Source organism: Phaseolus vulgaris, chromosome 3 (genome assembly GCF_000499845.2).
Source record: "Phaseolus vulgaris cultivar G19833 chromosome 3, P. vulgaris v2.0, whole genome shotgun sequence".
Taxonomy (NCBI): Eukaryota; Viridiplantae; Streptophyta; class Magnoliopsida; order Fabales; family Fabaceae; genus Phaseolus; species Phaseolus vulgaris.
In genome coordinates this window covers 27,682,046-27,754,134 of record NC_023757.2, presented here as the reverse complement: position 1 = coordinate 27,754,134, position 72,089 = coordinate 27,682,046, and the positions used below count along the sequence as shown (strand labels likewise).

General features: G+C 39.1%; 4 protein-coding genes and 1 long non-coding RNA gene across 5 annotated transcripts; 3 read left to right on the top strand and 2 right to left on the bottom strand.

The window, feature by feature from the left end:
• The first annotated feature begins 18,315 nt into the window (after positions 1-18,315).
• Positions 18,316-19,161, top strand: LOC137839031 (pathogenesis-related protein 2-like). The gene is made up of 2 exons (XM_068648159.1): positions 18,316-18,628; positions 18,732-19,161. The coding sequence occupies exons 1-2, from the start codon at positions 18,448-18,450 to the stop codon at positions 19,016-19,018; spliced, it is 468 nt and encodes a 155-aa protein (XP_068504260.1). The 5' UTR covers positions 18,316-18,447; the 3' UTR covers positions 19,019-19,161.
• Positions 19,162-21,403: 2,242 nt separating this feature from the next.
• LOC137805848 (uncharacterized) lies at positions 21,404-22,402 on the top strand. Its single transcript, XR_011080252.1, has 3 exons — positions 21,404-21,589; positions 21,697-21,842; positions 21,925-22,402. It is a non-coding gene; the product is annotated as an uncharacterized lncRNA (long non-coding RNA).
• Positions 22,403-45,482: 23,080 nt separating this feature from the next.
• Positions 45,483-46,482, top strand: LOC137839030 (pathogenesis-related protein 2-like). The gene is made up of 2 exons (XM_068648158.1): positions 45,483-45,956; positions 46,060-46,482. The coding sequence occupies exons 1-2, from the start codon at positions 45,776-45,778 to the stop codon at positions 46,344-46,346; spliced, it is 468 nt and encodes a 155-aa protein (XP_068504259.1). The 5' UTR covers positions 45,483-45,775; the 3' UTR covers positions 46,347-46,482.
• Positions 46,483-52,528: 6,046 nt separating this feature from the next.
• Positions 52,529-53,596, bottom strand: LOC137839472 (uncharacterized). The gene has a single exon (XM_068648586.1). The coding sequence runs from the start codon at positions 53,594-53,596 to the stop codon at positions 52,529-52,531; it is 1,068 nt and encodes a 355-aa protein (XP_068504687.1).
• A 6,532-nt stretch (positions 53,597-60,128) lies between these two features.
• LOC137839029 (pathogenesis-related protein 2-like) lies at positions 60,129-61,045 on the bottom strand. The gene is made up of 2 exons (XM_068648157.1): positions 60,655-61,045; positions 60,129-60,551 (listed from the first exon to the last, which is right to left on the bottom strand). The coding sequence occupies exons 1-2, from the start codon at positions 60,833-60,835 to the stop codon at positions 60,265-60,267; spliced, it is 468 nt and encodes a 155-aa protein (XP_068504258.1). The 5' UTR covers positions 60,836-61,045; the 3' UTR covers positions 60,129-60,264.
• Positions 61,046-72,089: the final 11,044 nt, after the last annotated feature.

The following is a 72,089-nucleotide window of genomic DNA, read 5'->3' as shown; positions in this document are numbered from 1 at the left end:
GATCCATCAACCTCTGGTACGTGGCCCCCGCGTTCTTCAGCCCAAACGGCATCACCTTGTAGCAGTAGCACGATCTCTCCGTCATGAAGGCAGTCTTCTCTTCATCCCTAGGAAGCATCTTTATCTGGTTGTACCCCGAGAAGGCATCCAGGAAGCTCAGCAACTTACACCCTGCAGCATTGTCGACCAGGGCATCTATACTTGGCAAAGGATATGAATCCTTTGGGCAGGCCTTGTTCAGATCAGTGAAGTCGACGCACATGCGCCACTTCCCATTGCTCTTCTTTACCAGCACGACGTTGGCCAGCCACTCAGGGTACTGCACCTCCCTGATATGGCCTGCAGTGAGGAGCTTTTGGGTTTCGTCTCTAATCGCCTGCCTCCTCTCCTCGTTGAACTTCCTTCTCCTCTGTCGTACCGTTCTGACCTGGTTGTCCATCGCCAAATGATGGCACAAGAAGTCGGGATCGATCCCGGGCATGTCCGAAGCGGACCATGCGAACGCATCCAGATGCCGCTCTATCACCTTGGCGATCTGGTCCTGGAGCTCAGCCTCCAGAGATCTTCCCAGCTTGAAGATTTTTCCCCCGATCTCCCTTTCGAGCCACTGCTCGACGGGTTTTGGTCTGGTTTCTCTGGCGATCACCACCCTGGCGATTCCCAGCTCCCTCGCTTCCTCAGGGCGATTCCTCGCCTCTTCCTCCCGCTCGGCGCTCTCCTCCCCCGACTCAGCTTCCACCATCACCACGTCGCTTCCGGCGGTCTCTTCTATTACCGTCGGCCTGGGCTTCACACCGGGAGGCGGGGTGGTTGTCACATAACTCACGGACCTCTTGTTCTTCAGGCTATTCTTTATAGCACTTCTTTGCTTCTTTCTAGTCGGATTTGATGGTGATCACCACCCCCTCCATAGACGGCAGCTTCACCTTCATGTGCCGGGTCAAAGGTATAGCGCCTATTCTGTTGAGCGTGGGTCTTCCCAGCAGAATGTTGTATGCTGAAGGAGCGTTCACGACAAGGTACTTGATTTTCTATGTTCTTGAACCCGCCTCATCCGTAAACGTAGTCCTCAACTCAATGTACCCCCTGACCTCCACCTGGTCGCCAGCGAAACTATACAAACACCCTCCATAGGGCCTCAGCTGGTCAAGGGGTAGCTCCAACTGCGTGAAAGTCGGCCAGAACATCACGTCTGCCGAGCTTCCTTGGTCCACCAGAACCCTGTGGACCTTCCTTCCTGCCGTGATCAGCGAGATGACTATGGGGTCGTTGTCATGAGGCACAACGTCCCGAAGATCTTGCTTTGTGAACGTAATGTCCACATCCGGTGAGTGGTCCTCGAACATGTCCATCGTCATCACAGACCGCGCATACTTCTTCCTCTGTGATGCGGTGCATCCACCACCCGAGAAACCTCCTGCAATGGTGTGGATTTCTCCGTGGGTAGGCATCTCGTGCTGCTGAGCCTCACCACCTGCTGGCTGGGAGCTCGACGCGCCCCCTGTCCTTCTATCCAGCAAGTAATCATTCAGGAACCCGCTCTTGACCAAGTCGTCGAGCTGGTATCCTAAAGCCAAACATGAGTCGACAGTGTGGCCAAAGCCCTGGTGGAACTCACACCAGGCGTCTGGCTTTGGTCCCAACACCTTGTCGCCCACCTTCTCAGGCGTCTTCAGTCGAGCTGATATATTGGGAATGGCGATCAGATCCGCCAACCCCATGACAAACTTATGCTTTGGTGGGCGATTGTACTCCCGACGTGCTGGTTGAGAGCGCCCTGGGCCCCTGCCCTTGTTCTTCCTTGGATCATAAGGATGGCGAGTCCTCTGATCCCTCTTGGCCGCCGCTGTCTCCAGCACCCTCTGTGGCTGGATCCTGGTCTGGGCACGTGGCCTAGCGGGGGCCACGCTTCCCCTCTTCTCGGCGACCTCGCTTTCATCGGCGATGTGGGCCACCGCAAGTCGCCTAACCTCAGCAAACGTGGCGGGGTGAGCCCTAATCAACGCCTCGCAGAAGGGTCCCGGCAGCACGCCCTTCTTGAATGCGTATACCAGCATCTCTTTGTCCTTGGCCGGCGAGCGGACCATCTGTGCCCCAAAACGATTCAAGTAGTCCCTGAGGGACTCTCCATGGTACTGCCTGATGTCGAACAGATCATAAGACACCCTAGGCGGCGCCTTGTTCACTATGTACTGCTCGACGAAGATCTTCGAAAACTGTTGGAAGTTGGTTATGTGGCCTGTGGGCAGGCTCACTAACCATTCCAGCGCTGTTCCTTGGAGTGTGCTTACGAACATCTTGCAGTACACAACGTCCGATCTTCCTGACAGCATCATCTGCGTGTGGAAGGTGGTGAGATGTACCTCAGGATCCTCCACGCCGGTAAAAACAGCCTTCACGGGTACCACACTCGCAGGGATTGGCGTGTCTGTAATCGCCTAAGCGAAAGGCATAGGGAAAACGCGAGGCGGCGTTGACGGCGTGACCTCTTCAGCGGCTGGACGCCCTCGCTGCTCCTGAAGAGCTTGACGCAGTTCCTCAGTCACTCTGCTAAGCTCTTCATTCCTGGCCCGAGAGGCGACCAGGTCCTCGTGCATTCTCGCATGCTCTATACGCGAGGCTTCCACATTCGCCTGCAGCGAACGCATGATTTCCACCATCTGTGCCATAGTCATGGCGCCTTCAGCAGCAACGGGCGCAACTGGACTTGAACGGTTGCTTCTCATTTTTCTCATGAAAACCTGACAGATCACAAGAGCGATGAACAACACCTTTCTCAGCGACGATCGATTCAGCGAACAATCGGTCGGAACTTCGCTAAACTCTGAAGAACTTCAAGAACACAACTTCGACAGCAAAACCTTCACAGAAACTCACGACTCCACCACAAAACCACTGCTTCTCAACGAGCTCCCGATGCACTAGCCAGAAACGCAAGCGAACAGGAAAAGCACCGAATCAACCGATTATAAACCGTGCGAACAGCAAGAAACTCCAAGAAAACCGAACGAAAGCTCAAACGAACGGTGGAAAACCTCCCGACACTGAACAAATCCAAACGAACGGTAGGAACTTCGAAAACGCCGAACCAAACTCGAACGAACGGCGGAGAATGGTTGCACCAGCACACAACCACACAGAAACTGCAGAAATCTCCAAGAACTCACGCTGTGGATGGGAACAGGTTTTACACGGCCCCACGGTGGGTGCCTGATGATCCTGCCTGTTGACCAAAACGCTGGAGCCCTGCCTCGTCAAACTTGGATCGACTTCTGCGCCGTGTTAGCCTCCGTCCTTCACCGCGATCCACCTCAAGAACCTGCAAAAGACGAAACGGCGCCGCTGCGGCCGATCACGCTCCGACGCCCAAGTCAGCGACTGAACCACCGATTACTTAAGAAAAACTCAAGAACTCTAAGGAACCGTGACAAGTTCTCTCTCAGCGTACTCTCGTTCTCGCAGTTGTAAAGAAGTAATCTAAAACGCGTGCGTACCTCAGAAGTTCGTTGGAAACTCTTATATACCTGCGCACTTTCTCTCTCCAGACAGTTACACTTCTGGACACGTGGGTCGCATCCAGCTGTACACGTGTCACAATCTGGAGCATCCTTGACTTGGGCGCCACTTCTTACTCTTCAGGTTTTTTGGCTAAGTTACTTATGCATGATACACTCAGTGCATAGATTCCTTGGAGCGTGATCTCTTCTGGATGGCGAGTTCGGGTGCCTTCGTACACACCTTCCCTGTGGTCTCGCTGACCGCCTTCATGATCTGCCCTACCTGCTTCACCGTATATGTTCAAGTAAGTTGTCTCCCGAGCTCATCCTCTGGCCAGCTGGGAAATGACTATCTGCCTTCATCTTCGGCGATGTCCTTGTTTCGGCGATCTCTAATCACTTGGTTGCCTGGGTTCACATCTGGCGACTTCATCTTCAAACCGGTGACCGCCGGTTTAGGTATGCTGGATATTGGAGCACGCCAACTTAATAGCTGGCGACTACACGAGCCCCCCCCCCCCCCCCCCCCCCGACTTCCTTCCCTTCTGCTAGCCAGGTGTCCCGTTTAACACGCCTTTATAATAGCTCGATGCCACGTCAACACTTCCGACTACCAGGGCGGTACAACCTCCATAAGTAACAAAGGTTTTACAAAACTGCTGTAAAATAATTGATCTTTCAGGGATTACTTAAAATCATCAATATTTCATTAACGACGCTAGATCTTTCAGAAGAAAAACAAACTAAGGATAACGCACTTAACGAGAGTTAAAACCCTCGAAAACGTTAAATATAACTCTTATTAAACATGTTTTTTAGTAAATAATTAAAAATAATAAAAATCATTTGTCAGTTCTTATACAAAAGAGATACAATAGAAAAATCATATGAATTTTGTCCACACATTGAGTATATCTATAATAAATTTGGTGCATATGAAATATATATTCTAACTTAAGGGTGCATTTTTTGTTTATCAGCAAATAATAAAATAAAATAAAAGAGATACTTCAGGGTATCTCAACCCGTATACAGTAACCACGACATCCAAACCAACTAAGATACTAGTTTCTTAAAATAGGAAAAGAACTCATTCAAACAATGAGTATTCCTTCCACCAACCCAAAAACCTACATAAATGGTCTAATGAAACTATTGCTTAAGGTCCCCCACAATACCACAATTCAACACTCATTATGCCACTTATGCAGCAGAACCAAGTATAATAATAAAAAGAAATGGTTATGGCAGTATCTAAGGATTTAAATCCAAAGCTCATCTACTACCTACGCAAACCTATCCATCAAAACTTTTGCCCTCCCTTCCTCCCCGTCATGATGCTCCTTATTTGTTCCAACTTCTTTGGTCGTTTTAACATCACAATTGTGGCTTAGAATCCCCCTTCCACATGCTATTTACTGATATGCAATGCCTTTGCGTTCTTCATCTTCCATGAACCAGCAACGGTCTTAGGCATCCAATATACCTCGGTGCAACTCTTTACTGCTTCTCCTTTTATTATAGAAGTGATAAAGGATTTTCCGAATTCAGCTAACTCCAGCGTCATGCATGCAGCTAGACCAAATGTGACACAGGTTGTTGAAGAAAACTGTTGGATTTCTCTAGGCTTATAAGTCAATAGTGCAACAGTTCCACCACCTAGGGAGTGCCCAACGATCTTGATTTTGAAGTAGGGGTATCAGTTATGAGCTTCAAGTAGTACAATAATGCATTGTTTTCTAATCCAACCATATCCTGGTGTGCATATCCCGATATCCTGGTGTGCATATCCGGAAACTATGTTGTGCTAATGAAGTGATCGAAAGAGACTGGAGTACAGAGTGCATCTGTAAAAGTGTCTTTTATGCTACGTGTTCCACGGATGAACACAATCAAACTTTTTTATTCTCTATCAAGTATAACCTTTTGCTTCTGTGTGTTCTTGTTTTCTTAGTGTCATTAAAAGGGTTGAGATACCCCTTTGTATCTCCTCTAATTTTAATTCCATTCTTTGCTGATAAAAAAAAAAAAAGTATAACCTTGAAAACGGGCTTCAGAATCCTAGTTGTTCTATTCTCATAGAGGATATCCTCCTTCTCGACTACAGGAGAACGTTTGTAGTTGCTGAAAAGCATGGCACATTCCAACATTCTCTTCAACTCATATAACTCCTTTACGAATTGGGAGCCTTTCAGTTCTACACAATCACTTCTTTCACGGCATTCACTTCCAATTGTTTTCTTACCCTTTGGCTTTAAACTTAACAGATAACCACCTTGCCAAGCCACCATCTTCGCATTGATATTCCATTAGCACCAGAACGCTTCAGAAACCAAGGCTCAAAGGCAACAACCATATAATTGTGATTGCTTAAAACACCAGAACCCTCTAACATAACCACATAAGTTTCCCATCCAGCTGAAAAAAAATACTTGCCCCCTTTCAAACCACTATCTGCCATCCTTACAACACTTTTTCCACCCTACCAACAGACTTTCTATTCAGCACTTTCCAAACCAAAGACACGTATTCCTGGAGAACCAACACCTTAACTGCTTCTGCAGTAGATTAAAAACTGGACAACATCCCACAATAACCCACACTATACCAAATCAGAACATAAAAAATTCCATCAAAATTCCATGCCAGCAGCTCCAAATTTTAGATACGGAGCTCTATGTGGTACGATAAAGCACCCTATAAAAAACTACACAAGATGGGCCCTCGCTGGAAGCACCAACCAGCATCCAACGTACTGTTTACCTATCTTTACATCAGCCTCATCATCAAAACTCTCCTTTAGTCTTAGAACAAAAACGTATAACATTCCTTCTGCTCTTGATGGCCCCTTACTGCACTCTAGTGAGCTTCTTACTAGCGGAAACCAACCACCTAGATATCTACTAAACACCCACGGGCTGAGGCCACAACTCCTCAAAAAAGCCTTCCAGCAACTTGCTTACCCTTGTGTTCTCAGTTCTGTTTTTGCACCAACACCCTAGACATGTGTTACCACCTTGTGTTTACCACATCAAAAACCAACTGCTTTAGGAAAAAAGACGAATTTTACAGCCAAAGAGTCAGTACACTCACACCACAGTGAGAAGGCACTGGTTCGGGTTCATAATTCAGTCAGAGAAAGCGTACGAGAAGCCAACTACCTTGTGTTTTAACCACAACCAGGACTGTAGTTGGGCATTATGGAAAATCTCATCAGCGTCAGGGAACCCTTCCTTGAAAACCACCAGATTCCTCTATTTCCAGATGTAGCTAATAATTGCCGCCCATAATCCTAACCACACCTGGTTTTGTTTATTAGAGAGATGGATTAAGTGGAAATTCTCCATATGATCCTTAGTACCCCTATTTTGGGCCCCCAAAATACCAATCCAACGGTAGCACCTTGACCAAACTCGTTGTGCAAAAACACAGTCAAGGAAGAGGTGTTGAGAGGATTCTACTAACATATTACATAACGCACACAAAGGCGAATTCACCAACACTCCCCTTCTTATAAGATTGACTCTAGTTGGAATTCTATCCAAAAGTACTCTCCAAGCAGTGACAAACACTTTTGGCATGACTTTTGCTTGCCATAAGCTACAAAACACACCTTCCCTTATGCCGAGTTGTTGATGATTGGCCAAAATAGAATAGGCTGATTTTACCGAAAACATACCTTTTGGGTCCCTCCTCCAAAGGAGATGGTCCTAGGCTTCCTTGCACATACTCCCCGTACTCAGTATAGATAGCAAGTCTGTCTCCAAATTAGACTCCCATTCGTACCTGTCCCTTCTCCAATTCAACCCCCACTGCCACATGTCGTCTTCCCATCTTCCTACCTCCTCCACTACCTTGCCTTGATCACAAGACAAAGAGTAGAGTCTGGGATACAGTGTTTTCAGACTAGTGGTTTGAATCCACACATCTTCCCAAAATCTCATTGTTGCCCCGTTGCCTACTTTCCACACAATAGCCTTTTGGAACCATCCTTCTGCAACCCCGTCACCGCAAGTCTTGGCTAGATCCCTCCACCACCAAGATTGGTATTTTAACCTAGTCTGTCTTATATCTGGTTTTGTACCGTATTTGGATACAAGAATTTCTTTCCATTTTCCTCCCTCACCAGACATAATCTGCCATTTCCATTTTGCCGAAAGAGCTTAATTAAAATTCCTAATCTCCTTCACTCCCAGACCTCCTTCCTCTAGAGGCTTACAAACATTGTCCCAACTAACCCAAGAGATCGATTTGTTTTGTCTTCCCCAATCCCAAAGAAATTTTCTTTGAATGCTGCTGATTTTATTACACACTACTATCGGGGCTTTGAAAATAGAAAGGTAAAACAATGGTATGGTAGTGAACACTGATTTTAGTAGACAAATTCGACCTGCCATGGATAAAAATCTCCCTTTCCATGAACAAAGTCTGGCTTCAATTTTCCTTACTACCGGTTCCCAGAACTGCTTCTTCCTCGGATTTCCTCCCACTTCTACCCCCAGATATTGGAAGGGGATCCTCATGGTCTTACAATTTAAAGTCTTCGCATATGTATTCATGGCAAAACTATCCACGCCAATTCCTGCCAACTTATACAATTTAGACCTGAAACAATTTCATAGCACCGAAGGATGGCCTTAAGTGCAAAGATATTATCAAAAGAATCTTCACACATGAAAAGTGTGTCATCTGCAAACTGTGATAGGCAGCACTCAATGCTATTCCTTCCCACCTTTACTTCCCTAAGCATATCCTTTCTCAAAGCTTGTCTCACCATTCCTGCTAAACCTTCAGCCACCACTAAGAACAAGAATGGTGTCAATGGATCACCCTTTCTCAACCCCTTAGAAGGTTTGAATTCCTCAGAGGGGCTTCCATTGACCAACACAGATACATATGACGAAGCCAAACACCCTTTAACCCACAATATCCATTTGTCATGAAAACCCAACCTTCGCAGCATATAAAGCAGAAAACTCCACCTTACAGAATCATATGCCTTTTCAAAGTCCACCTTGAAACATACCCCACTCTTCGTCTTACTCCTAATCTCCTCGAGAACTTCATTTGCCATAACAACGTTGTTCATAAGTCCTCTATCGCTTAGGAAAGCTGACTGGTAATCGTCAATGATCAAAGGAATAATTTTCTTCACACGACATGACATGATTTTGGTAACGATCTTGTATATAACTCCCACAAGTGATATGGGTCTGAACTGATCAAGCAAAGAGGGGTCCCTTACCTTGGGCACAAGAGCAATGAAAGACGCATTACAACATTTTGGGAATGACCCTGTACCGTGAAGAAATTCACAACTGCCATTACATATGATTTAATCACATCCCAACAACTCTGAATGAAATTAAAGTAGAACCCATCCCGGCCTGGGCTCTTTGACCCTTCACATTGCCATACAGCGTCCTTCACTTCTTCCTCAGAGAAACTAACAATCATATTCCTACTCACCTCCAAGGTTAGGGTTTTGAACTCCACTGATCCCAGATTTACACCCACGTCCTGTGTAGCCGTGAACTTCTTTTCAAACAGCAACCTTGCTTCCCTACGTACTGTACCGACCAGGTCATCGGGTGTGATGACGTGGACAAGAGAAAGGTAGGTGGTCAAGAAGTCAACATAGTCGCCGTATGTAGAAGCGGTATTTTGTAGTATACATAATCGGTTATCGCCGAGATGTGTCACCGCCAAGATGAGTCATCGCCCAAGAGAAGGACATCGCCTAAGCAAGACGTCGCCCAAGTGAGACGTCGCCCAAGTAAGAAATCGCCCGAAGAGTCAACCTGCGTGACAGAAGCATTTCGCAGAGAAGAGGGCCCACACGACGGAATAACCCTAAGTTGGGTGGCGGTGCTGTGGGACCCTCCGCACAGAATAAACGATCAAGTCAAAGGGGCACGTGACAATGCCCACGTGCTCATTAAAGATCTCCAAGGAAGGCTGCATGCATGACACGTGATTAATTAGGGCACCCAAATAGTATGATGGCGCAAGAAATACAACGCTTAAGTTAGAGCCCAAGTGGCCGCAAGGTTATTCATTGCACTCCAGATAAGGGAAGTCAACGGGCCAGATACGCTAAGATCCTAAGGATAGCGGCGCAAGGACCTTCTCCAAGGAACCCTAGATAAGAGCAGCAGCACGAAGGTAAACCCTAGTTTCCACCTATATAAAGGGCACTAAGAGCCCTAGTAAGGGACAGTTTTTACAAGCTTTAACCTAATTCTCATAGTTACCTAGAGCACTAAACCCTAGTTGTTCTTGACGGCGCACCCACTGTGAGCACAAGGCAATTGGGGCAACACCATTCTAGTTCACAGTTTTTAGTCACTCAGCACAGTTTCTTCGACCACCTCCCAAGGGTGTGTCACTTTGATGTTTCTCGCTAGCTGACTTGATCGTCGGAGTGCAAACGGCCGCGAGGGCGCCCCTTTGTTCACTTCTTTCAGGTACTCACAAACGGAGCAAGACGAAGGTGCCCTAGCTCGCGAGGACAGGCCACGCGCAAAGACGATCCTGGTCAGCCGGACGGAACATTTGGCGCCCACCGTGGGGATCGATATAAAACATCAATCCCACCACACAAGTTTTTCAGTTCCAGTTGCAGTTTCCAACCTAGTTCCAACCCTCAAATCGGAGATAGTCAAGGGGGGCTTCCAGAAACCACGAACATGAGACCCGCACGCACTAGGAGCGAAGAGATGACCATACAACAAATCGTGGAGAAGCCCTCCAATCAATGAATGAAGAAGCCAAGGCTGACCAGTTAAGGCTATTCCTTGAGCGTGGAATGTGGCAAACCTCAAGTTGTATTTCAGCTAAGATATTCGTGCTTAATGCTTTCTCTTTGAACAATGTGTGATAAATCTGTTCTTGGAAGATGATGCATTTAACTTTGTTGATTTATTTGAATTGGAACATGATAAGTTGACCTAGCTCGGTATAAGTACGAGCATAGGCGCTCTGTGGAATTGATCTGTTTGTTGATTTGTTTAAGCACAACACAAGTAAAGTCAACCTAGCTTAGTGTTAGTGCAACCACTCGAGTATAAGCGCCTCGTGAGTAAATGGTTACCTAGTGCCAGGTAAGACAGGGGCATGAGTACCATGCAGGAGAGCCCGTCAGCTCGACCCAAGGGTTCGGGGGAGGTCATCAGTGATTGGGCACAAGAGGTGAGTCGTGAGCTCAACTCAGATGTTGGTCAGCCCAGAAAAGGTAACAAAGATAAAAAAAAGATATTTTATCTATTGTGATATTATTCTAGAGATAAAAGATAAAGAAATATTTTATTTGTTGTGATATTATATTTGTTGTGATATTATTATAGATAAAAGATAAAGAAATATTTTATTTGTTGTGATATTATATTTGTTATGATATTATTATGAAGATAAAAGATAATGGAATATTTTATCTGTTGCGATATTATTCCAAAGATAAAAGATAAAGAGATATTTTGTTTGCAGTGATATTATTCTGGAGATAAAAGATAAAGAGATATTTTATTTGTTGTGATATTATTCTGGAGATAAAAGATAAAGAGATATTTTGTTTGCTGTGATATTATTTTGGAGATAAAAGATAAAGAGATATTTTGTTTGCTGTGATATTATTCTGGAGATAAAAGATAAAGAGATATCTTGTTTGTTGTGATATTATTCTCGAGATAAAAGATAATGGAATATTTTATCTGTTGCGATATTATTCCAAAGATAAAAGATAAAGAGATATTTTATTTGTTGAGATATTATTTTGGAGATAAAAGATAAAGAGATATTTTGTTTGCTGTGATATTATTTTGGAGATAAAAGATAAAGAGATATTTTGTTTGCTGTGATATTATTCTGGAGATAAAAGATAAAGAGATATTTTATTTGTTGTGATATTATTCTGGAGATAAAAGATAAAGAGATATTTTGTTTGTTGTGATATTATTCTGGAGATAAAAGATAAATAAATATTTTATCTGTGGTGATGTTATTCCCAAAGATAAATGATTATTATTTTTATCATGTTATTCTGAAGATGACGTGAACGATTAATTATCATTTAAATTTGTTGTGATATTGTTATCATGATCATGATCTCTCACAGTAGAGAAGTTATTCTTGTTGCTGGTCATAGAGCATAGTAGTGAAAAAGTACATGTCTAGGAAAGTTATGGCGAGGAAAGACTTGGTATTTAAGCATGTCCGTTGGTGACCCACCTCTCTTTCCTGGGAACATACCTGGTGTACTAGTTCACGATCTACAACATGCAAAAAAGATCAACTTTGACAAATTTTGCAGAACTCGTGTGTCGAGAATGACAAATTATTATGTCCTACTGTAGCTTGACGGTAAAGGGCAGTACAACATCAAACTTTTACACCATGCAGGGTCATAGAAGTGTTGGACGACGAAGCCTGTCGGTGAAAAGTCAAGCCATCAGGACAACTCCTCTAACAAGTACATTGCGACTCATGTGCACTGACCCTTGGCTCACAGACAATCTGGACATGGGCACCCTTGATCGCAGCTCGCCACCGTTGTGGTTCGAGCCTTTGAATAGGTCCATAGCGACTCTCAAGTCGCCGCTCGCCATCGTTTTGGTTTGCCCCTTTTTCTTTGCAGGTGAGAGGTTTCTTGATCAAGGAAATACGATTCTCAGACGGAGATAGAAGGGCTAAAGTCTACCGTTGGAGGTAACCAACGAGAAGAGGCCTCAGCCAGTCGAGGGGTGGCTTGAGAAGAAGATCAACGGCAAGACGTTTAAGCTGGGGAAAACTTTAGACGGCGAGACACAAGACCAGATCGCCAAGGTAATAATTAGAAGTAGTTTCAGTTAAAGCAGTTTTTCAAGGGGCACTCTTTAAGAAGTAGTTTCAGTTAAAACAATTTTATCAAAGTTTCCAAGTTATTTAAGTTCGCATGCTTATCGTTTTAAGTTTTCAGAAAAAAGACCTTATCGCTTTTATGAGATTTAAGGCAACAGTTTAAAGATTATGGCATGCATTCAGTTTTTAAGTCCTCATCGCCACCTGGCGATCGCAGGCACGAGCTTAAAGTTTTTAAGTCCTCATCGCCATCTGGCGATTGGAGGCACAAGCACAAAGTTTTAAACCCTCATCGCCACCTGGCAATCGGAGGTGAAAGTTAAGTTTTAAGTCTTACTCGCCTAGAACGAGTATAGGCGAGAACAGAATAAAAAGTCCTACTCGCCTAAAGCGAGTATAGGCGAGAACAGATTAAAGGTCCTACTCGCCTAGAACGAGCGTAGGCGAGAATAGATCAGAAGTCCTACTCGCCAAGAACGAGTTTAGGCGAGAACAGATTAAGAAGTCTTACTCGCCAAGAACGAGTATAGGCGAGAGTTCAGAGCAAGATGACAGGTATGTCCAGTATGAGTTAAAATCCGGGCGCCTAGTCCTTGAGCAGGGGTTAAGGGATTCCTTCGGGACGCCCCCTCCTCAAGTATGAATAGCTAGCCCCGGTACCAGAGAAAGTCCTCCTCACCCTCGAGTGAGTTCAGGCAAGATGAGATTAAAAGTCCTCAGTGCATCCAGGGAAAAGGTAGCCCCTGGGCAAGTTGAGGCACCAGAGAAAGTCCTCCTCACCCTCGAGTGAGTTTAGGCAAGATGAGATTGAAAGTCCTCAGTGCATCCAGGGAAAAGGTAGCCCCTGGGCAAGTTGAGGCACCAGAGAAAGTCCTCCTCACCCTCGAGTGAGTTCAGGCAAGATGAGATTAAAAGTCCTCAGTGCATCCAGGGAAAAGGTAGCCCCTGGGCAAGTTGAGGCACAAGAAAAAGTCCTTCTCACCCTCGAGTGAGTTCGGGCAAGAAAAGATTAAAAAAGTCCTACTCGCCGCGAGCGAGTGCAGGCGAGATGAGATTAAAAAGACCTACTCGCCGTGAGCGAGAATAGGCGAGAAGAGATTAAAAAGGACCTACTCGCCGTGAGCGAGAATAGGCGGGAAGAGATTGAAAGTCCTCCTCTCCTAGAGCGGGTGCAGGCCAAAACAGATACAAGACCTCTTTGCGAGAGCGAATTGAGGCAAGATTGCAAGTCTGCAGCACATCCAGGAGAAGAGGAGAGGTAACCCCTGGGCAAGTTGAGACTCCAGAGAAAGTCCTTCTCACCCTAGAGCGAGTCCAGGAGTGGTGCAAAGGATGGAAGAAGTTACAGGATGGCTGAGGTAGGTTCGTAAAAGACACCTCACTACTCAGATCAAGTTGTTTCAGATTAAAGGCTCAGGGAAGGCAGAGTGGGGTCCGTTAAAGGCAGCTCTCCTCCCAGAATGAGCAGAATTGATAGCTCAAGGTATGAGGCCGCTCCCCAGAGGACGCCTTGGCAGATAAAAAGGAAAATAGCATCCAAAGAAGCCCACGACTTTGTGATTGAAGCTCGAAAGAAGAAGTACACGGCGAGAACTAGGTTAGCAGAGTTTGAGGCGATAACATAGAAGTGCGCATGTCACTTGGCAGATCAGGCGAGCTAGATTTCAGATACTAAGACTGACCCACGCCTACTGCCCAGTAAGTGATTTTGCGTTAAATGTTATTGTTATAAACTAATAGTTTGTCCAGTTAAGTTGATTTTCACAGAGCTAAGAACCAGTTGGCGCTAAGTCGATTTCTTTAAAGCAATAGTTAGTCAGTTATATCAGATGATTACACAGCAGATAAAAGCGAAACCATGCGCACATTTATATGTATTGAAGAAGAGAATGGAACAGTGAACTTCTTAGTCTTTTTGTTGAAAACAAGTTATCAGCTCAAGACTGGGGGGGCTTGTGTACCGACCAGGTCATCGGGTGTGATGATGTGGACAAGAGAAAGGTAGGTGGTCAAGAAGTCAACATAGTCGCCGTATGTAGAAGCGGCGTTCTGCAGTATACATAATCGGTTATTGCCGAGATGTGTCACCGCCAAGATGAGTCATCGCCCAAGAGAAGGACATCGCCTAAGCAAGACGTCGCCCAAGCGAGACGTCGCCCAAGTAAGAAATCGCCCGAAGAGTCAACCTGCGTGACAGAAGCATTTCGCAGAGAAGAGGGCCCACACGATGGAATAACCCTAAGTTGGGTGGCGGCGCTGTGGGACCCTCCGCACAGAATAAACGATCAAGTCAAAGGGGCACATGACAATGCCCACGTGCTCATTAAAGATCTCCAAGGAAGGCTGCATGCATGACACGTGATTAATTAGGGCACCCAAATAGTATGATGGCGCGAGAAATACAGCACTTAAGTTAGAGCCCAAGTGGCCGCAAGGTTATTCATTGCACTCCAGATAAGGGAAGTCCATGGGCCAGATATGCTAAGATCCTAAGGATAGCGGCGCAAGGACCTTCTCCAAGGAACCCTAGATAAGAGCAGCAGCGCAAAGGTAAACCCTAGTTTCCACCTATATAAAGGGCACTAAGAGCCCTAGTAAGGGACAATTTTTACAAACTTTAACCTAATTCTCATAGTTACACAGAGCACTAAACCCTAGTTGTTCTTGACGGCGCACCCACTGTGAGCACAAGGCAATTGGGGCAACACCATTCTAGTTCACAGTTTTTAGTCACTCAGCACAGTTTCTTCGACCACCTCCCAAGGGTGTGTCACTTTGATGTTTCTCGCTAGCTGACTTGATCGTCGGAGTGCAAACGGCCGCGAGGGCGCCCCTTTATTCACTTCTTTCAGGTACTCACAGACGGAGCAAGACGAAGGTGCCATAGCTCGCGAGGACAGGCCACGCGCAAAGACGATCCCGGTCAGCTGGACGGAACACGTACTATTTGCGGTTCCTCACACCATTGAGAATCCACCTCAACACCTTTGACCTCATTCTTAAGTCTTCTCCATCTTATTGCACTGTGGAAGAATTTAGAGCTCATATCTCCATGCTTGATCCAATTCGCTCTTGCTTTTTTTCTGTAGATTGAATCTAACTTTTTGTCAACCATCCCTAGTTGACTAAGTAGTTCTGATGTGATTCCAATAGCACAATATGAATGATTCTTGACATTCTTAGGAATCAACTTGAGTTGGATATGAGATAGGCACATTTTCATAGAATTGGATCAAGGTTCTATGTTCAAGAACTCACCAAGACTAGTACCAAAACCCAAACTCACATGGAAGTTCCATGTATTGTCAAATTGAATCAAAAACAGCAACTAGAATTGAAGAAGAAGCAAAGATGAACTGCAGAAATTAAATGACCGAAGCAAAACTCAAAGGAAATAGAAATACCGAACTGAAAATGCAAGAACAACAAGGTAAGACATGAACATAAAAAGAGAAGGAAGGAAGGAGAAGAGAAAGCTCATGAAGATGGAGGAATGGTTGGATGATCACGCCACTTAGAGGATGGTGACTCCAAGATGAGTGTGCAAGCCGCCACTTGAGGTAACCATAGAACTCTCAAGATAAGACTAGTGAGGAAGGCACAAAGCTCTCCAATGCTCTCTCAAAAATTGAGTAGAGTTTCTCTAATCAAAATTCAAATCTCAAATGTACAAGGGCAACACCTTTATTTATAGCCTAGAGGTGCTGAAAATCAAGCTAAGAGAATTCAAAATTCCCTCATAAAAACAAATGCAACCGGCGCCTAAACCAAGTCATGAGGAAGGTGTGATCTCTTCTCTCACTTTGGTACCTCCTTATTTACTCCTACACCTATCTACTAACGCACCCCCCTCCTAAGACTCCTAACTAAAGAATAAAAGATGCTTTAACAATAGAGGTTTCTAATGTTTCCCTCTAAGCACCTTCAACCAAAGAAATTACAAAAAGAGAAAATAAACGTCCCCTAGCTCCTAAAGCTTTGAACATGCTTCTTGTAAGCCTTTGAGGTGGGCTTTGACCTCCATGGGCGTCCTCCATTTGAGCCTCAACCTCTTCTTGCTCTTGATGATTGGCCTCCATGTCCACTTGAGCTTGATCTCCATCAAGTTCCATCCTTCTCATCCTCCCGGTTTCCTCTAATCCTTCATCGTCATCCTTTCCATCCAGCTCCTCAATTTCGGATAGAATGCGTCTTTTATTTGATTCCACACAACCAAAAACATTTTTTTTCCACTCTTTAAGATCAACCTTCAAGAGTTTCAGCTTATCTTTGAGAATGGACATGCTATTACCTTGCATCTCATACGAATCCCATTTGTCCTTTACCATAACCTTAAAGGCCAGTTCCTTAAGCCACACATCAAAGGATTTGAATGTTTTAGGACCCCAGTCTTTAACACACGATTTCAATACTAAAGCATAGTGGTCTGATACCGTTCTTGGTTGTATATACTGCTTGGACGCTCACCATATCTAAAGCCACGCTTTAGACATAAGGAATCTATCTAATATGCTCTTAGCTGTGCCATTAGCCTTGTACCATGTATACTTCTTACCTACACAGGGGATGTCCAACAAACCATTATTTTCAATAAACCTGTTAAAACCATCAATCTCCTTCTTTTGGCTTGAACAACCTCCAATCCCTTTCCTTTTTTCTTCCCTCCGTACAACAATGAAATCACCACACACAACCAAAGCCAAGTTGCAATAAGATTGCTTTAATGCTGTTAAAACTTCCCACTGTACATAGACATTCACCACCACACACTGACGTTTTGTTTTAAGATGATACCCCACAATTGCGATAAAACCGGTTCCTACTATGTGAGTGCCATAAGAGAAAGCTTCTTTATGCCACATTGTTACTATGCTCCCTGCCCCATTGGTCCCTTCATTAAGAACCCAACCGATATTACTATCTCCCCATAACGAGTAACATCTAGCGTCTCTGAACGAGGGAGTTTTTCGTTTCCTGCAAACAAAGAAATTCAGCACCCTCCTTTTGACACAATATGGTTCAAATACCGTGCTTTCACCCCCCTCCCAAACCTCTAATGTTGAGGTTGACAATTATCATGGTAACTCCTTTGATCTACCCACCTGAGACCCCTTTTTGACATCATTGTCCCTTACCTCCATACGATCTAGTTCTCCAACCACGTTCCCCTCCTCCCCTGAACATTGCATACCCAGGTTTTGACCCATATCCCATATTCTGACCGATTCAGCAGCCTTATTTGTTAATTATTACTAGGAGGTGAGGATCATTCTTATTAGGAAATTTTTTTTATTATAAAATACTTTTTATTTTTAATATTAATGTCTAAAAACTAAAATTTTATTTAATAAACAAGATTGTTAAATTTTTGAATTCGTTGGCGTAGATAAACTCTCGTCGTCTTATTTATAACTTCTTCTATAAAATGTACTGTTAAAAGTTTAGAAAATAAGTCATATTTTAAAATATATTAATTGAAAATAGATTATGTTGAAGATTAATAATAATTATACAGGCTAACGATAATCTTTACAAAGAAAATAATTATTACTTTGTCGAAACTAGTTACGGAAACCCCAAACTCCAATTATTTCAACAACATCTGGAAGGGCGTCTATAAAGAATTCTTTATATTTTTCATGGCTGCGAATTTTATATACTAATTCTTTAATATAAAATATCAAATTATCCATTCCCAAATACTGTAGGTAGACAGTCGCAATAGTTGACGATGAAAATCAGGTATATACACCATTTATCTTCTTTGAATTTCAAAGCTCCCAAATCGCAATACCCACGAACACATCAAATAATAATATTTAACATTACATAAAAGAGATTGATTGTTGAAAAATACAAAAGAACATACATGCTATTTTTAAAAATATTGTTTATTTACATAAAAAAGAATGTTCTTGGTAAACAAAACACAGATGATGACCCATCAAGCTTAAGCAGCTTCACACTATGGTATTCATAGAAACAATAGCATAATCACACCAAAGTTTGTGGTTATAAATAGAAGGCAGTCCTCTGGCAAATACCCACACAGCAAACATCTTCTCCTTCTCTTCTGATATTATATATTCTTCCATTTCATTAGATTCCATTCATCATGGCTGTTTTCACCTTCGAAGACCAAACCACTTCTCCCGTGGCTCCAGCTACCCTTTACAAAGCTCTTGTGAAGGACGCCGATAACATCGTCCCAAAGGCCGTTGATTCCTTCAAGAGTGTTGAAATCGTTGAGGGCAACGGTGGCCCCGGAACCATCAAGAAGATCTCTTTCCTCGAGGGTACCATTTCATTCATCTTCTATATATTTTGTGTATATGCATTGCATTGACAGAACAACATATAAAATAAACTAACTGTGAATTGTGAATTGTGAATGGACAGATGGGGAGACAAAGTTTGTGTTGCACAAAATAGAAGGAATAGATGAGGCAAACTTGGGATACAGCTACAGCATAGTTGGAGGTGCTGCCTTGCCAGAGACTGCAGAGAAGATCACAATCGACTCCAAACTCAGTGATGGGCCCAACGGAGGATCAGTTGTAAAGTTGAGTATAAAATACCACAGCAAAGGAGATGCTCCACCCAATGAAGATGAGCTCAAAACTGGCAAAGCCAAGAGTGATGCTCTTTTCAAGGTCATCGAGGCTTACCTTTTGGCCAATGCTTGAATTATTACCAACGTCTTCTTTATCTTATAAACGTAACACTGTCTTTCCTTTCTTATTTTTATTTTCTCCTGTTGGGAAACATTTCCCATATTCTTGTATCTCACTTCATCAATAAATTATAAAAATCAAAACAAATTTTATAACTTTTCTTATGTTAATTGCGAGTTTAATTCTGTTATAAACTAGAAGAGATAAAAAAAGGCAAAGAATATAAGAATGAATATCTCTTCTATTATTTTATTTAAAATCAAAACAAATAGTATGAATATATACAAACATTACACTCATTATAGGTCTAACTAAAGAGAGAAAGAATTCTTGTAGTAAAGAATTAGAAAAAACACCATTAATATTAACATTCTTATAGTAATTCAATATTCTTTTAGTACCTTAAATTAAAATATTGCATAAATAGTTTCCATAATAAAAAAATATTCGTTTGACCCTTAACATGAAAAAAATTTATCCAGTCAATCAATATCATAGATAATAAATAATATTATTTTTAAATCCAAATCAGATTAAAAAGTATTATGTGAAAATTGTACAAATTATATTTTCTTATTTAAATTTAGACTAGCTAAATTCGTGATTAGATTTTAGGTAGGAGTTTATTTTATTTGTACCATTTTACAAGATTTGTTTAGAAAACTATTTAAACCAACTAAGAGCATTTCCGTGCATATAGAAAGCGACCATGTGTAAGCGAGATGACACGGTGGTATAGGAACTGGGGGTGCAGAAGGTAAAACGGGGTGGCGTGGTTATTGTTGGGTTATTATTGAGAGCGGGTGTTGGTGTTTGGGGGGAGAAGGATTGGGCCCCGCTGGATTTTTTGGTGGGTGCTTGTTTGGGGGAAAAATGTTGGAATATTTGATGTGGGTGGTGGTTGGTGGGCCAAGGTAATTTCTATGGTGTGGGGGTGGATATGAGAGGGTGGGAATATATTGGAAACATGTGTTGGATTTGGTGCGGGCTTTTGGGTGACGTTAGGGTATGGTGTTGGCAAAGGGGGTTGAAAGTGGGTTGTAGAATGGCATGGGAACCCCAAAGGGCAATGTTTGGAAAGAGAAAAGTTTTGTAACATTGAAAGTGGGTGCGTGACAACTACTTGTATTGAATGCGGCACAGAGTCACATGAAGGTGACGTAGGGTGTTGGTGATGTGGCATAGTCTGGGTCGTTGATGGAGAAGGTGTGGCGTGCTTTGATGGTGTGGGTAGATGGTTAAGTGCATTTACTTGTGGAAGTAAATGGGTAGGTGTGGGAGTAAATGGGCACGTGAAGCAGAGGTGGGTGGTTGGTGAAGGGATTTAATGAGGGTTGCTAATGGAGGACACGTAGCGTGTGTGGATGGGATCAGGGCTGTGTTAGGTGAGTTTGAAGTCTAACTTAGGGTTTCACATAGGTTTATGGTGGGAGGGTGCAAAAGGTGCGGGTTTATTTCCTGGTTAGGAGGGTGGTGGGGTAGAGGGGGTTTTGGTCCATGATATGGTTTGAGGAGAGATATGTGAAATACTGGGTGAACCTTGGAATCTGGTGGGAGAGCTAGTTCATAAGCCACTTCACCAATGCGTTCGGTAATAGGGTATGGGCATAGAATTTTCGGGAAAGCTTGTGGTGAGGGGAGTCGTTTTTGGTGGTAAGCCTGTCGTCGGAAGAGTACCCAATCGCTGACGGTGAAAACGTAATGACGTCGTCCAGTGTTCGCTGTCTTGGCCATGCGTTGTTGCGACAACGCCAGATTTGTCTTCAGTTGGTGCAATATCTTCGTTCGCTCATGGAGGGTGGTTTCCAGATTGGTTCCGATGCAGTGCCGCACACATAATCCGGGATAGATGGTGGTGGTCTTCCATAGAGCGCTTGGAACGGGGTTGTTTTATTGGCTGAATGGTAAGAAGAATTGTATCAAAACTCGGCGAGGTGTAAGTATTTGTACCAACTCTGCGGATGGTCACTAGTGAAACACCGAAGGTATATCTCTAAACTTCTGTTGATGACCTCGGTTTGACCGTCTGTTTGAGGGTGATAAGTCGTGCTAAATTTTAGTTTTGTGCCTTGTAGGTGAAAAAGCTCCTTCCAGAAGTTACTGAGGAAGAGCAGGTCTCGGTCTGAGATTATGGATTTCGGAATGCCATTCAACCTGCAGATCTCCACAGAAAGACGGTTGGCTAGTTGGAAAGCGGTGAAGGACGTGGGGAGGGTTATGAAATGAGCTGATTTTGAAAGTCGGCCACAGACCACCCAAATAACCGTATGACCGAAAGATGATGGTAAGTGAGTAATAAAATCAAGTTGTTAGTTCATCCCAAATTCTGGTTGGGGGGGGGGTATGAGTTCTAATAAGCCTAAGGGTTTTTTGTTGATGGGTTTGTTTTGTTGGCAGGGGAGGCACTCTTGATGAACAATTGTGTGTCTCTGTACATACCTGGCCAATAGAAAGAGGTAACTAAACGAGCTAGAGTGGCTTTGAGATCGGAATGCCCTGCGGATGGGGTTTCATGAAACTCGTGAAGAATGGATGGGTAGAGATTGGTTGCTAATGGAATGTAAAGTCTCTGGTCGTGGTACAGTAAGTCATTGTGAAAACTGAAATTTGAATTGGGAATACCTATCAATTTGTTTTTTTCTTGCTGTCCATTTGTTGTCTGATAGTATTTTTTTAATTTGGTGTTGAAGAGGAGATGGCTAAGAAAACTGAGGGTGGTGGCCTGGAAAGGAATTGACAGCTTGGTTGCGACGTCCGGGGCCGATAAAGGATATCAAAACTGTACCCAATAAGCCATGAAGCCGATTTTTGTTGTTCTAGTGTATGGCAAACGCTGGTAAGTAATCCCCTTAAACTTTGCTCGTCTGTGATAATTTGAAAGTGATTGCCAATGAGATAATGCCTCCATTTCTTCACAGGTTCAGTAATTGCTAGCATCCCTTTAACATATACTGAACTGCTTTGTTTCTTTGGACAAAGCTTTTTACTGAAGAAGGCAATAGGGTGCCCTACTTGAGATAAAACGATCCCAATGGCGGAATTGGAAGCGTCCGTTTCCACTACAAAAGGAATGGTGAAATCAGGGAGGTGCAAGATAGGAGGTGTAGTTAGGATATTTTTGAACTGTAGAAACGTTGTGTTGGCCATGTGATTCCATGTAAAAAAATTTAATTTGAGTAAATCCGTAAGTGGAGAGGCAAGAGTGGCATATCCGCGGATGAACTTCCGGTAAAACCCCGTAATGCCCAAAAACGCACGCAACGTAGTGAATGATTTGGGCTCGGGCCATTGTAGAATAGCTTGAATTTTTTCTGGATCTGGGGAAACTGTTCCCTATTGAATGATATGGCCCAAATATGCAACTGTAGGGGTTGCGAAATTGCATTTTGATTCCTTAACAAAAAAAGTGGTGAGTCTGAATTAATTGGAGAACAATGTTGAGATGTTGAATATGGTCTGTCATGGATGTACTGTAGATTAAGATGTCATCAAAGAAAACTAGTACAAAACGGCTTAAGTAAGGTCAGAGGAGGTCATTAATTGCAGCTTGAAAGGTAGACGGAGCATTAGATAAGCCAAATGGCATAACTAAAAACTCATAATCACCATCAAAGGTCCGAAAAGCTGTCTTGTGGCAGTCTGTGGGGTGTACCCGTATTTGGTAATAGCCAGATCTTAAGTCCAGCTTAGTGAACACACGTGCCTTAGTTAATTCATCCAAGAGTTCCTCAATCGTGGGGATAGGAAATCTATCCTTCACCCTAAGACCATTTAGAGCCCTGTAATCCACACAAAATCTCCATGATCCATCTTTTCTTTTTATGAGTATGACAGGGGAAGAGAAGAGGCTGGTACTTGGTCGTATGATGCCCTCATATAAAATTTCTTGAATGAGAGAAGTCATATTGTGTTTGTGGGTGTGGGGATAACGGTAGGGTTTAATATTTATGGGGGTGCAGTTTGGGATCAAGGGAATATGATGGTCATGAGGGCGGTGGGGAGGCAACCCGTAAGGAGGTGAGAAAACATAATGGTATGTATGGTGTAGGGTTTGATTCGCGGGGTGTATATTTGGTGGCGAAGTATTGGGGCATGGTAAGGGATCTGGTTGAAAGGTGAGCAAATGAAGTAATGTTATGGCTTTGGTATGTAGGAGGTGACAAATATTGGTGATAGAAGTGTGTGAGTCTAAGAGTTTGTTGGTTCCAACTAGGGTTATGAGGGTGACTTGGTGGTGGAAGGAGAGTTGTGGTGTAGAGAAATCTGCTTGTAAGGGTCTGAGGCAGTGCAACCAGTCCATTCCTAGGACTACATCTGCTCCTTCAATTGGGATGAGGTAAAATGGGATGGAAAACAATGATTTTGTATAGAAACAGTAACTGTAGGACTGAGATGTGTGCAATGATTTTTCTCGTCGTTTCCAACCATGATGGAAAAAGGTTTAATAGGAAGGGTGCAAAGGTTTAGGTGATGGGCTAGGCGAGGTTGGAGGTTATTCTGTGAACTCCCAGTCTCTATTAAAATGGTAATGGGTGTATGATGAATAAACCCTTGAAGTTTGAAGGTGTTGGTCGAGGGGGTTCCAGACAAAGCCTGGAGAGATAGGTGTACATGAGTAGGGTCCTTAGTGTCAGAAACAGTATTTAAGACGGTGAAGGTTTTGGGGGGGGGGGGGGGTTCTGGTGTAGGTTATTCATTAAGCAACAATAAGAAACATTTGGTGATACATTTGTGAATAGGGAAATTTTTTTGGTCACAATTGTAACATAAGCCAGCTGCTCTATGTTCTTGTAACTGGGTGGATGAAAGTTTTTTATAGGTAGAGAGGTGGGTGTAGTGGTTGTTGTTTGGGGTTGGAAAGGGGGACGTGGTGGTGGTAAAAGATGGGGGGATGGTTGTGGAATGATGGGGTTATGATAATATTTCCTTGAATCATGGATTTTAGATTCCAAGAGCTTTGCAAGGCCCACAGCTTGGGTGATTGAAGTAGATTGAAGAACAAAAATCTCTCTTCTGGTTTCTGGGACCAAACTTGAAATAAAACAATTGAGGATCATCTCAGGTGTGAGGCCCAAGACTCGATTGCACAATTTTTCAAAAGAGTTTTCGTACTCAGTGATTGTGCTATTTTGGCGGAGTTTGAACAACTCTGCTTGATGGTTGGCGTAAGTTGAGGGACCGAACCGGAGTTCTAAGGCACGACTAAATGAGAGTCAGTCACTTAATTGATGATTTTGGTACATCCATTTAAACCAACTAAGAGCATCTCCGCACATATAGAAAGCGACCATGTGTAAGCGAGATTCCCAAGTGATATTGTAAAATTGTAAAAACTGGTTAGCCAGATAAAGCCAATCTAGCGGATCCGATCCATCAAAGAAAGATAATTGGATTTTTGGGGGGCGGGGTAGGGTAGGAATCGTGGTAGGTGGCGTAATGGAAGGGGGGCAACAAACGTTGTTGTGGCAACGATGGAGGATGTAGGTTGTGAATTTATGGGTGGGGGTGAGACAGGGGTTATATGTGGAATAAAGAAGGTTGTAAAAGAACTGTTTGTTTCATTGGGGGAAGGTAACGGTGGTGGTATAGACGTGATATGAGTTGGATTGACACATTAATAAGAAACAACACTTTAAGGAGACCTAAGGTCATCTCAATGGAGGATAATGCCATCCAAGAGAGAAGCCAAACTCATTGAACAATGAGTGTCATGTCCTTATCATAAACACTTGGCGGAGTTGAAAGGAAAACAATAACAGAACAGAATGCTGAAAACAGAATTGGACTCGAGGAAGCTTAAGGAATCATCAATGGAGACATAGCCGTCCAAATGATGTTCCAAACTCAAATAAGAGTGTTATCTCCTTGTGAACATCCATGGAACAAGATTACAAATCAAAACTGAACCAAGAACACAAGGCACCGAATAGAAACTTAAGAAACAGCATATGAACACAAAATTAAACGGTGAAAAGATGAAGAACACTTAAGAACTCTAAAAACTACCGATTGAAAATGAAAATGGAGATGAAAGGAATGAAACTTAGGTGAATGAAGCTCGGTTGGAATGGGAATTGGAGTTGCTCACGCCACTTGGTGATGGAGTCCCAAGATGAGTGAAGGAAGCCGCCACTTGAAGCTCTCCAAAAGCTCACAAGATGAGACCAAGCAAGGAGATCCAAATCTCACACAAATCTCTCTCCAAATGAGTAGAGTTTCTCTATAGCAATTATCCAATTCTGAAATTTACAAAGGCAAGCACCTTATTTATAGCCTAAGAGGTGCTGAAATGAGAAGCTAATGAAATTCAAATTCCCCCCTAAATGACACTAAAATGGGCGCCAACTAGAGCATGAGGAAGGTGTGACTTCCTTTCTAGTTTTGGCACCTCCTATATTACACCTACACCCTCCCACTAAGTCACATGGACAATGTGACTCTCTAATACATTTACACCTATTTATTTAATATCCACACCACCTACAACTATACAAGAGAAATAAGAAGAGTCATCATTTGACACTCTTTTCCCAAAGCTCTTGCCATGCTCCTAGTGATTCTCTGGGCTTGGGCCCCATACTCCCCGGGTTGGAGAGAATTCGTCCACGAATTTGGAAAACCTGCATCAAAAGGAGTGAGATCAGTAACATTGAAAGAATTACTACCGAGATAAGTATTAGGCATATCTAACTCATAGGCATTATCATTAATCCTCTTGATGACTTGGAAAGGGCCATCACCACGAGGCATAAGTTTGGACTTCCTTAGAGAAGGAAATCTATCCTTTCTCAAATGAAGCCAAACCCAATCTCCGGGCTCAAAGATTGATGCCTTGCGCCTTTGGTTGGTAGTTTCAGCATACTGACCAACTTTCTTCTCAATTTGTAACTTGATGTGGTTATGCAAGTCTTTAATAAAAGAAGCCTTTTCAAAACCGTCCTTGCATAGAACCTCATCAAGTATAGGAATGGGAAGAAGATCTAGAGGTGTGAGGGGATTAAACCCATAAACAATTTCAAAAGGAGAATGGGCAGTGGTGGAATTTACTACCCTATTATAAGCAAACTCAACATGAGGTAGTAAATTCTCCCAAACCCTTGGATTCTCGGAAATAAAGCATCTCAACATTTGTCTCAAAGTTCTATTAACCACTTCAGTTTGACCATCAGTTTGAGGGTGGCAAGTAGTAGAAAAAAGAAGTTGTGTGCCAAGTTTCCCCCATAAGGTCCTCCAAAAGTGATTTAAGAACTTGGAATCCCTATCGGATACTATACTTCTAGGAAGTCCATGTAAACGAACAACTTTCTTAAAGAAGAGATTTGCAATATGGCATGCATCATCCACTTTGTGGCATGGAATAAAATGAGCCATTTTAGAAAAACGGTCCACTACCACAAAGATGGAATCCTTACCCTTCGATGTCTTGGGTAGTCCTAAGATAAAATCCATAGAAATATCAACCCAAGACATTGTTGGGATAGGAAGAGGGGTATATAAACCATGGGGTTGGACTTTAGATTTAGCTTTCCTACATGCTATACATTTATCACAGAAGCTATGTACGGATTTGCGCATGTGAGGCCAAAAGAAATGTTCATGCAATGTTTCTAAAGTCTTAGCTACCCCAAAATGTCCCATAAGCCCACCCTCATGAGCCTCTCTAACAAGAGATTGTCTTATAGATCCTTGGGGAACACAAAGTCTTTTTCCTTTAAAAAGAAAACCATTATGTAAGAAAAAGTCTTTGTGACCTCCCTTGGAACACTCTTGATGGATTAGAGAGAAATGTAGGTCATCATGATAAAGTTCCTTTATGTGATCAAATCCTAAATATCGAACATCCAAAACATTTAACAAGGTATATCTTCTTGAAAGAGCATCGACAACCACATTAATTTTACCTTGTTTATGTTTGATGACATAAGGAAATTGTTCAATAAACTCCACTCACTTAGCATGTCTCTTATTAAGCTTGCTTTGGCTTTTCAAATATTTAAGGGACTCGTGATCACTATGTTTCACAAATTCCTTTGGAAAAATATAATGTTGCCCATTTTGCAAAGCTCGAACAAGAGCATAAAGTTCTTTATCATAAGTGGAGTAATTAATATGACTCCCTTTGTGTTTCTCACTAAAATAAGCTATGGGGTGGCCCTCTTGAAGGAGAACAACCCCAATGCCTATATTAGAGGCATCACATTCTACTTCAAATGTCTTAGCAAAGTTAGGAAGGGCTAAAATGGGGGCTTTAGTCAATTTTTCCTTCAAAGTGTGAAAAGCGTTTTCTTGCTCTTGTCCCCACTTAAAAACCACATCCTTCTTTACTATGGCATTTAAAGGTGCGGCAATTGTACTAAAGTCTTTCACAAACCGCCTATAAAAACTAGCAAGTCCATGAAAGCTTCGTACCTCATTAACATTGGTGGGTGTAGGCCAATGTTGAATTGCTGCAACTTTTGTTTGATCTACATGCACCCATTTATGACTTACTACAAACCCTAGGAAGTCTATATGATCTAATGCAAAGAAAAATTTAGCATGATTAGCATATAACTTTAACTTCCTAAGAGTTCTAATACTTGTCTAACATGTGACTCATGATCTTCTAAAGACAAGCTATATATAAGAATATCATCAAAGTAAACCACAACAAACTTGCCAAGGAATGCTCTTAATACATGATGCATGAGTCGCATGAAGGTACTAGGAGCATTAGTCAAGCCAAAAGGCATGACTAACCACTCATATAAACCAAATTTGGTCTTAAAAGCGGTTTTCCATTCATCACCTTGTTTAATACGAATTTGATTGTAACCACTCTTAAGATCAATTTTGGAAAATATTTTAGACTCATGTAATTCATCCAACAAGTCATCTAACCTAGGAATGGGATGCCTATATTTGATGGTAATGTTATTTATAGCGCGACAATCCGTACACATCCTCCATGTCCCATCCTTTTCTGGGACAAGTATGACAGGCATAGCACATGGACTCATGCTATCTTGTACCCACCCCTTAGCTAATAAATCCTCAACTTGTTGTTGAATCTCTTTGGCCTCTTGAGGATTGGTCCTATATGCAGGGCGATTTGGTAAAGAAACCCCAGGCATGAAGTCTATTTGGTGTTCAATCCCTCTTAGAGGTGGTAAGCCTTTAGGAGGATCTTGAAACACATCTTCATATTCCTTTACCAAATTGTCCAAACATGTGGGACTATCCTTAGCCGACTCACATTCAATAGTCCTAGGAATAGCTAAAAAAATAGGCTTTTGAGTAACTATTACCTTTTTAACTTGTGGTGTGGATATGAGAAGGCTTCTCTTGGAACTTTTTTTATCATTTTCTTTCTCTCTCTTTTCTCTCATTTTAACTTGGTCCTCATGTACTTCCTTTGGAGAGAGAGACTTAAGAATGACTTTGTGCCCATGGAAGTTAAAAGAAATTTTGTTGGTAAAGCCATCATGAAAAACTTTTCTATCAAATTGTCATGGCCTACCTAAAAGAATATGTGTGGCTTCCATTGGGACTACATCACACAAGACCTCATCTTTATATTTACCAATAGAAAATGTAATGAGGACTTGCTTGTTAACAATAATCTCACCTACCTCACTTAACCATTGTAATTTGTAGGGCCTGGCATGAGAGATGGTAAATAATCCAAGCTTGTCTACCATTCTTGTGCTTGCCACATTAGCACAACTCCCCCCATCCACAATTAAAGAGCATACCCTATCATTAATAAGACACCTTGAATGAAAGATATTTTCTCTTTGACTTTCATCAAAGGGTTTTAAAACTTGTCCAAGCATGCGTCTTATTACCAATAGGTCACTCTCATGTGGGCTTTCACTCTCATTCTCACTAGGGGACCTAGAACGTGAGGAATGTTTAGAAGTTTCGGACTCATGCTCACTACCCACTACCCCATCATGCATATACATATTTCGTTTAGAAGGGCAATTAGAAGCAATATGTCCATAGCATAAGCATTTAAAACACTTCTTACTAGACGATTTAGTTGGTGATTTAGGCCTAGAAGTGGAAGTGGAAGGCTTAGAATCTCTAGGTTTGAAAGTAGAGTCCTTAGAAGGGAGATTTGAAAAAGAGCTATTTTTATTTTTCCAAGAAGAGTGGTAGTAGTTATCTTTAGAAGATTTTTTGAAAGCATTTTTCCTTGCAATTTGATTTTCAATTTTACTAGCAAGGTGAACTACATTTTGTAATGAAGAATATTCTTGTAGCTCTACCACGTCTTGAATGTCCCTTCGAAGGCCACTAACAAACCTAGCTATTTTAGCTTCCTCACTCTCATCCATATGAACTCTAATTAAAAGCGTGTCTAGTTGTTTAAAGTAATCATCCACACTTAGCGTGCCTTGATGAAACCTTTGGAGTTTCAACAATAGGTCTTTCCTAAAGTGTGGAGGCACAAATCTAGCGCGTAGACAAGCTTTGAAATCATCCCAAGAGACCACGAACGGTCTCTTGTGTAGGTCAATGTCCAATAGAGTTTGATGCCACCATTGCATAGCATAGTCTAAGAATTCTAAGGATGCTAATCTAACCCTATGATCATCAAACCATTTACATCAAATATTTGCTCAACCTTGGCCTCCCACCCTAAGTACACATTAGGATCACTCTCACCACTAAAGCTAGGTAGTTTTACATTAGGTGAATAAGGGTCAGCCACATGTTGGCGCCTCTCTTCATGGTGATGGTGTCTTCGTCGTTCATTGTCTCCATGATATCCATGGGAAGAGTGAGAAGTCCTTGAAGAATGTCGATGTTGATGATGATGTCTTCTCTCCCGGTTTTGATTGAATTCTTCGTGGGTTATTTCCAAGCTTTGGAGCCTTGCCTCCATTTGTTTTATCACATCAAGATATTGTGCATTTGATTGTCTAGCATTCTTTAAATCTTCAAAGAGAGCTGCCTTTTGAGGTGAGCAAGGTTTGGAGGATTCTCCACTAGAAAAATTATCCATGATAATAAAAGGCACAAAAACAGAAACAAACAATTAAGGAAACTTGTTAGCAAAATAAAGCAAAATGTAGCTTGCTGGAAAAGGCCAAAAGAATGTACTCAAACCACTCCAAGAAAAGTGTTCTTTCCTTAACCAAGCCTCTCTTGTGGATTGGATGAGCTTCAAATGAAAAATGTCAAAGCAAACCACACTCACTTAAGAACAAGTCACCACAAAACTTAGAGGAAACAAAAAGACAATCAAGAAAAGATATAAGCAAGAAAAGCTAAACCAAAACAGAAAGTAAGATATGAAAAAATTGGAAAAGAATATGAATTAAAGACAAGCAAGAAAAGTAAGGCACCAATGAAAGGATAGCACACAAAGGATTCCTAAAGAATAGTACTAGAATAGATGAAGAAAACAAAAAAACAATGCTACTGGAATTTTTTTTGTTAAAGTTGTGCGTGACTTAAAATATTTAACTGGAACTGGAGAAAAGGAACTGGAATGTGAAATTTTAACCAATGGAAATTCAAGATGTTATCTAAAAATTGGTACTGGAATCACTCAAAAACAGTACGCCAATTAATTGTAATAAATTTTGCAAAATCACTGCCAGATTACCGGTTTTTTTTCGGCAGAATTACACACGGTTCGTATTTCATTTATCATTTTTTTTTGTATTTTGAATTTTGATGTACTTCTTTTTTTCACTCTTTTGTTACACTTCAAACTACTTAAATACAGAATTTCAGAATTTTCCAGTAAGCACAGAAATTTTAATAACCAAACAGTCAGCACGTTTTTATGAAAAACAGAGGAACCTATACTGGAATGAAAAACAGAATTAAAGAAACTACAAAGACATAATAGAAATGATGTATAAAAACTTGTATAGATATAATACACAAGCATGAACTCAATACTAAAAAGAAAATGCACCAAAGGATCAAGAAAACAGAAACCAAAATTTGTACTCAAATAAAAGCAATCAACCAAAGATAGCAAGAAAAGTGCTACAAGGAATTGATGACATTATAGGAAAAAACATGACTAGACAAAACAAGTAGGGATTAAAAAATTTAAATGACTCAAGCACAATGAATTAACAACAATTAAAACAGCAAGAAATACTCAAAAAACACAAAAACAGAATCACTAATCACAAAAACAGAATCAAAGTGTCTAGCAACTCAAAAACAAATTTGCACACAACCATAGCTCTAGATACCGCATGATATGAGTTGGATTGACACTTTAACAAGAAACAACACTTTAAGGAGACTTAAGATCATCCCAATGGAGGATAATGCCATCCAAGAGAGAATCCAAACTCATTGAACAATGAGTGCCATGCCCTTATCACAAACACTTGGCGGAATTGAAAGGAAAACAAGAACAAAACAGAATGCTGAAAACAGAATTGAACTCAAGGAAGCTTAAGGAATCATCAATGGAGACATAGCCGTCCAAATGATGTTCCAAACTCAAATAAGAGTGTTATCTCCTTGTGAACATCCATGGAACAAGATTACAAATCAAAACAGAACCAAGAACAAAAGGCACCGAACAGAAACTTAAGAAACAACATATGAACACAAAATTAAACGGTGAAAAGATGAAGAACACTTAAGAACTCTAAAAACTACCGATTGAAAATGAAAATGGAGATGAAAGGAATGAAACTTAGGTGAATGAAGCTCGGTTGGAATGGGAATTGGAGTTGCTCACGCCACTTGGTGATGGAGTCCCAAGATGAGTGAAGGAAGCCGCCACTTGAAGCTCTCCAAAAGCTCACAAGATGAGACCAAGCAAGGAGATCCAAATCTCACACAAATCTCTCTCCAAATGAGTAGAGTTTCTCTATAGCAATTATCCAATTTTGAAATTTAGAAAGGCAAGCACCTTATTTATAGCCTAAGAGGTGCTGAAATGAGAAGCTAATGAAATTCAAATTCCCCCCTAAATGACACTAAAATGGGCGCCAACTAGAGCATGAGGAAGGTGTGACTTCCTTTCTAGTTTTGGCACCTCCTATATTACACCTACACCCTCTCACTAAGTCACATGGACAATGTGACTCTCTCTAATACATTTACACCTATTTATTTAATATCCACACCACCTACAACTATACAAGAGAAATAAGAAGAGTCATCATTTGACACTCTTTTCCCAAAGCTCTTGCCATGCTCCTAGTGATTCTTTGGGCTTGGGCCCCTTCTTGGGCTTGGGCGTCATGGGCTTGGGCGTCCTCTACTTGGTTTCCATCAAGACGTTAAGATGATATGGAGGGTGTGATTGACAACCTCTTGTTTGGAGTCCCAATCTTTTTGACGTGATTCTATTGTGTGGTGTAAGGAATTATAACGGGTTTCATGATGGTCATGGGTTTGCTGGATTTTTGTTTGGAGGTGGGCTAGTTTGTCTAAAATGGTTTGGAGGGTTTCCTCTAAATCTTTGATTGATTTGGGAGGCATGGAGGTAGGCTCAATGAAAGCACCAAATTGATACCGTGATGGAGCGGGGAATGGGAAGAACACAGAGAAATCTAGAAAAATAAGTGCTGGGATAGAGATATAACAAAATAAAAACATCTTTTTAGGATAAAAGTAACATAACCAAGAACCTGCATACTCTCCTAGTCTAGTGGGATATATAATATCCTTTGAAAAACTATTTGTCCTAATAGACAGCTGTGCTGGAAATACTAAAAAATATAACAGAAAATCCTAAGAAAAAAGGAGATCCAATCCCTACAAAAGACAAAAGAGATCCTTTTAGATATAATCATTTAACCAAATGAGCCTAGATAACCTTCTAATGGTCTTGTGCTTGTGAGTCGAGTATCAGTTTATTTTATTTGTACCATTTTACAAAATTTGTTTAGGAGTGGAAAAATAAGTTGATTGAGTTTTAAAAAAAGCATATAAACAACTCTATCCCGTTTTTAATTTGGTTTGACTTTAACTTCAACATCTTAAATTTGACTTTAAATAAAATATTGTTTGGAATAATATTGAATAAGATATCTATTGGTCAAACAAGACATGTTTTTGTTGATCTTAGCCAACTTATTTTCAAAATTTAATTTTATCCAATATAATTTTTTTTTAAAAATTTGTAAACTTTATACAAATTTAGCCAAAAACAACCAGCAGATGTAATAATTCAAGTTAAATTAGATTAATAAATTTTCACCATTTTAAATTGAGCAAAGTGATATTTTAAATTATAAAATACATTAGAGGTATCGTATATCGTATAAAAAAAAACATAATATGTATTATCTATATTGTAATTTTTTACCGACGACAAGTCATTGAGAGTAAAAATAATTAAAAAAAATTATTAAGTGAATAAAATCTGTTTCTACATTATTTTGATTAGTTTAGATTTGATTAATTGTTATTGTTAGCTTAATTTTGATTTAACTTTAACATTAAAATGCTGATATACCTAAAATTTTAGTATTTATTATTCTAGATAAATATTGCAATTTAATTTGTTGCCAATGTACTATGATCGTTGGAATTATTTACAAGTACAAGTTAAAAATAAAATATATTAAAATAATCAACATATTAATTTAGTTATAAGTCTAAATTGACTTAGTATATGAATCCTCTTTTTCTTCTATACTGGTTTACTTCGTCAATGATATAGATATAAAAACTACAACAAAATAGTAGATTAACTACGTAAGTGTTTTTGTACCGGTGACGATCGTACGACTGATGTCACATTTCGGTTCTCATCACTGGGTCAACCGAAGTTAAGGTCTACATCACTGATGTCACAGCCTTTGCATGTAGCTGGCTGCTAGCTTGGATGAGCTCAGGAAGAGAACTGCCAAGTACATGCAATTGGAGGAATTGAGAGAGTTCCGCAACCAGGCCCGGGTGGAGGCCAGTGGCGAGAAGGGGAAGGAAGAGAAAGAACATTAGGGTCGATCGGCCAATCGGGAAGGCAGGCGCAGAGATAACCGAGGCAGCCGATTCTCAAGATATACCCCCTTGACGACCGAGAGGGGGAGGATCCTAGATGAGGCTCTCAGCGCCGAGCTAATCCCTCCACCCAGGAAGACATCAAGCCTAGAGAATGTCGACTGTAGGAAGCGGTGTCGGTACCATAGGAATAACGGACATTCCAAGACCCTTAAGGATAAGATAGAATAACTTATCCAGGTTGGGCACCTGCAACGATTCGTCCAAGGATCCTTAGCACCGCATCACATCGGCGTTTGCAACACTCGCACCACTAGCGAACCACCGTGTCACCCACTATAGCACCATCGTACCTCCAGAGGCACTGTCCTGCTGCCACCCACCACAACCACAAGCCAAATAGTGTCTGTGAACCCCTTGTCGTGCCACCGCATATCAAACCCTAGCCACATTGTAACCCTTCGTTAGAGAGAACAAATTCCCAATTTTACCCTTTACGTCACCTCTTTATAAATTTATGTTTACCATCAAAATATTTGAATAATGATTGATAACTTCTTCATCAAATATAAATTAAAACTATTAAGATGTATGTTATCAAAATATTGTACACATATTGTTTTCCAGTCCTTCTATTGAAGTGTTTCAACACAACTACTTTGATAAAAAATTCTTTCAGATTCAAAATAATTTTTCACAGCAGATTCATTCTCATTATTGAATTTAATAATTTTAACTTAGATGACAAACAATTTTTTCACACAGGCTATAAAGTTTAATGTATGGAGGATTCATATTTATTTTGCATCAAGTAGATCCAAGTATAAATGGTTCTTCTTGCAGATAATCGATTATGAACCATAAATAAACTATTATGTTAGTTAAATTTGTAATGCTTTTTATCACAAATAATCGATTATTAATAGTGAATAATCTATTATCGTTGTTCAAAATGCTTTTTGGATTACATGAAGAACATAAAAACTTAAAACTCTTTCAAAATGCTTTAAAAAGAAAGGTCTTTAATTTTTTTTAAATAAATATTTTTAAAAATGTCTTAGTGGCTTCCTAAAGTAAAAGTTTTTTTTTTTGGAGTATTATACATTACATCTTGTTTGAAAAAGAATTTTTCATGATTCATAAAAAGGGTGATATGATATTATAGAGTTTTCATCTTGTTCGTATTGATAATGTATTGTGTGTGTTTTGCAATAGGAAAATAAAATTTTTTGATCATTTATTCTTTGAATTCATTATTGTATGGTCAATTTGCACTAGTGCAGAAACACTAATATATAACAGCTAATATATAGCGTTTCACTGTCAAACGTCGTCCATCAAAACATGATGTCATTTTTGAAATTAAAACGGGTAAATAGATGACGGTTCCTCTTACAACCGCCCTATATTTAAGTCACAAAGAGAATAGATGGCGGTTGTGAGGGTAGATCCTTCGTTTATTATGATGCGTTCTAGTAGAGACGGTGGTTTTACCCCACAATCGTCATCTTACCCTTTGTTATTACCCTAATTCGAAGCCCACGCCACTTATGCTTTCGTTCTCTACGATCTCTTTTCTTCTTCTTTGCGCTCTCTCTTCATTTCGTTTCAACTTTCTTTTCACTCATTGCCTTTGTAAGTTCTTCCTACCCTCACTGCTTATTCTTCCACTTTCGTTCTCTGTTTATTCTTCCTCCATTTTTCCATTAGTTCATTGTACAAGGTTCTTGTGTGCTTCCTCATGACTGTTCTTGTTCTCGTTTATGTTATTGCTCCAATTTCCCTCCACCGCCCTCTGCTTTCACTCCACCACTGCAATCACCGCTGCAATTTCCCTCATTATTGTGTTGTTTTTAATTTTTTTTAATAGTTTTTAAAAATATTTTGTTTTAAGTTTTTATGATAACTTATATATTTTAGTATTTATAATTTTTTATGTAATAATTATTAATTTATATTATGTTAATTGTAGTTATTATTAATTTATAATTTCTTTGTTTATATTAGGTTAGTTGTTAGAATATAATTATTCATTAGTTAGATTGTAATTAGACTAATATTATTTTATAAAAATTTAATGATTTATAATTAATATTCTAGATTTAGTTGTTTGTATGATTAAATTTGTTAATTTTATATTGCACATATATTTATAATTCTTTCATATGTGTTGGTATTGAGTCAATTTTTTTTTTTAATAAGGATCATATATTACACTGGTTAGATTGTTTAATCGGTGTAATATGGGTCATATATTACACCCATGGTAGAACTGGACACCCACCATATCAAAACTGGTTACCCAGCCACAGGTTCTTTCACATATACTGGTACACACAAAACTGGTTACCCGTGTGCTTGTAAGTGGTTACTTATGTGATGTTTATGGTCACCCACTTTTCATGAAAAAAATTATAAAAGCTTTTGTATATGGGCCATATATTACGCCGGTTAGATGTTTAACTGATGTAATATGTTATGAGTAAAAAAGTAATATATTACATCGGCTGTTACAAAGAACCGATGTAATATATTCTTTTTACCCTATTTTAACACTCGCGCATCACTGCTCATTTGCGTCACTACCCTATTTTGAATTTGTCACATCTGCAATGTCAAATGTATGTTACTGTCATACGGTGTCAATATATCGGGACTCTAAAGGAAATCATCGCCTGATATTTTGGTTTTCTTTGTTCGACCCTCGACAATTATTTTTTGTGAGAGACCATTAGTTTCACGTTTGAGATTTAATACATGCATTTGTCTACTAATCCTCCAATTGTATTTTTTTTAATTGTAGTGAGTCTTGAATTGCCCAGGTGGACAATTTGAGAAGAACAATAACTTTTTATTAGTTCTATAGTATGTAACTTGTAATTGACATTATATATTTTACGTAATTTTGGTTCAAAGCATTTCGTATGCATATTTGATTGTGGAAATTTTATGTCACCACTTTCATTTCGTGCCACTGACGACTAATGCGAAATGTTGTTGAAATTTCGTTAAATATAAGGAATATTGATTAAAGTTATGTACTATTAAATTATAATAAAAGTAAATCTTCTTGAATGAGATATGTTCATACATATAATAAAAACGTGAGATTTCACACGCACTAGTGAACACCTCAATGACCATTACAAAATATAATTAACCGAGATTGGATTAACTCAGTTAGCATAAGTGATGAGTACGAAAGAGGAGCAGAATAATTTATACAATTTGAACAATGTAACACCAACAATAATGGTCATGATGGAGTAACGTTTAGGTGTTCATGCATTAATTTTTTGAATGGGAGGAGATTGGATGATAACAAAATCAGGAAGCACCTTCTATGTGATGGATTTTTACGATCTTATACAACATGGACATGGCATGGTAAATTATTAAATATACCAAGTGTTTTCGTATCTGAAGAATATGTTCAGTTCACCATTGATGATGCAGTGGAGCATAAATTTTATTTGGACTGGTGATGACTTTTTACGGCAAGTGCACCGCTTTGTCAGAAGTAATAATTGTCCCTAAGGACGGATATCGATCCTACAAGGAACAATGAATTATCAAGTACAATAATCGTTAAATATAGAACAAAACAATTAAAAATGTATTGAAAGTGGTTGTGTTGGCGATGATCAATAAGAAAACAGACAAATAATTGGTTGCTTCAAGTTGGAAAAATAGGGATTAGGCTTCATCTTTCTCACTCTCATGTATTTTGATTAGCATGTCAATATTAAGTTCTTTGATTGAAATTGATGCCCGTATAAAAATCATTTATATCGATTCCTCGCATATAAAATCCTTAAGAATGTTCCCTAACTATCGATCCCTCGCATAATTATAAGAACAACTTAGAACAAAACTCAGAAGTTAATAGCAATTAGCATTTCAAGTCTATTTCTAGCACTCAAATATGTTAAGTATTGTTGTTTAGGTCCAATCCCTAAAAATACCTCCCGGTCAGATTTAAGATTCTCAATTTGTCATGGAAAATTAAAAGTAAAACAAAAATACCAATAATCAATCAAGAACTAAATATTAATATATAAGATATCACCTCAATACATAAGAGTTTGAGGAGATTACTCCCAATCCCAAAGGGTAGAATTAGCCACGCATACTTCTAGCACCTTCCATTCTCCCAATTGGGTTACAATTCACTCTGTGGTGTTTTCCTCTCAATCTGGCACACTAGGGTTGAACCTCTAGCCCCCTATTTATCCTAATTTTCTAGGATTAGGTTGCTTCCTGTGTCACGCTAATGGGCTAAGTGATAAAACATAAAAAAGCCCAATCTTTCTTTGCATCTTTTTCCATTTTGGGACCTTCCAGCTTTCTCTTTTTAACTCAAATTATTCTCCTTTACTCCAAATCTTCAATCCTCCCTAGAAATCTGCAATTAACACCAACTTTGGGAATAAAATGCTCTTATTCAAATAAAACTCATAAAAAATATAAAAAGGTATAAATTCATAAATTATGGATTATTTTTTATGTAAATTAGCAATAAATCCTCATAAGTGCCTATATTTTAATATGAAATATTACTGAAATTAGATACTTATCAACTGGTGATATTATGAAGAAGGGCGTAGTTATAGTTAATTGGACTAAGATTTATTCTCCTTTTGAGAATGGAGGATTGAAGATTAATAACCTCCGGCACAAAAATAATGATTACCTTCTTAAGCTTACTTGAAATTTTGCTTATATTAATAAGCCTTGGTCTCTTATCTTGAAAGCTAGAGTTCTTAAATCTAAGTACCAGTTTAAATTGGCTTATAAATACTCTTCTATTTGGCCTGTGATTAAACAGTTTTATGACACTATTCTTGAACATACCTCTTGGACTGTTGGTACAGGTATTGTTATTAATTTCTGGAATGATAAACGGTGTTCTTTGATATGAATACTTTTAGTGAAAAAGTTCTTCATCCTCTTCCTATTAGATGGGAGTTTCCTTCATCAGGTTGGGTTAAAATTAACATTGATGGTGTTGCTAGCAGTTCTTCTAGTCTTGTTTCTTGTGTTGGTATTTTTCGTGGGAGTATGGGGGAGTTTATTAGTGGTTTCTATGCTTTCCTTGATATTCAGACTTCTTTGGTTACTGAGTTTTATGGAGTTATACATGTCATTGAAGAAGCTCAAAAGATGGATCTTAATAGTTTATGGCTTGAATGTGATTTTGCCTCGGTTTGTGTTGCATTTACTACTAGGACTAACGTTCCTTTGATTCTTCGTAATAGGTAAAACACTTGTCTTAATTACTATGGGAAAATCAGGCTTAGGATTTCTCATAATTTTCGGGAAGGGAATGCATGTGCTAACAAGCTTGCTAACTTAGGGTTTATTCATATAGAACAATTTTTTTGGTATAATAGGCTTCCATCTAGTCTTTTATAAGAATTCTTTATTAATATGTATAGATTACCTAAGTATCATTTTTGTTAGATTTTTTATATATGGGTTTTGATCTAATCCCCCCATATTTGCTTGTACTTCCTTTCATTCTTTCTTTTTTAATAATAATTTTTTCATGTGGTGGCAGATCATTTTTGTTACTTGAGGTGTCAGCCTAGTTTAGATGTCAAGTTTCATTGTGAGGCCTAACATGAGAGCTTTTATAAAAATAAAATTTAAATAAAAAGTATTAAAACAAATGCAAAAATTCAAATAAAATATTATTAAATCTGAATCATAATTAAAAATATATTTTTAAATTATTTATATCCAATGTTCAAAAATAACATTCTTATAATTTGGTCCTTTTAACCTTTATTTTATGTACTTATATAGATAAAGTGGTCTTAGATAGTAGTGGAGATTCATTGTAGCAATTATTGTTGCCCTTGGTTGCTCGGTCACTCCCTTGTTTTCCAATGCTTCACTCTTTTCAGACTTCAATGCTTCTTCTCCTTAGCACTCGGTTGATAGTAAACCTGCGACAAGTTCTCCGACGATCAAGTAAGTACTATGTGTTAAGAGAGTGTATTATAAAACTGATAAAAGCATGCCTTACTCCATTATAGAGGGCTTATTTACAACATTTAGTAATTGACAATTTGATTGATGGGTCATATCTGAGATACAGTTCTCTGGGTTTGCTTCAACGCCACGATGAGTGAGCATAAAACCCAAAAATTTCCCACCTTTCACTTCGAACGCACAGTTATCGGGATTAAGCCGCATACCATGATCTATAAGAGCTTTAAAGACTTCCTTGAGATCTTGAATGTGTTGGAGACATGAATCAGATTTGATTACTATGTCTTCGACATAGACCTCAACATTTTGGCCAAACATTCCTTTGAAAATCTGATCCATCAGCCTTTGATAAGTTGCTCCAACATTTATCAAGCCAAACGACATGACATTGTAGTAGAAGTTATCGTAGTCGATCATGAAGGCAATTTTTTATTTATCCCATGGATGCATCTGGATTTGATTATATCCAGAGTATGCATCTATAGGAAACTCAAGATGTGGTGATCAGCCACCCCATTGACTAAGCAATCGATACTTGGAAGAGGATAAGCATCTTTTGGACAAGCCTTGTTGAGATCGGTATATTTCGTGCACATTCTCCATTTGTCGTTGGACTATTTTACCATAACCACATTTCTCAGCCATGTGATTTACTATGCTTTTTTTATGAAGTCGGCCTTTACAAGATTGTCGGCTTCCTTACGTGTAGTGTTGCGTTTCTCCTCGCCCATCTTCCTTTTCTTCTAGGCGACTAGTCGTGCTTCTTTATTGACCGAAAGGCAGTGTGTGATAATGTCTGAACTCACCCTTAACATATCAGAGGCCGTACAGGAAAATAGGTCAGCATTTTCAGCAAGTGTCTGACTTACCAACATGTTATTAGTCAAGTTTAACGATGTCCCTATATGTTGGTTATTAATTCAAATTTTATTATTATTAATTCTGATTTTCTTACCCTTAAATTATTTTACCGTTATTATTGCATTAATGATCAATTTACAGGATTGTTAGTATTCCTATTTTATAGATTTCAGTAACTGTAATTTTATTATATATATTATTGAAGTAAATCAAAATGAATAAATCAGTTCAACAGTTTTGCAATTTAGTGCAAATACGTTCAATCATTTTCTACAACCTTTTGCCTTCCGTTATTTCCTTCAATTAGTTCCTACAATTGGTATCAAGATCCAGTCTGTTATCATGAACTCTACTCAATTATCAGTCCCTATCCTTGATGGAAAACCACATTTGGAGCAGGCAAAGGTGGAGAAGATTTTGGGGTCTTTAACTCCCAGATTTGAACATGTTGTTGCCGCAATTGAAGAGGCCAATGCTATTTCAACAATGACAATAAGATTATTGTCTAGTTCCCTACGAGCACATGAGCAGCGGATGAATGACAATATGATTGAAAAACCAATTGAACAGGTTTTACAAGCACAAACCTCAATTGGTAGCTCCTATCATAAACACGGTAGTTCACGAGGCAAAGGACGAGAACGTGGTGGTAGTTATTCCATCAAAGGTCGTGGTGGCCAGAATCATGGAGGTGGCAAGCAAAACAACACTGGTTCCAATCACATTCCAAGTTCAAAATAACTCTTGGCGCGGAGAACGTGGTCGAGGAGGACAAGGAGACATTTATAATAAATCAAATGTGGAGTGTTATAAATGCCATAAACGCGACCATTATGCAAATGACTGCAGATCAAAAGGTGATAATCATGCTGCCAATTGTGCTCAAGAAGACAGTAATCACGTATAAGATGAAGAGGATCATTCAGTACTAACGGCAACCACATCAAATGAAAGACCAAACAATCAGACTTGGTATTTGGATACATGTTGCACGAATCATATGTGTGGTCAGAAAGAGTTGTTTGCAGATTTGGATGACTCATTTCGCACACAAGTGAAATTCGGTGATGGCAGGTTCGTTCCGGTGACTGGAAAAGGGCAAATTCTTATTACATTGAAGAATGGTAATCACAGGTACATCTATGATGTTTTCTATGTACCTGATATGAAAAGTAATTTGTTGAGTATGGGACAGTGGGCTGAAAAGGGTTACGTGATGCACATAGTTGAAAATAAACTCTCAATATTTGATAAAAAATGTAATTTGATTCTTAAAATCTTTTTATAAAAAAACTACATGTTTCTGGTAGATATTCATATGGGTGATTTCAAGTGTTTGAATGCAATAGTGAATAACGAATCGTGGTTATGGCATTTACGCTTTGGGCACTTAAATTTTCAGAGTTTGGAAAATCTCTCCAAATGAAATTTAGTGAATGGTTTGCCCCATATTCATCACCCTGATCAATTGTGTGAGGCCTGCATTTTTGGAAAGAATCACAGGATACCATTTGTTAAGGAGCCTTGGCGTGCAAAATTTCCTTTGGAGCTTGTTCATACAGATGTTTGTGGCCTGATGAACATATCATCAATTGGAGGTAATAAGTATTTTTTTAACCTTTATTGATGATTTTTCAAGGAAAACCTGGATTTATCTATTGAAAAGCAAGGATGAGGTATTCCACTGCTAAAGCATTTGTTGAAAGATAAAGTGGCAGACTAATTAAGATGGTGCGTAGTGATGGAAGGGGTGAATACAAATCTAATAAGTTCAAGAGGCACTATGAAGAACTTGGGTTGCAGCATAACATAACATGTCCCTACACACCCCAACACAACGGAGTTGCCGAGAGAAAGAATAGAACAATCATGGACATGGCGAGGAGCATGCTTAAAGCAAAAGGTATGCAAATAATTTTTGGGCTGAGGTCGTAACATGTGCGGTATATTTGATAAACAGATCACCTAGTCGGAGTGTTCCTAACACAACTCCGATTGAGGCATGGAGCGGATTTGAACCCAATGTGCAACATTTGAAGGTATTTGGGTCAATTACTTATGCTCATGTCCCCAAGGCAGCAAGATCGAAGTTTGATGATAAGGCAGAGAAGACCATTTTCATTGGATATAAGCTTGGGGGATACAAACTGTACAATCCAATGATAAAGAAGGTGATTAGTCGTGATGTTACATTTGCCGAAGATGAAGAATAGCAATGGAATGCAGCAGCTGAAATGGATTCGAAAAAACGATATATTTACGTTTTGAACGATGATGTGGAAGATGGAGTCACTCTTGAAGCACCTACAGTTCAACCTGAAGCTGTAGTTCAACCTGAAGTTGCAACTCCAATTGCAACTATTATGGAGCGACCAAGAAGGCAGCAACTACAACCTGTAGACCTTCAAGATTGCGAAGTAAATCTTGATGATGAAGTTGATGACAATGGAGATTTAGTTCACTTTGCTTTTCTTGCAGAATCAGAACCTGTGAGACTTGCAGATGCCATTCAACACCCCAAATGGCAAGAGGTTATGAATGAAGAATTTATGGCGATTGAGAAAAACAATACATGGCAGCTCACTGATCTTCCAAAAGGACACAAAGCAATTGATTTTGGTCTATTTTACTTTTCATCTAAGAAGATTGAGATCCTCGAATACTCAGACAGTGATTGGGGTGGAGATCCAAACGAGAGGAAGAGCACTAGTGGTAATTGTTTTATGATCGGAAATACTGCTTGCTTGTGGTCATCAAAGAAACAGTCAATTGTTGCATTATCTACTTGTGAAGCTGAGAATGTAGCAGCAGCAGCAAGTACTTGTCAATCAGTTCGGTTTAGAAATATCATGACTCAAATTGGTTTTAATCTAGATGTTCCAATTAAGATTTATGTTGACAATGTATCTGCAATTAATCTTGCAAAAAATGTGGTTTTTCATCAAAAAACTAAACACATTGATATTCGATATCACTTCCTGCGAGACCAAGTTGGGAAGAACATGATCAAATTGGAATACTGCAGATCAGAATATCATATTGCAGATATTTTCACTACGGCATTGAAGATCGATGCTTTCATCAAGTTAAGAGATCTGTTGGGCATGAAGGTTGTTCCAAATCAGAATTAAGGGATGATGATGATTATTAATTCAGATTTTATTATTATTAATTTTCATTTTATTATCCTTAAACTATTTGATCGTTATTATTGCATTAATGATCAATTTACAGGGTTGTTAGTATTCCTATTTTATAGCTTCCAGTAATTGTAATAGTTCAACAGTTTTGTAATTTAGTGTAATTACGTTCAATTAGTTTCAACAACCTTTTGCCTTCCGTCAATTAGTTCTTACACTGTATACATTGTATGTGCATCATCACATAGGGGCATTGGGCGTAGGTCTTTGCCTGGAAGTTATGCTCCCTGAAAAATTGGAGAGATGTCTAGTAATGGAACTTCGGAGTTACAGAAATTTGTTATTTAAGTTTTAAGTGTAAATTATAGCTCTTCAGGATGTGTGAGACTAATTGAAGTTTATTTGAAATTGCAAAAAGTTGATGAATTTATTTAAGATTTTTAATTTTCTTAATTTGTTTTATAGATTTACTAAAATTTTATATTTAATTATAGTTTCATAAAAAAATTAAAAATTGTTTGCACCAGAAGTATCAAGTAGTTACAAAAAATTATCTATATTAGTTGTGGGGTCGTTTTTAAAATAATAATAAAAGCTATTAAACCATCAAATCATATGAATTTAATAGAAAACCATCAGATCACTTGTAAAGACGTAATAAAAATTAAATAAACAACGTGATAGAAAATTTTAGTGAAAACTATTTCATAAATATGAGGAATAAATTTTAAAAATATTAGATAGGGATTTATAATATTAATTTAAAATAAAAATATTTATTGAAAATATATACGGTATAAAATTATGAAAACAATTTAGTATAAATATATTTAATACTACTTTTCTGTAATGGTACTTTCTGGAAACTGGTTAATAAAAGTTCTCCAATTTCTCTTTGAACAGCTACAAGACATTTCTTATATAAAAGAAACAGCATCTAGAAGACGTCTAACAAAAGCATCACACTCATTCCGTCAAAGGGATAATTTGAGTGCCATTTTATTAATTACATAAACCATGTCAATATATTATTAATTGTAGGACATGAAGACTGAAAAGTATTATTCCAATTGTATAAAGAATAAAATATTATTTTTAGAGAAAAATAAAAATTGAATATATAATTTATATCTTAAAAAAATTATTATAAATTAAAAAAAGATTATTTTAAGTAAGCCATAAACTAAAATAATTATTATTATATAATACAAAATTAAGAGTGTGTTACAATAGCATATATCCTATTTTTTTAAAACTTTACTTACACCTACCTCTGTTTTTTTCATTAAAAGTATACATATAATGTTTTTAAAATTTTAAGGAGATGTAAATATATATAAAAATAGATAATAATGTAACGTATTAAAGAAATTACATGAAATTTAAAGAAAACGAAATTTCTATAATGTAAGAAAACATGAGAGAGTATTAACATAATTCCCTGCCAAATTACCGATTTCCACAAATACAGCAAACAGTCGCAATCGTTGATCGTTGAAACTGACGTGTTCTTTGATTTTGAAAGTTTTTAGTCACAAAATTTGACAAACACAAAAGGATAAAAGTGATAATAGAAAAAATAAGAAAGAATGATACACGATGACATACTGCCTCTGAAGAAGATTGTTTATTCAGAGAGAGATAATGGTGGTAAACAAAGAACCGCCACGAATAGCCTAACAACCTTGTTTCAGCAGTGAGAAGCTTCAAACTTTGATGTCTTATGCTACCAAATGCTATGAGCTATGCATTCTGCTTATAAATAGAGGTCAGTCCTCTGCCAAATACACACACTCCTTGATATTATATATTCTTCCATTCCATTCCATCTCATTAGATTCCATTCATCATGGCTGTTTTCACCTTCGAAGACCAAACCACTTCTCCCGTGGCTCCAGCTACCCTTTACAAAGCTCTTGTGAAGGACGCCGATAACATCGTCCCAAAGGCCGTTGATTCCTTCAAGAGTGTTGAAATCGTTGAGGGCAACGGTGGCCCCGGAACCATCAAGAAGATCTCTTTCCTCGAGGGTACCATTTCATTCATCTTCTATATATTTTGTGTATGTGCATTGCATTGACAGAACAACATATAAAATAAACTAACTGTGAATTGTGAATTGTGAATGGACAGATGGGGAGACAAAGTTTGTGTTGCACAAAATAGAAGGAATAGATGAGGCAAACTTGGGATACAGCTACAGCATAGTTGGAGGTGCTGCCTTGCCAGAGACTGCAGAGAAGATCACAATCGACTCCAAACTCAGTGATGGGCCCAACGGAGGATCAGTTGTAAAGTTGAGTATAAAATACCACAGCAAAGGAGATGCTCCACCCAATGAAGATGAGCTCAAAACTGGCAAAGCCAAGAGTGATGCTCTTTTCAAGGTCATCGAGGCTTACCTTTTGGCCAATGCTTGAATTATTACCAACGTCTTCTTTATCTTATAAACGTAACACTGTCTTTCCTTTCTTATTTTTATTTTCTCCTGTTGGGAAACATTTCCCATATCTTTGTCCATCAATAAATTATAATAAATCAAAGCAAATTTTATAACTTTTTTATGTTAACTGCAAGTTTAATTCAATGTCGTTTTATTAGTTAAATTAAGATAGTGCATAAACAGTTTACATAGTAAAAGAAATACGTGTTTGATCCCTAACATGCACAAAAAATTATCCAATCACTCATGATCATAGATAATAAATAATATTATTTTTAATTCCAAATCAGATTAAAAACTATTAAGTGAAAATTGTAGAAATTATATTTTCTAATTTAAATTTAACAAGGAGTCGCAACTCATGAGGTGAAAACATATTTGAATTTAATATAAACATTTCAAAAATAGAGGCAAATAAATAAGTGTACTTAGTACATTATGAGTAAGTATACATTTTATAAATTAGCATAAAACTTAATTTAACATTTCAACTTGTAAAGTCATCAACATCTAATAGTCATTATAATCTCTTGGTTCATTATCAATAAAACTAACAGTTTGACAATTAAAAATATAATGCATCCACAACTTTTTTTTATAATAATATTTTCTCTTATATAATTTAATATTAACAAAAAATAAATAAATTGATATTATTTTAATATATGTCTTTGAATGTAATTAGTCATTAATTATTACAGCTTTGTTAATCATTAGCTATTAAAATTTCTACGAAATTAGGATCATTAATCGTCTTATTATTAGGCAAGAATTTAATGTATTTAACTCTCTAAATTAGTATAAATACATATTGTGTGGTTTGCATTAGACACACATCAGATAAATCTTACTATTATGTTATTAGAGGCACTTTCCAATCCTAGGACATGTGGTTTATGGTTCCATTATTTTGGATTATGAGATAAAAAAATTTGATGATTTTTTTTATGGCAAGTGTATCGTGTCAGAAGTAATAAATTATGGATAAGGATGATAATCAAATCCACAAGGAACATTTCTAAAATCTCAAATATAATATTCTCTAAATATAATCTCACTCGTACGTATTTTTCAAAAGAATATAGTATTCAATCTTGATTGATATTGATACACATATAAAAATACATTGATGTCGTTGGAGGTGGAAATAAGAAAGGGAATGTCTATGGTTTTGGTGTATTGAGCAAAAGGTTTAATAGTTCAACAAGTGTTCACTCTGCTACAAGTCAAGCTTCAATAGTCCATCAAATAGAAGAAATGCGTGAGATTATTCAAAAGCTAACTGATGAACTTATGACAAAACTTGTCAAGGAGTGGACACTTGAAGAAAAGATGGAGCTATTGATGAAAACTCATGAAGAGCAAAGTGAACGCATGCGTAAACAAGATGAACAGATGCAACTCATCCTACAACATATTTAAATGAATAATCCTGCATCAGGCTCTTCAGGTCCTACTACCAGTGGACATCATAAAGGAGACCACATTAGAGATGACAGTTTAGGAGAAGATTAGTTGTATATTGAATTATATAATAGATTAGTTCAAAAAAATATTTTTTTTAGCGACTGAAAACGGTGGTCACTATCACCTTCTACTTCAGCCACCGATTTAACCACCGAAATTTGGGTAGCTAATTTGAGTTTTGAATTTTGGTGACCAAATTTTTTGCGACCGATTTAGCCACTAAAATTTTGGGTGCTAATTTGGTTTTCGAATTTTGGTGACTAAATTTATCTGCAACGAAATTAGCAATCGAAATTTCGGTTGCAAATTAACGACCACTTTATAATTCGGTCGCTAAAGGCTTTGTGACTAGGGTTTTCGCTTCCATCTTTATTTGGTCACTGTTTCTATCGCATATGTGTTTAGCGACTGATTATAGTGCTTTTAGCGACCGATATTGGTGGTCACTAAAAGTGTTTTTTTTTTTTAGTGAACCAAAGCACAGCCCAGGGCAATCTTCCTTTCTTGAATCCAAACTTTCACAAAATCTTTTCTTAATCACTTGTTGTGTGTTTTTCAAATAAGAAGGGTAATCACAGTTTTATAGCTCACCAAACTAGTCGTTTTAATCAGTTCATCATGAGTCAAAATAGTTTGTAAATAACTGAAAACAGATTTAATAGTTTTATGAAAAGCTGTTAAGAAATTCAAAAATCAATTTAACCGGTTGAATTGGTTTTGACAGTTAAGTCAACCAAAACCAAAACATTTCAAAAGACCCTTCACATGCAGAGAAAAAACAACCGATTAAAATTAGAAATTTGGGTTCTGAGGACCGAGGCCATCATGCTGAGGATATCTCTTGGCTCGAGCACGAGCTCTCAAAGGCTTCGGGCAACCTGAAGTAGTCTCTCGCGGTCAACACTGATTACGCGGAGAAGCTGGCTCAAGAGGGCATCATGCGAGAGATTGTCGAGGGTCGAGCGTCAAGTTGCGGAGATGGAGGCCGAGAATGCCCGCATGAAGAAGGTTGTGGGGGAGGAAGATAACAAGATCTCGGTGTTGCATGCCGAGAACTCTGAGCTGAATTCCGAGAAGGGAGCGGTTGAGGTGGAGTTGGAAAGGAACATTGATGAGACTTTGGAGCTTCTCAACCAAAGTTTCTTCGAGGTCGTCTGACAGGCTCACGTCCTCTACAACTGTCTTCCACCGTTTGGTGAGTTTGACCCCGAAAATGAGGTGTTTAATGGTCAGATCTTGTCGAGGGCCGAGGTGAGGGCCTTGAAGAGTGTAGCTCAACCTGCGAAGACTGAATGTGCTAAAGGCGAAGACCCGTAAGTCTTAGGCTTTTAGTGATTTGTTTCCTTCGGTCGGGATTGTTGAACTAAGTGGTGTTCAAGCTTTGAAGAATCCAAACCCTTTGAAGGATGTTGAAGCCTTGGTTGTGCTTGATGTTGCTGTGCTGGTTTAGTTTAGTTCTGGGGTAGTTTGAGTGTTGTAATCCACCCCTTGATCGAATCTAAAGCATAGGCATTCTCAATCTTTGTGAAAGTAAAATGTTTTCCAAACTAAGTTAAAACAACCGATTGTTTTGTCGAAACAACCGATTGTTTATACTTAGATGTTTTGAGAAAAGATTGAAAACTGTTTTTCAAATAGTTGAGCTGTTAAAACCAAAACAACCGATTGATTCGAGGAAACAACCGATTGTTTGTTTTGGGACCATAACAGAAAAATTGCTTTATCTTTGACTGAGCTTTAAATGATTTAACTGCTTACGCTCCAGTCATTAAATGCTTTGACCAATCATTAAATGCAATTTAAGAGTTTGTTAAGATTTGATAACAAACAACATCTTTGAATATATTCAGAAAAACAGATTTGAGAAACAAGATTTTTTTAATAGAGTTTTTGAGTTTTTCAAAGAGGTGAGATTGCTTAGAGTTTGTGATTGATCAAAGTGTGTGGAATAGGATTCTGCTTGTATTGATTTTAGATTATCTTCTGTAACAAGTGTAATCCTTGTACTTTGCTGAACAAGTTTCGTTTCTATGTTTGCTGAGATTGGCTGTGTGATCTTGAGGGGATCAAGATCAGCAATCTTAGTGTTAGTGTGTTGGCCAAGAAGAGTGTGTGTCTTGAGGTGTTCAAGGTCATCCTTGAGCGCACCATGTCTTTGGGTATAGGCAGGGTATGCTGGTTAGGGCTTCGTCTAGACCGAATCATGGTTTTGCGGTATCAGCAACGTATGCCGGTTAGGACTCCATCCAGACCGATCTAAGGTTTTACGGCATCGGTAGGGTATGCCGGTTAAGGCTTCATCCAGACCGAACCGAGCTTTGTGCGATGTCGGCAGGGTATGTCAATTAAGGCTTTATCCATACCGAACTAAGCTTTTGAGGTATCGGCAGGATATGCCAGTTAAGGCTTCATCCAGACCGAACCGAACGCCGAAAGATGCGTGAACTTAGCTTTAAATTGCGAATAGTTGGAGAGAAAATGCCTCATTAAAACCTGTCTAATCGAAAACCCTCCTTAGGGATGAAACAACCAGATGAGGAAAGAGTGCGTAAATTTTATTGATTAACTATAGTAAAATTTGAGGTGCGTGGCATTCCACATTCTTGGTACAGTTTTGCCTTACAACCACTCTAGGTGGTACGCCCCCTAGTTGCAACTTCTTGGATTCGGAAGGGCCCTTCCCAGTTGGATAAAAACTTAACTTCATTCTTCCAAGCATTGTTTCTCATCATCCAAACGAGGTCTCCTTTTCAGAAGCTCCTCGGTCGGACCTTCGTGCTGTAGCGTCTCGTCGCTAGAAGCTTGCATGCTTCCTCTCTAATCTTGCTCTTGTCGCGGTGCTCACTGACCAAATCTAGGTTGACCAAGAGACTTTCTTCATTCAGGGTCAGATCGAACAACTACCTTCAAACAGTAGGTTTGCCTACCTCAACCGGGATCATTACTTCGATCCCGTAGGTTAGGTTGTACGGTGTTTCTTGCGTGGACGTCTAGGGGTGCAGTGATATGCCCATAGGACTTTTAACAGTTCTTCGGTCCATCGACCTTTTGCTTTGCCGAGCCGCTTCTTCATTTCGTTCAAGATGATTTTGTTGGCAGCCTCGGCCTGCCCGTTGGTCTGTGGGTGTTCGACCGAGGTTGTTATGGACTTGATACCGAGGCCATCATAGAAATATTGGAGCCCTCGGTCGATGAACTATCAGCCATTGTCAGTTATTGTTGTGTGTGGCACACCGAACCACAATACTTCGTCATACAAAGTTTTGCACGTTTTTTGCGGATACGAATGCGAGTGGCTCGGACTCTATCCATTTGGTGAAATAGTCGACTTCGACTAGGAGAAATTTTGTCTTTCCCTTTCCTGGGGCAAAGGTACTGATGAGAATCAAATAAAGGAGGCTTTTATTAATGGAGGAAGAGGACATCCACCCTCACATTTGAAGTTCTTCCTTCTAGTCTTCTCAAAATTAAAAGAAGACATAAAATAAAGATGAGGCCCAAGCCCAAAGCCCAAGCCCAAGCCCAAGAAGGCCAAAGCCCAAAGAGCCCAAGTCCATCCCATGAGGGGCAAGGCCAAGCTTTGAAATACTCTTGTATAGTTTTAGGAGGTGTGGTTATTAAATAAAGGTGTGTGAAAATGTAAAATAAAGTCACATTGTCCATGTGACTTAGGAGAGTGGTGTAGGTGTAGTTTTTGGGAGGTGTCATAGTAGAAAAAGGTCACACCTCCCATGTGACTTGTTTTTGGTGGGAATTTCAAATGAGTTTATTTGAAATTTCCCACTTATTTTTCAACACCTTAGGCTATAAATAGAGGTGCTTCCTTTGTAAAATTCAGATTGGAATTAATCTAAGAAAACTCTACTCAAATTTTGAGTGAACTTTGGAGAGCTTTGAGCCTTCTTCTCTAGTCTTATCTTGATGGATCATTGGAGTCCTCAAGTGGCGGCATCACTCTCATCTAGGAGCATTCCACACTTCTAGTGGCGAGATCATCCAACATTCTTCCATCTTCATGAGCACTCTCTTCTCCTTCCTTTCTTCTCTTTCTATTGTTTTTGTTAGCTTGTGTTCTTGAGTTTTGGTTTGGTGTTCTTGCTTTTTTTTGAGTTTTGGTTCGGCAGTTTTATATTTCAGTCCATTCATCTTGTTCCTTTGCTTTTCTTACTCTTTTGTTCGGTTCAATTTGACTAAAATTGGTTCATCCAAATGAGTTTGGGAATTGGTACTAGTTTTTGGTGAGTTCTTGTCTTAGAACAATGATCCAACTCTAAGAAAAGTTCATCTATAATGTCCAACTCAAGGTGATTCCTAAGAAGGTCAAGAACCTTTCTCTTCTAAGCTAGTGGAATCACATCAGGTACCGATGATGTCCATCCCCCATATGGAGAACGACCATGGGGATGTCATGTTGCATAACTCTTCTGGCTTCAAGTGGTGCAAGGGACCGAACTTCTAATACTTGGCGCATTTCTTCACATATTTTGCGCAGTCCCCTTGGAGGGTCAGCTAGTAATAACCAACCCTGACGACTTTGACAACCATCGTCCAGGCGCCCAAGTGGCTACCACACACCCCCTCGTGGATCTCCTTGAGGATATACTCGGCCTAGTCCTTGGTGATGCATTTCAGCAACGACATCGAGTAGCCCCTTCGGTATAGGTCTCGGTTGAGCATGGTGTACCTTGAACACTAATGCTTCATGGCTTTCTCCTCTTCTGGCTTGCATGTGCCTTGTACAAGGTATCGGACGATCGAGGTCATCCAGGTCTCGACCTTGGCATCGGTGATCGCTACACATTCGGTCTCTGCCATGCTAGGTTTTCTTAGCCAGATTTGTATGACAGACCTGTGGTGGCTCTTCTTCTTGGTTGTTGATAGCCGAGACAACACATCAACCAACTTTTTATCTTGTCGACGGATGTGCTCTACTGTTACCCTTTGAAATTGAGTAATGTTGTTGCAGACCGTGTGATAGTACCTTTGGAGCAAAGGCTCTTTCACTTCGAATTCCCCTTTGATCTGACCGATCATAACTTGGAAGTTGCTTTTAGAAGTTACCTCGTGAGCTCCCATGTCGTATGCCAAGTTCAGCCCGACAAGAAGAGCTTCGTACTCAACTTGGTTATTGGTGGCCTTGAACCCAAACTGGAGGGCTTGCTTCAAGAGGAGGTCACCAGGTCCTTCGAGGACGGCTCCTACTCCACATGAGATTTTGTTTGAGGAGTCGTCCATGTATAGCGTCCATCCGACCGAGAGGTCTGACAAAGGTGTGAGCTCGGCGGAGAAGTCGGCCAAGCATTGGGACTTTATGGAACCTCTCAGCTTGTATTGAATGTCAAACTCTGAAACCTCAACTGACCACCCTATCATTTGCCCTACAAGGTCGGGTTTAGATAAAATTTTAAAAATGGGGTAGTCATTTCTTATCGTGATAGAGTGGTTTTGGAAGTATGGGCGCATCCACCTGACCGTCAGGACTAGGGCGAGGGCCACCTTCTCTATCATCTGGTATCTCGTCTCGGCTGCATGGAGCGTCCGACTGACGAAGTATATCGGTCGTATTTCATTCTCCACCTCCTGAACCAATGCGGCATTGACCGCTAACTCAGAGACCGACAGGTACACCACAATGGGTTGGTCGGGTCTCTGCTTCTGGATGACTGCCAATAACGACAAGAAGTCCTTCAATTGTTGGAAGATTTCTTCACACTTCTCGTCCCAACTGAACTTAGTTACTTTGCAGAGCAGCTGCACCATCGACCTTGTTCTCTCGGCCAGCCGAGGGGCAAACCTAGAAAGGGTGGTAAAACGCCCTATCAGTTACTAAACCTCCTTTATGTTATGGGGGCTCCACATCTCGGTGATCGTCCGACACTTTTCCAAATTTGCCTTGATCCCCCGGTGAGATAGCATGAAACCCAAGAATTTTCCTCCTTCAACTCCGAACGTGCACTTCCCGAGGTTGAGCCTCATGTTCATACGCCTAAGGGCTTCGAAGATCTCTTCAAGGTCTTTGATGTGTTGGTCGCAAGAATCAAACTTCACCATGATGTCGTCCATGTAGACCTTCATACATCGACCCATAAGACCCTTGAAGATCTTATCCAGGAGTCACTGGTAGGTTGCTCCAATGTTCTTCAGGCCAAACGACATTACGTCATAGTAGTAATTGGCATCGTCCATCACGAAGGTCATCTTCTCCTTCTCCAAGGGGTGCATGCTTATCTGGTTGTAGCCACAATAGAAAACTAAGGATCTTGTGGTCGACCGCCCCATCTATCAGTCGATCGATGTTAGGGAGTGGATATGAATCCTTCGGCAAGCGCTATTTAGGTTCGTGTAGTCCACGCACATTCTCCACTTGTTGTTCGGTTTGGTGACCATGACTACATTGGCCAACCATGTTGTGTACGGGGCCTCATGGATGAAGCCGATTGAGAGTAGCTTCTCGGTTTCTTCCTTGGCTGCGAGCCTTTTCTCCTCACCATGGTTTCTTTTATTTTGTGCGATCTAGCGCGCTTCCTTGAATACTGAAAGCTTGTGCGTCATGATATCCAGGCTTACCCCCAGCATATCAGATGTTGTCCACGCAAGAGGTTCATGTTCTTTTTCAGCGTGGCGTGTATCAGCTCGGCCTCGGTAGTTGCTATGGCCGTGCCGACACAGGTGTTGTGTTCTTCGTCAATAAGGGGCACTCGACGCAGGTCTTTTCTGGCCTCCAACCTATCCTTAGTCGTTTAGGGATCTAGATCCACCAGAGCGACTGTATGCTCCAACGGTGTAGGCTGGACTTCTCTACAAGGAGACTTCTGTCCTCGAGAGGTTTTACGCTTAAGGGACCGGTCGTTGCGCAACGGCTCCACCTTAAGGTTCTCGGCATAACATTCTCAAGCAAGCTTCTGATCCACATGCACCGTGAGAATGTCCCATGACGATGAAGGAAACTTCATTGCCAGGTGGGGCGTTGAGACGATTGCCATTAGCCGGTTGATGAACGATCGTCTAAGGAGGATTTGTATGAGGTGTTAGCATCAATCACCAAGTATCGGATCTTGAAGGTCTTGCTATTCTTCCCCTTGCCGAATGTGGTATAAAGCTCAATGTAGCCTTTAGTACCGACCCTCTCACCCGCAAAGCCAACAACATGGTAGTCGTACGACACCATCTCTGTCTCAGGTATCCTAATTTCCTTGAAGGTTTTCAAATACAGGATGTGATGAGGACCTGAGAAAGAGCACACCCACTGACCAAGCCCAGCCTTCTAGAAGGATAACTTAGAGCATGACTCAAGATACGGGGCTAGTTCAGGATCCACCTCTAGCCAATGCTTCAGCACCTAGTCTTCCCCAAACGATCACAAGGAGTAGAGCCCAGGCCATTGGAGCTGAGCATCAGCTAGTGTCTTTATTTTTAATTTCAGTAGAATAGGTTTCTTTTAGCATAATAGGTGTCCCTATCATTTTAGCTTGTGCCTAGCCATTTAGGAAAGAAAAGTTGACCTAGCTTTTAGAAGAACAAGCCTAGGGTGCGGTCTTGACCTAGTCAAACCCTAAAGGTCGCCTCTCACACTTTTACCATCCTACCCTTGCTCATCTTGTTTTCCAAGGCATCCATTCCTATAAATAGGGTGCCTTACTCCATGTATTTACACATTGAAATTTGAAATTTTAAAGAAACTCTGCACAAATTGTGAGTGAGACTTGTGTTCTCTCAACCTTGGTCTTATCTTATAAGAGTGAAAGTTTTTCAAGTGGCATCCCTCATCACTCATCTTGGAGAACCCCCACACTCGAAGTGGCGTGTTCATGCCATTTCCATCTTCATAAGCTTTCTATCCTTCATCTTTTCTTTCATTTCCATTACACCATGTTTCGTTGGGTTTATGTTCTTGTCTTTCTTCCATTTTCTATTCGGTCATCTTCACTTTAATTGCTTCCTGTTATGCTCTTTCATTTTCCGCAAAGCATCATCATCTTCACCATATCTTGTGTTTTCCTTTTTGCCTTTGGAAGTGAACCTTCAGACTTACTTAACCACTTGGTTAAGTTCGTGTTCAGTGGGAATCTTCCCTAGGTCTCACCCTATAATTGCTAAAACTCAAATCATAAACAAAGTGTCACCATTAAAATGGAAAAATCTAAAATCAACTCACACCAGGATATCTACTGAACTTCCTTTGTCCATCAACGTTTTCATGATGGTGAATTTATCGATATCGACTGATATCACCATCGGGTCGTCCTGCCGATAATCAACACCCTTGAAATCGTCGCTGGTGAAGGTGATGGGTGACATCCTCGGTCAGAATGACACCGTATTCACCTGGTGCATCGCTTTGAGGTACTTCTTCCGGGTGTTGTTGGAGCTTCCACCATCGGCGAACCCTCTGATGATGGTGTGCATGACTTCCCAGTCGCCTGTCCTTTCGTTCTTTCGTGAGGGATCTTCTCTGCATGCAGGGTCATCCCTCATCGGCTGACGCTCCGGTCGGTGGTCGTCTCTTGCCCTTGGATGGGAGTAGTTTCTCCGCTTCGCAAGCTCGTCCCACCTGTGGGGTCGTCTTGTGCCTTGGGCACCCTGAACGAATCGTTGCAGGTGCTCAACCTGGATAAGATCTTCTTCGTTATCCTTAAGGGTTTGACATTCCTTGGTGGAATGTCCGTTATTCCTATGGTACCGGTACCGACACCGCTTTCTATAGTCGGCATTATCTGGGCTTGATGCCTTCCTGGGTGGAGGGATCAGCTCGACGTTGAGAGTCTCGTTTAGGATCCTCCCCCTCTCGGTCGTCAAGTGGGTATATCTTGAGAACCCACTGCCCCGGTTATCTCTGCGCCTGTCTTCCCGATTGGCTGATCGGACCTGACGTTCTTTCTTTTCCTTTCCCTTCTCACCATTGGCCTCCTTCTGGGCCTGGTTGTGGAACTCTCTCAGTTCCTCCAACTGCATGTACTTCGCAATTCTCTTCCTAAGCTCGTCCAAGCTAGCAGCTGGTTGCATGTAGAGGCTGTCAACAAACAATCTTAGTCCGTCAGCATGTGGTGCATGGCCACATCTGGGCTAAGGTTCCGAATGTTCATCGCTACCTTGCCGAATCTGTCGATAAAGGTTCTCAAAGACTCTCCCTTCTCTTGGCAGATACCAACCAGGGCAATGGAGGTCAGGTGATGCGGCCAACTTGTGGCAAACTGCGTCTCGAACTTGGACATCAGTGTCGTGAAGCCTTCGACGGAGTTGGGAGGGAGCTTTGTGAACCATCTAAAAGCTCCCCCCTTCAACGACGTTGGAAACACTCGGCACAAGACCACATCATCCACGGTATATAGGCTCATGTGCGTAGTGTACGCATTCATGTGCTCATCTGGATCAGTCGTGCCGTCATAGTGGTCCCGGTTGAAGCCTTTCCACTTATCTAGCAACGGAACTCCGATAATAGAATCAGTACAAGGGTGTCGGCGCGATGCACCAAATCCATGGTATCGGTCGTGCAGACCGACTTGTTAGGACATGACTCACCATCCATCTCATGAGTGGGGCCTTATCCTTGGTCTCTTCAACCGCTCTCGGGTTGGGAGGGGAGGTGAATGACGTACTGACAAGATTATTCAGCACAACAGATGGTCCTCCCTCGACCAACTTCCTCTTCATATCCTCATTCTTCTTGCGGAGAGCTTGGATCTCCTGTTCATTCTTCCTACTCACTTCTTCATTCCTTCTTCTTAGATCAATCATCTCTATCTGTAGAGACAACAACAACGTGGTTTGGTCAGCTTCGGTCATCCTCTCACTTGTCATGCTTCGGGTTGATACCATCTACTAGCGTTCAAAACTGAATTTCTCTCGTCCCCACGATGGGCGTTAATTGTTCTCGTGTGAGGGTTGGGGCCTAGAGAACTATTGAGAGGATTCTTTTATCTCCTTCTATTGGTCGGTTGTATTGTCCTTAAGCTTCCTTCCTTGCAAACTCCTTGCTCTTCCTTCCTAGCCTCGACTCTCGATCTTCTCGTAATCCATACTCGAAGGGTACCTATAGAAGGCACTTCGACGCTCAAGTCAGCAAAGACGTTCGATACTCGATTCTCATAGCACTGTATATGATGACGTACCTGGTTCTTGGATTATGTGCTATTTATATTACCTTTGTTGGGCTTTTCTTATTGGGCCATATTAAGGAGTTGGACTGCGTTTAGGACTGCATTATCTAGCTCCTAATTATGGATTAGCTTCACTGACCTTGATTGAGTTTAAATGGACTTGAGTTATCGGTTGATCCTACTAACGTAGGCCTTAACTTCGATCGACCCAGTGATGAGAACCGATACGTGACATCAATCGTACGACCCTCACCGGTACAAAACACTTATGTAGTTAATCCCCCATAGTTTTTATATCTACATCATTTACGAAGTAAACCACTATAGAAGAAAAAGGAAATTCATATACTAAGTCAATTTAGACTTATAACTAAATTAATATGTTGATTTTTTTAATATATTTTATTTTTAACTTGTACTTGTAAATAATTTCAACGATTATAGTACATTGCCAACAAATTAAATTGCAATATTTATCTAGAATAATAAATACTAAAATTTTCCAAAATTTTACGCTTATCAGCATTTTAATGTTAAAGTTAAATCAAAATTAAGCTAACAATAACAATTAATCAAAATTAAACTAATCAAAATAATGTATAAACAGATTTTATTCACTTAATAATTTTTTTTAATTATTTTTACTCTCAATGACTTGTCGTCGGTAAAAAATTACAATATAGATAATAAATATTATGCTTTTTTAATACTATATACGATACCTCTAATGTATTTTATAATTTAAAATATCACTTTTCTCAATTTAAAATGGTGAAAATTTATTAATCTAATTTAACTTGAATTTATTACATCTTCTGGTTGTTTTTGGCTAAATTTGTATAAAGTTTACAATTTAAAAAAAAAAATTATATTGGATAAAATTAAATTTTGAAGATAAGTTGGCTAAGATCAACAAAAACATGTCTTGTAAAGACCAATAGATGTCTTATTCAATATTATTCCAAACAATATTTTATTTAAAGTCAAATTTAAGATGTTAAAGTTAAAGTAAAACCAAATTAAAAACGGGATAGTTGTTTATATGCTTTTTACACTCCTAAACAAATCTTGTAAAATGGTACAAATAAAATAAACTCCTACCTAAAATCTAATAACGAATTTAGCTAGTTTAAATTTAAATAAGAAAATATAGTTTTTAATCTGATTTGGATTTAAAAATAATATTATTTATTATATAGTATTATGCTTGACTGCATAAATTTTTTTCAGGGTCAAACATATTTCTTTTATTATGGAAACAATTTAAGTAATATTTTAATTTAAGCTACTAAATCAATATTGAATTACTATAAAGATGATAATATTAATAGTATCTTTTCTAATCTTTTATTATAAGGATTTTTTCTCTCTTTAGCTAGACTTAGAAGAAGGAGTGTAGTGTTTGTATATATTGAGACTATTTATTTTTTATTTTTGTACCGGTATGGCCGAGAGGCCGAGACCTGAGAAGACTTGGCCGAGAGGCCGAGACCTTAGAAGACTTGACCGAGGGACCGAGACCTTAGAAGGCTTGGCCGAGAGGCCGAGACCTTGGAAGACTTGGCCGGGAGGCCGAGACGACCGAGATCTTAGAAGACTTGGCCGAGACGACCGAGACCACTGGAACATGGCCGATGGCCGACCCATGCCATGATGATTTGGCCGATGGCCGACCCCTATTACAGTTAACGCTCAAACCAAGATCAGTGAAGTTAATCTATCATTAAGAATTAGGTAATGCAAACCTAAGAGGTGTCCACCTCGATAAATGGGCCCAACAAGGTAGGCCCACTAGAATAATATAAATAGTGCGCACCCCAAGGAGTAAGGTATGTCATTTATCACTCTGAGAGCTGACCACCCGCTTTACTGACTTGAGCGTCGGAGTGCCTTCGCAGGTACCCCACCATCCGGTGTTCAGCCGAGGCCGAGGGCCGAAGGAGAAGCAGGAGGACGAAGAGAACCCCAGTTCACTACCCAGTCACCTGACCGACCGAAGGAAGGAGAAGAAGACTTCAATAGTTCTCTAGGTCCCATCTCCCTAGCAGGAACAATTTTAAATAAAATCATAGAAGAGATATTCATTTTTATATTTTTTATCTTCATTTTTATATTTTTTATCTTCATTTTTATTTTTTTGTTTATTTCTTTTCTATTTTATAACAGAATTAAACTTGCAGTTAAGATAAAAAAAGTTATAAAATTTGCTTTGATTTATTATAATTTATTGATGGACAAAGATATGGGAAATGTTTCCCAACAGGAGAAAATAAAAATAAGAAAGGAAAGACAGTGTTACGTTTATAAGATAAAGAAGACGTTGGTAATAATTCAAGCATTGGCCAAAAGGTAAGCCTCGATGACCTTGAAAAGAGCATCACTCTTGGCTTTGCCAGTTTTGAGCTCATCTTCATTGGGTGGAGCATCTCCTTTGCTGTGGTATTTTATACTCAACTTTACAACTGATCCTCCGTTGGGCCCATCACTGAGTTTGGAGTCGATTGTGATCTTCTCTGCAGTCTCTGGCAAGGCAGCACCTCCAACTATGCTGTAGCTGTATCCCAAGTTTGCCTCATCTATTCCTTCTATTTTGTGCAACACAAACTTTGTCTCCCCATCTGTCCATTCACAATTCACAATTCACAGTTAGTTTATTTTATATGTTGTTCTGTCAATGCAATGCACATACACAAAATATATAGAAGATGAATGAAATGGTACCCTCGAGGAAAGAGATCTTCTTGATGGTTCCGGGGCCACCGTTGCCCTCAACGATTTCAACACTCTTGAAGGAATCAACGGCCTTTGGGACGATGTTATCGGCGTCCTTCACAAGAGCTTTGTAAAGGGTAGCTGGAGCCACGGGAGAAGTGGTTTGGTCTTCGAAGGTGAAAACAGCCATGATGAATGGAATCTAATGAAATGGAAGAATATATAATATCAGAAGAGAAGGAGAAGATGTTTGCTGTGTGGGTATTTGCCAGAGGACTGCCTTCTATTTATAACCACAAACTTTGGTGTGATTGTGCTATTGTTTCTATGAATACCATAGTGTGAAGCTGCTGACACACTGAAACAAGGTTGTTGGAGCCATCATCTGTTTACCAAGAACAAGAACATTCTTTTTATCCAAATAAACAAATCTTATTAAAACGTGAGCATGTATCATTCTTTTATTCTTTTTTATTGTCCTTTATATCTCTTTTCTTTTTTATTGTCCTTTATATCTCTTTTCTTTTTTATTGTTAAATACTATTAGTTTATGTGTTTGTGAGGTATTGCGATTTGGGAGCTTTGAAATTCATAGAAGATTTTCATCTATTGCGATTTTCATCGTCAACTATTGCGACTGTCTACTTACAGTATTTGGGAGAATGGATAATTTGATATTTTATATTAAAGAATTAGTATATAAAATTCGCAGCCATGAAAAATATAAAGAATTATTTATAGACGCCTTCTAGATGTTGTTGAAATAATTGGAGTTTGGGGTTTCGTAACCAGTTCCGAGAAAGTAATATTTTTTTTTAAAGAATTATTCAAGAATCCTATATAATAATTTAATTTTATTATATTAATTTATATTTATGTATTACATCTAATTTAATATAATTTTTTTTATTGTTTTAGAAACTTTGTCGGAAATCAAATTTTTAAAAGAATTTTTCGGTTTCCATTGACGATCTTTTAGCTTTTTTATCATCAGCGGCTAAATATATTGGTATAAACTCACTCAGGATTTTGTGGGATGATAGTCTTTCCAGAAGAAACACGGACATGTCATGTACATATCACTACAAGAAATAGTGACAATAGCCTCCCTCAAATACAAACATAAATTATGAAATCCGAACACTAAATATGTTTTAACGTGGGCATAGCTTTGGTTGAGCAATAGAAGCTAAAAGTTAGGGAGCTATTTTTTGTGACGAGTTGTAGTTACTAGTGTAGGTTTAACCCTCTCTATTTTGAAGCTAGTTGCCAAGTTTCCTTCTAGACTAGAGAGGGCCAAGCCCTTGCTTAGTCTAACCTAAAGAGATTTAAGCCCTAGCTAAACCATAACCCAAATGAGTTATTTTTTTATGTGATGGATTGTAGCTACTACAACTTCCTCTTAAACTAGAGGAAGTCAAGCCCTCGCTTAGTCTAATCTAGAGAGAGTTAAGTCCTATCTAAAGAAAAAAAAACAAGGGTTAAGCCCTAGCTATGGTAACGTTGATGGAAGGCTTGGTGAGAGATTGACTCTTGGTAAGCCCATGCATAGCATAAAAAAAAGTTGATGGTCCTATTTAGAATCTCATTCTCACATTCATAATAACCTGCATAATTTCATTATCACATCTAGAATAATCAACCTATTCATATTTTATCCATATTTTAATATCACATGTCCTAGTCATTTAGAAATTTACTATCCACCATTTACAAATTTACAAATATTCAACATAATGCATTTTCAATCATCAAATCATTGTTTCCAATCATTCAATCACTCTAAATGTAATCATTGAATCTAAAAATTAAAAATACCAAACATAAGAAATATTTTTTTTCAAGTGAATGTGCTAACTGAAAAAAAGTACGAATATTATGTCAATATTACATAGTTAAAAAAGTCTTCAATTTAACACATGATGTTTCCGAAAGCATAAGACTCGGTGAGCAATGGAAACAATGGAATGTACCTGTAAAATGAAATAAAAATTATATTTACTGATATAGAATATAAAACATAATGAGCAAGTAATTTAACTCACAGTAGAAGTGGTAATCAAGGAACATGGTGATCATCAAATTCTTCGGCATAGTTTGGGGTGGACTAGACTGGTACTTGCTGAAGTGTCTGCAACATATTTTTCCATCATCATAGTTACTTGTTGTTGCATCAACCTCACTTTGTCCTCTAATTGTGCACTCCTCTGATCAACCATGTCTGCTTTTGCATTTGCTTATAAGATTTGTTGTTTAAGTTGTGCTTTCTCAGCTAGTTGATCATCATGGTCAATACTACAAGCTAATACAGGGGGTTGAGTGAGGGATGCGGAACCATGACGTAAGTTAGCAGCCAAATCCCCAGTGCCATAAACTCTACCTCTACTCTTCCCTCCAACACTGAAGCTTTGTTGTTGCATCAATGAGAGAGATACCAGAAGTTGATCCTTCTGAACTCTTTGATTGCATCATCCTCAACCGCTCATGATAAGTTTCCTAAAGAGTAATAGAAGTTGCAAATGTTAGTAATTTACATTAAAAAAAATCAATGACGTATTAAATTTAAAACAAAGAAATTACTTACATAAGTCTCTCGGGAACGATCATCTACCCAATCGCCCTTCTTGTTTGTGTGAGTGGCGAGGAATAATTCATCTGGTTCAACAGGTCATCCATATTTACGTTCCTGAGAAAAAAATGTGTTATGGTTATAGAGAATTTTATGTTTAATACATCTGAATTAAGTTACATATAATTTCTTACACATAAGGAATAAGTAATATTTACTAATAGTCTTGGGCATTATGGAACATTACAATGAAAGAGTCACCTTCAAGATCGGCTAGTTGAAGAGCTACAATCCGCTTCCAGAGGTTCATGATTTTGTCATGAAGCCTTTGATAACCCATGGATCTTACAAGCTGCTTTACAACAATAGCAAGTCTCATGCTTTGATTGAGCCAGGCCTAATGCAATATCCAAGTATGATTTTCAGTCACTTGAGTGCAATGCTCCACCTTTAACTGAAGACCGATTGATTTAGTTTTGGGATGATTTGTCTTTGAACTTTTGGGTATCCCAATAGTTCAAATGTTCACCCCTATACTTCTTATCCTATCCAAGTAGGTCTAGAGCCCACTATGCGATCTTTACTAAGCATGTCACTGAGGCGTTTTCTGACTTTTGACTCGTAAATCTTTCTAATCTTCCACTCATCATGAGGTGCCCAAATCACTCTAGTATAAATAAATGAAGAACAATTATATTAATATCATAATATTTAAGCATGAATAAATTTTTATTCATTGTAATTAATAATAAAACTCACCTTAAATTTAGTCCACAATCTAAGTTGGACGTCCTCACCCATGGCTGCATAATGGTTGTAGGGGCCTCTGAACTGTGACCTAATTGCATGCCCAATCGCCTCAATAACATAATGATTAGGTGTCCATCTACATATCATATAAATGATTATTTTAAGCATATCAATTTTAACCATAAACTAAAATATGAATAAAAAAATGTGCATACCCTTTACCCACTGGTCGAATGATGACCTTCCCATTAGCATCACGTTGCACTTCCTCATGAGGAAGATCATGATTTGTACTGAGAACAGTGGGATGGACTAAGGCATCATGGATGGGGTCAGGTGCGAGGGCAGAAGTAGTGTGGACTTGGGGAACCGAGCTAGTGTTAACTAAAGGACCATAAGTTGTGTGGACTGAGGGAACATGAGTCATGTGGTTTGAGGGAACATAAGTCGTGTGGACTGAGGGAGAAATGATTGGTTGTAGTTCTAAGCCCCAAGAGTGATGGCTTGTAGGAGAAGAATAAGACTAGACTGGTGGACCTGGATGGGGAGTGACTAAAGGTAACAGAACTGTGGTGGCATAAGTGATGACATAGCTATGTGATGTTCTGATAACCTGGATGAAGGGTCAATAAAGGTAGGTCGTTGTAAAACATGTTCCCCAACAACAATACGAGGAACTGAAGCAGTGGATAGCAAAGATGACCAATCAAATGGGTGTTGCTCACTCGATTAATAGGGTGTAAAGGAAGAGGGGGTGGACGATGAGGGAATGGAGGGTGAATGGGTGGAGGGATGTGGAAGTCTTTACTGACCCGTTGGAACAATGGAATAAGGGATGTTTCCAAGCTGTATAGCTAGATGACCATGCATTGATGTGGAAACTCCACGTCGTACATTGCCACGTCTAAGCATAATAAAGGAGGCTTTTATTAATGAAGGAAGAGGTCATTCACCTTCACATTTGAAGTTCTTCCTTCTAGTCTTCTCAAAATTAAAAGAAGACATAAAATAAAGATCAGGCCCAAGCCCAAAGCCCAAGCCCAAGCCCAAGAAGGCCAAAGCCCAAAAAGCCCAAGTCCATCCCATGAGGGGCAAGGCCAAGCATTAAATAAAAGAGCATCATTTGATTTACTCTTGTATAGTTGTAGGAGGTGTGAATATTAAATAAAGGAGTGTGAATATGTAAAATAAAGTCACATTGTCCATGTGACTTAGGAGAGTAGGTTTAGGTGTAGTTTTTAGGAGGTGTCATAGTAGAAAAAGGTCACACCTGCCATGTGACTTGTTTTTGGTGGGAATTTCAAATGAGTTTCATTTGAATTTTCCCACCTATTTTTCAGCACCCTCACACTATAAATAGAGGTGTGGGCTCTTGTAAAATGCAGATTTGAGAAATTGATATAGCAAAACTCTCCCAAATTGGTGATAGAGTGTGTGAGAACTTGTCTTCTCCTCTTCCTTGTCTCATATTGAGTGCCTTGGTTCTCTCAAGTGGCGGCATTGCTCACTTATCTTGGAGCCTTCACACTTCAAGTGGCGTGACCATCAACCAAGCTCTTCATTCTCATAAGTTCCTCTCTTCTTCATCTTTTCATTTCATTTCCATATTCATACAAATTCAAAAACATGTCTAGGTTCCTTCTATTCGGTGTTTTTGAGTTTAAATTCATATAGTGTTCGGTTCTTGCTCTCTTTTGCTGGATTCAAGTGTTTCTTCTTCATTTCCTCTTAATTTGTTCGGTGCAATTCAGTTTTCAAGCTTTTTAGTTTGTGCTTTTGTATTCTTATATCTTTTAATCGGTTCAATTGGCAAGAAATGGATCTTCCATGCGAGTTTGGTGTTTGGTGCAAGTTTTGGTGAGTTCTTGAAACATAGAACATTAATCCAATTCTATTAAAAGTGCCTATTCATTCTCCAACTCAAGTTGATTCCATAAAATGTCAAAGAATCATCTATACTTTGCTATTGGAATCATATCATCTACCCCTAGTCCTCACCATTTCTGCTACAAAAAAAAATAACGGTATGTCATCTATATTTTTTAGGAGTGTCAATGTTGATGATAATGTGTTAAAAACAATTTATATGTACATTATGTTAGAAAAGATGGCTTTAAACTAGAGGGGGGGGTGAATTGTTTAAAGGGGTTTTCGCAAACTTTTCAAAGCTAGAATGAACTTATTTCAGAAACCAATTGATTCAGCAATTTAGTTAGGTAAAACAGCAAGCAAAACAGTGATATCAGGAAAAACAATCGGTTGTTTCTTCGAAACAATCGGTTGTTTATACCAGCAAACAACAAACAAACTGAAATTAAAGAGTTAGGGATAGAAAGATTGTACACAGATGTTTATACTGGTTCACTCCAACTAGAGCTACATCCAGTCTTCTCAGAAACCCTGAGGATATCCACTAAGCAATCACCACTTGATCACTTACACCACAACCAAGAGAATGACCTTGAACACCTCAAGAAACACACTCTCCTTGGCCAACACTAAGATTGCTGATCTTGAACACCTCAAGAACACACAGCCAATCTCAGCAACACACACAAACGAATTGTTCAGCAGTTTACAAAGATTACACTTGTTACAGAGGGAAATCTGAAATCAATACAAGTAGAATCCCTATTCAGCACCTTGATCAATCTCTCAACTCTTTAGCAATCTCAGAATACTTTGAAAAACTCTTCTTCTTAAAACTTTGTTTCAAGATTCTTAATATATCAAAACTGTTTTTCAGAATATATCTAAGAATATAGTTTGTTATCAAATCTTAACAAACTCTTAATTGCATTTAAAATAGATTGGTCAAAGCATTTAATGACTGGAGCGTATTCAGTTAAAGCATTTAAAGCTCAGTCAAAGAAAACAGTTTTTCTGTTATGGTTTTAAAACAAACAATCGATTGTTTCATCGAATCAATCGGTTGTTTTGTTACTTAACAAAATACACCATTCAAAAACAGTTTTCAAACTTTCTCAAAACACATAAGTGTTAACAATCGGTTGTTTCGACAAAACAACCGGTTGTTTCAACTTAGTTTGAAAATCATTTTTGCTTTGTTAAAATTGAGATGCTAATTGCTTTGAGATTTAATCTAAGTGTTGATTACAACATTGAACTACCCCAGAACAAGGCTGAAACCAGCACAGCAGCATCAAGCAAAGCAGAGGCTTCATCATCCTTCAAAGGATTTGGATTCTTCAAAACATTGAACACCACTTGGTTCAACACATTAGTCATCCATTTCATCAAATTATGAATCCTCTTCCTTATAATCTGAGGTTGATTGGTTAAGATTTTTGTCCTCATCATCGTGTGATGGTTGGATATCACTGTCATCGACTACCTGAAGAATGGAGGTGTCAGCTAAGCCTTATACAAGTTCAATTGTTATAATTGGCAAGACATGTGACATTTCATTAGCTTGATATGGTAATTCACCTGGTATATGGTTAACTTCGACAGAACCTCAGAGTTTTGTGGGGGTGGCCATAAACTAGCCACGAAAGTTCCTACATATCTTTGGTAATAACCGCATTCGTAAATCACATTTACGAATGCGGTTTTAGTAAATGACCGCATTTGTAAATTGGTAAATCACATTTACAAATGCGGTTTTGGTAAATGACCGCATTTGTAAATAGTGTTTTTTTTTAAAGTGCAGTTTGTATTGTGCATAAACCATATAAATTAATAACTTGCATAATGATCAAACTCAGCCAGACAATTACAGAAATATAGTAATCAATTGAGATCATCAAAATGTACATTTACAAGTAATCAAATTACATATAATAAAACCACTATTGTTTACCTATGCTAGAGTTATAAAAATTTATGAAATATGTGGACCAAGAATCTCTAACATATGAAATGCCTTCCTCATTCATTGGTGTTTCTTCTGTGAATAACTGCATTGCAAAGTTGACATAAATTAGTTTTTAGATATATATATATATATATATATATATATATATATATATGTTCAAGAATTATAAAAATGATTTAACATATATAATACCTCTTTCCAACCAGTTGTAACACCTAGTCTTATAATGGTAATCATCCATTGCATAATGTAATAGCCACACTCATAGCTTCCTGGTTGTTTATTACACTATAATTCAATAAAAAGTAATATGTTAGTATATTGATAAACAATGATAATAGAGAAAGAAAAAAATTACAAACCTTTATTCTTATCCAGTTCAAATTATTTGAACTTGATCGACCTTTTAGGATGTTATATCCACGCCATGAACTGGTTAATACAAAAAACCTCGTTAGTAGATGGTTAATTAGTAACATATACAAAGTTCAGTTTATAATGTACTTACGTATCAATGATATCCTTAAATTTTGTGGGAATCTTCTTGTGTAGGGAACAGAACCACACAACAGTCTTATCAACCATTGATAAGACAAGTAACTGCCAATGATGCCTATATCATCAATGAAAAGAGTTAGTAAATATTTAAAACATGAAATAATAATAATTGATGACATATAATTAAACTTACTCATTAATATAAGGGCATAAATAAATTTGTTTTCCCTCTTTTTCCAGGGTGTTAGTGATGTATGCTTAAGTCTCAGATGAGTTTGGTCCAACGGGATTAGTATATGCAGGATCTAAGAATCCATACATATTTTCCTTCCCCTCAGTGATACAGACTCTATGCAAAAACCTACAAGTTTTTAGTTAAAGCATAATCAATAATAATTTAACATAAAGTAAATTGAATAATAGGTAAAGATACTTACATCATAAAAAATTGAATTATACTTATATTGAACTTCTGTTTCCCAGATATAAATTCTGATAAATCTGTGTTGTAAATCATTAGTGGCAGTTCAGTGTTTATTTGAAAAAATGTATCATCCCACGGAACTGGAAAAGGTTCATTGCCAATCTGACTAGTAATGAGACGTAAGGAAACTATAGGATCGTCAACTGGAACCTCACGCTTCTTTTCCGGACTTGGTGGTCAAAAAAGTTTCTACAAGATAAACAACATTTGTATTAAATTATATGTAATATATAAATATAAATAAAAAATAATATAATGAAATGAAATTATTACATGAGGTTTGGGCATAGATCGAATGAGCTCTCTGGGCCAGGCAACGAATGTCTTAAATACATCGGCCACAGTGGTTACCTCATCTGAAGGTAGTGGAACACGAGCATCAGGAAATCGTACTTTTTCAACTGTTACCTTCGCCACATCAGGGGAGAGAGGAACGTTATGTAAGGTGGTGGCGTTTTGATAGACTTTTCCAAGGGCCACCACCCGAGGAAGTTTGCCGCCCACTACCAGTAGCTCACAATCCTCCGTCTGCCCAATGATATCATCCCCTGATGTTGGAGGAGCCGCACAACTCCCATTTGTGCTCTTGGGAGTGGGACTAACAAGGGGTTCAATTGGCTCAGCACAAACTTATTGCGATAGAAACTCTTGTCGCATTCGATCATTCTCCTTTTTCATCTCTAGCCACATCAAATCAGTCTCCTTTCTCATCTCCTCCATTAATTCTTCACGTATCTTAGTCTTCATTTCAGTTTCGTTCTCTTTGGAGGAGGAGGATGATTGTCGTTCTGAAACTCCAAAATATAGTTTAATTTTGACCCCTTGTCCAGCTGCACGAACACGACCAGAGTGCTCAGGTCGTCCAATTGCTTCAACCAGGATATCGTGACGACCTTCAACAACAAATTTACCGTCGGATTCCAAGGAATCCTGCAAGAGTACACAAAAATCATATTTTCAAGCATTAATATAATTAATGCTTTAAAATAAATGAAAATAACAAAAATAACTTACAATTTTTTCGATGATAACCCCGGATTTCTCAGAACTTGGTGCACCCGACTTTTTAATTCGGGCCCTCTTCCATTTTACATGGCGAAAAGGTGGTGATGGAGGAGAAGTGACCCCTGTTTCCACATTCTCAGACAACGTCCCCTGTTTAGATTTCTCCTTTTCCACCATCAATGTTTGCTCAAGTTTTCGATACCCTGAACGAGACATAACGTGCGGGGTAAGATTCTTCAAAGTTATCTCTTGAGCTTTCTTCCGACGATCCTATCATAATTGAAATAAACAAACTGAAGTAAATAAGATAAACTTATTAATGTTATATAAACAAAAAAGTTACTTCACTTACCATCCAAGCCTCATTTTGACAGCTTTCTTTAAAAAGACGCCATGTCTCTTCATCAATATGTTTGTACTTTAAACATGGGTTTTCGTCTTTAAGGTCGCCAAAAATGTATCTCGAAGTCAGTCTTGACTTAAAGGTACAAAATTTGAGTCTGATATTGGATATAATCTTTGATTGAAGCAGTTCCACATCAGGAATTTCAAAGTTTGCCTGCAAAATAACATCAGCAAATTAAAATTAATCAATGAATATTAAAAAACATTATATCAAAATGTAAAGCTTACCAGAACATCCTCCCAGATCATGTTACGGTCGACCTCTGACACCTCATCCCATGAATTAATCAGAATGGAGAGCCTCTCACGAGAAACAACTCCAAGATAGCTCATAAACTCATCTGCCTTAGGACCAAAAGCCACTCCAGTGTTGACGTCAATGTCAACACGTGTCTTCTCACCAGCAGCACGTTTCAATGCGAGACGCTTCAATCTAGTAGGTCCTCTGCTGCCTCGTCCGGATCGAGGTTTGAGTGGGGTCTGGTCGTCATCCATGTCTCTGTTAAAAAAATTAGGTAACAAACATTAGTTAATCTGCATCGAATTAAAATCTTATAAAAATAATACATAAAAATCTAAATCTAAAATGCTTATTTACAGGTTGCATGGGGGTTGAAAGTTCATATGTAAATTCCTTCACTGTGGTCTTTACGGGTTGCATGTACATCATCAACTACATCGTCATCTTTTTTAATTATCTTTGGTGTGAATGAACAGGGGTCACCATTTTCAATATCATCTATGGTCTCCCCTTGTTTTTTGCCGTGTAAAACGACATACCAATGTTCTGACGTAGGATCTTTCATGTAGAAAACTTGAGATGCTTGTTTAACCATTATAAATGGCTCATCTCGATACCCTATCTTTCGAAAGTCCACTAGTGTGAATCCTGAATCATCAATTTTAACCCCACTTTTATTGTCAACCCATTTACACTTGAAAACTGGAACGGAAAACTTAGTGTAGTCAATCTCCCATATCTCTTCTATAAACCCATAGTATGCCATTGATCCAAGTACTGGATTTGTATCTTTTGAAGTCGAAAACTGCATTGACTCGACTTCAAGAGTAACACCAGAATTTTGAACTGTACTCTTTTCATCCATGGACTTCGTGTAAAATATACAATTATTCACTTCGTACGCTGTACATGAGATGACATCAAACTTCAATCCAGCAGCCAACCAGGTCAAGGTCTCTGATGCCGTTGAATCCTTGAACACCTCGTCTTTAAACCAAGGCATGAAAGTTCTATTATGTTCCATCAAGACCCATTTCTCTGCTTGTCTTGGGTTATTTGCCTTCACAATGGCTTTATGAGCTTCTATGTAAGGTACAACTTCATCTGTGTTATTCAATATGTACAAATGTGCTTGCAAGACTTCTGATCGAGATTTGCTTACAATATTCACACCACGTAAACATTTACTTGTAGAACGCCTGTGGTGCCATGAATTAGCTGGAACACCTATTGGATTTGCTTTTGTCATGTACTTTGAACAAAATTCAATACTTTCTTCAGTTATGTACCTTTCAATCATTGAAGCCTCTGGACGATAATGATTTTTCACATAACCTTTCAAAATTTTCATATACCGCTCAACAGGATACATCCATCTTAAGTACACTAGTCCACACAATCTAACCTCTCTTACCAGATGCACCACTAGATGAACCATGATGTTAAAAAAAGATGGAGGAAAAAACATCTCCAATTCACACAAGATAACAACAATCTCCAATTTCAATGACTTTACAACAGATGGAAGAGAAGAATGAGCACAAACGGGTTATGGTATGTCTAACATTTTTTGGTAAGATCCCACGGATAGCTACCGGCAACAACTGTTGCATCAAGATGTGACAATCATGAGACTTCAACCCAATTAACTTCA

What these genes read in the sequence shown, in the direction of transcription:
- LOC137839030 (XM_068648158.1), top strand. Translation starts at nt 45,776, where the DNA reads ATGGCTGTTTTCACCTTCGAAGACCAAACCACTTCTCCCGTGGCTCCA. An exon ending in GAAGATCTCTTTCCTCGAGG is followed by an intron (nt 45,957 to 46,059) that starts GTACCATTTCAT and finishes GTGAATGGACAG; the next exon opens with ATGGGGAGACAAAGTTTGTG.
- LOC137839029 (XM_068648157.1), bottom strand. Translation starts at nt 60,835, where the DNA reads ATGGCTGTTTTCACCTTCGAAGACCAAACCACTTCTCCCGTGGCTCCA. An exon ending in GAAGATCTCTTTCCTCGAGG is followed by an intron (nt 60,552 to 60,654) that starts GTACCATTTCAT and finishes GTGAATGGACAG; the next exon opens with ATGGGGAGACAAAGTTTGTG.
- LOC137839472 (XM_068648586.1), bottom strand. Translation starts at nt 53,596, where the DNA reads ATGGTGCAGCTGCTCTGCAAAGTAACTAAGTTCAGTTGGGACGAGAAG.
- LOC137839031 (XM_068648159.1), top strand. Translation starts at nt 18,448, where the DNA reads ATGGCTGTTTTCACCTTCGAAGACCAAACCACTTCTCCCGTGGCTCCA. An exon ending in GAAGATCTCTTTCCTCGAGG is followed by an intron (nt 18,629 to 18,731) that starts GTACCATTTCAT and finishes GTGAATGGACAG; the next exon opens with ATGGGGAGACAAAGTTTGTG.